The sequence below is a fragment of the Lynx rufus genome, unplaced genomic scaffold (assembly GCF_022079265.1).
Source record: "Lynx rufus isolate CCGP_SWC_20201006 ecotype Redwood Valley unplaced genomic scaffold, mLynRuf1.p SCAF_9, whole genome shotgun sequence".
In the NCBI taxonomy this organism is placed as follows: domain Eukaryota; kingdom Metazoa; phylum Chordata; class Mammalia; order Carnivora; family Felidae; genus Lynx; species Lynx rufus.
In genome coordinates this window covers 112,264,736-112,334,179 of record NW_025814897.1, presented here as the reverse complement: position 1 = coordinate 112,334,179, position 69,444 = coordinate 112,264,736, and the positions used below count along the sequence as shown (strand labels likewise).

The 69,444-nt window shown below is 62.0% G+C and overlaps 1 protein-coding gene across 1 annotated transcript; it reads left to right on the top strand.

The window, feature by feature from the left end:
* Positions 1–43,117: 43,117 nt before the first annotated feature.
* Positions 43,118–50,509, top strand: FGF3 (fibroblast growth factor 3). Its single transcript, XM_047072104.1, has 3 exons — positions 43,118–43,337; positions 45,395–45,498; positions 50,144–50,509. Exons 1-3 carry the CDS (start codon positions 43,118–43,120, stop codon positions 50,507–50,509), a joined length of 690 nt encoding a protein of 229 aa, XP_046928060.1.
* Positions 50,510–69,444: the final 18,935 nt, after the last annotated feature.

Genomic DNA, 69,444 nt, shown 5'->3' with positions numbered 1-69,444 from the left:
AGCAGAGCCTGACGAGGGGCTTGAACTCGCAACCTGCTAGATCACGACCTGAGCCGACATCGAGAGTTGGAACCTCGACCAACTGAGCTGCCCAGGCGTCCAGGGCTTTGCTTAGTGCCTTTTAGCTTTTAGTGCCTTCGAGAACCCCTCTGCCTTCTCTTGTGAAGCCCCTGCCTCAGGGAAGGCAGACCTGCACGGGGCCAGAGGCCCTGCTCTGAGGGTCGAGGGGGCAGCTGCCCTGGGGAGGAGGAGTCTCATAAAACCAACCCTTCGGACCCCTTCTAGGCCTGGGTCTCTGCAGGACGCCTTGCCTGGGGCCCAGGGCCGGTCCAATGCCTCGGCTCAAAAAAACACCACCATTTGGCCCATCAAAGCCCTTTTGTCCCTGGCCATGGCCCAATTTGCACCTGGTTGCGGGTCCGGAACAGGCAGGGGCGGAGTTGGCAGGGGTTTACTACTGTGCGGGGTTGGCACCTTTTGGAGCCCCCACCCCCACTGTCCGGCTCCGCCTCTCTCTTCGGGTCCCACCCCACCCCACCCAGGCCGGCAGGAGGGAGCGCGCGGCCTCCTGCCGGGGAGGGGGCAGCCCGGGTATGCACCGAGGCCCCCTTCCCGGGTCGGCCAAGCCGGAGCCCCTCGGCCCCCTGCCCCTTCCGGTCTCTACAGGGCAGCCAGCGTGGTCTTTCTGGGCTTGTAGCCTTCCGGAGCCTTCTGCCAGGCTCAGAACCCCCGGCTGCCCCTCCCCTGGCTCACAGGGCCCTGCTCTGTCACGCCCCAGCTCAATTATCACCTCCCCAGATAGGTCTTCCTGGATCTTACCTCCCAGCTGCCCAGCCCAGCAACCCCCCCCCCCAGCAGTCTCTCACAATCTAGATTTCACGATCTGATCAACATCTGCCTTCCCTGGGAGGGGCCCTGGAGCTGTTTGCTCACCTGTGTCCCCAGCTCACAGCAAGCCTTGGGGCATAGCCGGCCCTCCCCTCCGCACTGAATGTGTGCTGGGCGGAGTGAGGGCATGGGGGGAGGGGTGTTTGCAGGTGTCCTGGGTGAGCATCTGGGGGGCGGAGGCCCCGGGGCCCCAGTGGAGACCCTCGGGGGTGACAGAAATAAGCTGGGGGGCTAGGGCAGCAGAGGCTCCGCGAGAGACCTCAGTGGGCTCCGGGGCCCTATGGCCCCATGGCCCTGTCTGGGCAAAGCTCTGGGCTCCAGCGCGAGCCCCTCCCCCGGCCCCCCTCCCCCGTCAGGCCCTCCAGCCCCATCAGGCCTGGGAGCCAATGCGATGAGACACAGCTCCCGGGGACGGCACGCAGGGCCCGGGTGCCGGCCACGACTGGCACGTCCCAGGCAGACCCAGGTGGGAAGGGAGGGGCCCAGCCCAGGGGCGTCCCTCGGCTTCCGTCACAAATGGCCACGAACCTGGTGGCCTAAGGGCAGCAGGAGCGGGTTCTCTTGCGGCTCTGGAGGCTGAAGGCCTCCATGGGCTGTGGCTGGAGTCCTGTCGCTGTGACCCAGCTCTGTCCTTTCGCGGCGCCGGGGGACAACTGCTCTCGCGGGTTCCCTGCTCCCAGAGGCCGCCTGCGTTCCCTGGCTCCTGGTCTCATCACCCCGACTTCTGCCCCAGAGTCACGTCTCCTTCTCTGACCCTCCCGCCGCCCCCTTGTAAGGACCTTGGGGTTCCACGGAGCCCGCGGAGCAGACCATCCAGAGTCACGTCTGCTGCCGTCGAAAGGCGACGCGTTCACCGGTTCCCAGGAGCAGGACGGGCACATCTGGGTGAGGGGGGCACGCTCACCACCCTCTCCGGGCCCTGAGAGGGCAGCCCGGCTGGCACCAGGGAGCCGCTGCGGGCCTCGCTGGGGGGATCCTGGCCCCGGGGCTGGGCCCTGGTTCACCTGTTACCCCAGGTATTAGAGCAGCCCCTCGGGGAGGCGTCATGATGGCTCCGTTGCACATTAAGACACCACAACCAACCAAATCAGCCGGGAAAGCTGGGGCTGGGGTCTGGCTGGCGGTGGGGGGGACAGGTCCCCGAACCTGCCTACCTCCCTGCCCTGCCCTGTGACCGTCCGTGGTTGGTTTTAACCTTGACTTTCCCTGGCGTGTGATATACACACAGCAAAGCACACACATCCCTCATGTACAGCTTGGGGGCTTTTCTCGAAAGCCCCCCCGCCCCCGTACAGCCGACACCCGAGACCCCGGCCACGCCCAGACCCTCGCCCAAGGCAGCCGTGAGCCTGACCCCTAACGTACCTTGCTTTCGCCAGCCTCTGTGCTCCATACGAAGGAGTCACCCCGTGTGTGTGCTCTCGGGTCGGGGTTCACCGTCTCGACATCGGTCCGACCCAGCCCCGTTCGCGGGCAGGGTTTCGGGCCTCGTGTTCTCACAGCTGGGAGATGGCTTCCTCCCTCCACACTCACTTGTCAACCCTCCACAGGCATCCGAGTAGAGTCCAGCTCGGGCTTTTGCCACCAAAGCCGCAGAGAACGTTCCAGTACGTGCCTCTTGGCGTGGGCAGGGGTGCGTTTCAGTCGGGCATATACGGGGAGCAGACAGGCGGGGCGAGGACCTCCCTCTTTGGTGCGTTTTTCGTTCATGGTTTTATTGAGATACAATTCACAGAGCGTGCAACTCACCCGTGGAGGGTGCGTGATTCAGCAGTCCTTGGAACATTCCGGCGCTGTGTAACCAGCAGCACACTCCAGCTTGGCACGTTCGCGTCATCTCAGGGGGAACCCCGGGGCGCATCGGCTATCCTCCCCTGTCCCCTCGTCCCCGCCAGCCTCTGGCAGCCTCTCACCCACTTTTCCGACTCTGGATTTGCCTATCCTGGCTCGACGTGCCGTGTCCACGAATCACGCGCTGCGTGCGCTTTGGGGCCCGGCTTCTTCCGCCGAGCAGGAAGCTGTCAAGGTCCACCCACACAGTAGCAGGTGTCAGAGCTTCCTGCTTTTGTACGGCCGGTCATATTCCGGAGCATGGCTGGGACACGTCGGTGGGGACATCCCTCGGTCCGCTGATGTCCCCACATTGGACTGTGTTGGATGACGCTCCTCTGGGCCTTCGTGTGCACATTTCTGCGCTCCCCTGTTTCCATTTCCAGGAACGGAAGTGCTGGACCATACAGTCAGTCCGCTTGTAATCCCTGGGGGAGGTTTCGGGGCGCACCATCTAGTGTCCTCACCGGCAGCGAGTGAGGGTTCGTTTTCCCCACCTCCGTCGGGGTGCGCTCCCGTGAGGTGTCGAGGTTACGACGCCTGACAGGGTTCCTCGGGGGGCAGGGGTGATCTCTGCGGCATGAGAGAGGGCCAGGGGTCCTCCCGCTGCGGCCCTGGGCGGGGTCCCTGGGTCCGGGGCCATCAGGACGCCTGCCTGGCGGACGGCCACGGGGGCATCTCTTTGATTTCTACCATGAACTGCTCTCTGGGGCTGCTGTGTCCCTGGGGCCAGTCTCTGAAGCTGTCCCTTTCCCAACAGGAAGGAGAAACTCGGTGCTGGCTGATGGATTGCCAGCTGTGTGCCCGGGGAACGTTCTAGAATCTAGAGATTCAGGATGAACGGGGAGGTAAGGGCCCTGGCTTCCTGGGCCCTGCATCCCGGCAGGGGGCGGGCCAATAGGCACGTGAGACCAAGTCAGATTGTGGCCTCAAGTGCCTTAAAGCCCAAGTGAGATACTGAGCACAGGGCGCCTGGGGCTGGGGGTCCCCGGGAGGGGTGCCGGGGACCGGCTCGCCCAGGCTGGTCCGCACTGTCTGGCCAAGGCCGCTGCCCACAGAGGGACTCAAAAACATCTGTAGGGCAGGTGGGGCCCCAGGGCGTGGATGTGGAGGCAAAAGCATCTCTTTTGGAGCCACAGACTGAGCCTTGCCGAGCCCGGAGCTCCGAGCCGAGTGTACGAGGGACGAGGTGGGCCGGGGAATCCCGGTCTGAGCCAGCTTACTAAATAGCTCAACAAAGAAACTGAGGAAGGCTTTGCAATTAGCCCGCGTTCCTGGCGAAGTGGCAGGTAGTTCCCCAGTTTCCTAACTAACGTGAGTTCTTTCCGTGGCTCCGCGGAGGAGGCGTCGGGACAAAACGACCGAGGCCAGCTCGGCGAGCCCTTTGTGGTTGCAGGACACATGGTCCGCGGCACCCGGCCCCGCGTCCCCTTGGGCATCGGGAAGACCCAGCACGGCTGGGGATGACAGACACGTCATGCTGGGTGTCGGGGGGCCCCTGCGACGCAGACCTCCCCCGCCCCTCCCTGGCAAGCCACACTGGGCCCAGGAGACCCAGCTGGCACTCACCGGCAGCCCGGTGACCCCGCGAGCGGCGTTTAACCTCTTGGCCTCCCTGTCGTCTCTGCAGCCCCCCACCCCCACCCCAGGACGGAGCCTTGCAGGAGCCCCGCCCCCCCGGACCTTACCCACCTGGGCTCCCACCTCGTGGCACAACTCCATGGGCATAGTGTAGGAACTCACCTACGAGCACGGATGTGTCCCCCAAGTTCCCACGGTCACATCCTGAGCCCCGATTTCTCAGAATGGGACTGTATTCGCCGGTGGGGTCCTGAAAGAGGAAGTTAAGGTAACGTGAGGTCGTTGAAGTGTGCCCTAATCTCATGTGACTGGAATCCCTCGAAGAAGAGGGCATCACGGGGCACCTCAGTGGCTCAGTCGGTGAAGCGTCCGACTTCGGCTCAGGTCACGATCTCAGGGTTCATGGGTCCGAGCCCCGCGTCGGGCTCTGTGCTGACGGCTCGGAGCCGGGAGCCCGCTTCGGATTCTGGGTCCCCCCTCTCCCTCTGCCCCTCCCCTGCTCACGCTCTGTCTCTCCCCAAAATAAATAAATAAACATTAAAAAAAGAAAGAAGAAAGAGAAGAGGGGATCGGGGCAAAGACAGGCCCAGAGGGATGACCCCGTGAGGACACGGGGAGAGGATGGCCGTCCACACACGAGGAGAGAGGCCTCGGGAGGACCCAACCCTGCTAGGGCCTAGGCTGATCTCAGGCTCCAGCCTCCAGGACGGACAGGGACGGACAATACGTCCTGTCACACGAGCCTCGTCTGTGGTGTTTGTCATGGCGACTTCGGCAAACTAACACAGCCCGGGATGCGTTGGCCTTGTCTCCTGATCTCTCTGAGAGGTCCCCCTGCCCTCCAGCTGGGCCCCACGCCAACCACAGCACATGAGATGCCAAGAGAAAGGGCATCTAGTGTCAAATTCTTGAAATGTGCTGACCACACGCTCTCCTCACGAGCTCCGTGAGCCAGGGGCCAACTTTTAAATCAGACCTGAGCCCAGACAGCATCAGAGCCCTGCTTCCAACCTCTCACCTCTGCCTGCTGGGGGCTGGGGAGCAGAGTAGGGCAAGACGGAGGGTGGAGGGGCTCTGTCTCAGGGCTGGGAGGGCACTGCTTCCTCTACACCGTCTCGCAGAGACCGCCGTTGGGGCCCTTCCGTCTGAGTCTCTGCACCAGCCGACATGAGGCCAAATGGGGACTGGAAGGTTCTAGAAGCTCGCTCCAGCCACTGTGGCATCATCAGGCACCCTCACCACGCATCCGCTGGTTGTTTGTGGATAAGCTACTGTAAATGGGGTGGGGGGTGAGGCTTCGATAATTAATGCTAGTGGGCGGTGAGTGTTGAAGTGTGCAGACCGGCCAAGGTGACCTGGGCTGAGGACCAGACAGCCCGCAGCTGCAGCCCGCGGAGCCCTGCCACCAACATGCCACGACCCGGGGGCGTCTCTGCTTACATGTCAGGCTCGGACCTCTCTTCCGGTCCTCAGATTCTCTGCACAATCTTTTTCCAACTGGTTGGTTTGTTTCTAATGTTTTTAGTACAGTTTGAGATTCACGGAACGATTGAGCTGACAGTAGGTAGCGCCCCGCGTCCCCTCCCTCCGCCCGGCTCCCGCTGTGATGATCGTGTTATTAGTGTGACGCATTTGTGACAACCAGTGAATGGGTACCTATCGGTTGTTGTTAGCTGAAGCCCATGGTTTACGCGGAGGCTCCCTCTTTGCGTGGGCGTGCCAACCGTAGGATGACATATCCCGTATCCCACGGAATAGATGCATCCCCCTAAAACACCCTCGCTTTGCACTATTTTTAAAGTGAGCCAAAAGTCAGATTCCGGGTGATGCATGAGCCAGGTGGGTGCCTGTCAACGCGTGTTCACAAGGACCCTGATGGCAGAGAAGAGGGTCCAGGTGGCGAGAGGGGTTCAGATGGACAGAGCATGACATCTGCTGTTCTCTGCTTGGACCATTAACCTCTCTGTCGTCACATTTAAAGTGGATCGCGGGGGCGCCTGGGGGGCTCAGTCGGTGGAGCGTCCAGCTTCGGCTCAGGTCACGATCTCGCAGTCTGTGAGTTCGAGCCCCACGTCAGGCTCTGTGCTGACGGCTCGGAGCCTGGAGCCTGCTTCGGGTTCCGTGTCTCTCTCTCTGTCCCTCCCCTGCTCGTGCTCTGTCTCTCTCTGTCTCAGAAATAAATAAAACATTTTTTTAAAAAAGTGGATTGCATACTTTTGTCTCCAGTATGACCACCTGCCTTTTATGTGGGAGCGTTTAGACCATTTACATTCAGTGTGATCACTGATATGGTGCTGTTGCCTCCAGTCTTTTTCTTAAATTATTCTACCTGTATTTCATCTCATCTCATCTCATTTCATTTCAGACAGAGGGTGTGTGAGTGGGGGAGAGAGGCAGAAAGAGAGAGAGAGAGAGAGAGAGAGAGAGAGAGAGAGAGACCTAAGCAGGCTCCACACTCAACGCTAAGCCCCCACACAGGGCTCAATCCCACAACCCTGGGATCATGACCCGAGCTGAAATCAAGAGTCAGACACTCAGCCCCCTGAGCCACCCAGGCGCCCCTAGTGTTGCTGACTCTAGTCTTGAAGCTTTTTTTCTTTGCCTTCTGACCTCTGTCTCCCCTGTCCTCTTTCTTTGCCTCCTTGTGGATTAATTGCGTATTTATGATTCCTTTCTATCTCCCTCATTTGCTTCTTAGCTTTACCTTTTGGTTTTCTTTGCCTGGTTAGTGCTTGCCTTGGAGTTCTGTGTCACAATCTGCCTGCACGATGGACCTCATGCGATGGCCCTCTTCCATGTTGGTGAGGCAGAGTTATAGTTTTAATGGGCATTGCTTTGACTCTAGAGCATCGAGTGTTTTATAGTTTGTATAGTAATACTACTGAACATTTATTGAGCACTTACTCTGTGCCATGCTCTCTGCTGCCTGCTTCATGTCGAGAAAGCCACTCACCGAAACGGCTCTACAAGGTCGATTCTGTGCTCTGTCTATTGTTACAGAATAGAAAACTGGGGCACCAAGAGACTGTTCCCACCGTCTCCCATCCCTGCTGGGCAACACAAAGGGCACTCCACTGCCATTTCCCCACATGGTACAGACCAGCCACGGCTGGACAGAGGCTGCCTGCAGGATGTACTTCATGACCTTGGTGTCTGGCCTGTCTCCAGAGCTGCTGGCCACTCACGGGACCCCCTGCAAAATCAAACTAAATAAGCCCCTTGTTGAAAAGTTATTAAGAAGCGCCTGGGTGGCTCAGTGAGTTAAGCTTCCAACTCTGGCTCAGATCATGATCTCACGGTTTGAGTTTGAGCCCCAAGTCAGGCTGTGCGCTGACAGTTCAGAGCTTGATCTGGATTCTTCCTTTCCTCTCTCTCTGACCCTCCCCCATTCATGCTTTATCAAAATAAATAAACTCAAAAAATTTTTATTGTTTATTTATTTTTGAGAGAGTGAAAGACAGTCTGAGAGCACAAGCATGGGAGGGGCAGAGAGAGAGAGAGAGAGAGAGACAGACAGACAGACAGAATGTGAACCAGGCTCCAGGCTCCAAGCTGTCAGCACAGAGCCCCATGCGGGACTCAAACTCACAAAGTGTGAGATCATGACCTGAGCCGAAGTCAGATGCTCAACCAACTGAGCCACCTGGGCACAGGGACTCCTGGGTGGCTCAGTCGGTTAAGCATCCAACTCTTGATTTTGGCTCAGGTCATGATCTCCAGGTACGTGAGTTCGAGCCCCTCGTTGGGCTCTGTGCTGACAGTGCGGAGCCTGCTTGGGATTCTCTGTCTCGGCCCCTCCTCCACTCATGCTCTCTGTCTCTCAAAATAAATAAATAAATAAACTTAAAAAAATGAGCAGGACACAGACAGACATTTCTCCCAAGAAGACGGGCACATGGGCAGGAGCACATGACAGATACTCAACATCATCAGTGCTCGGGGAAATGCAAGCAAACGCACGATGAGACACGACCTCACACCCACTGGGGCGGCCGTAACAAAGAAGGAACAAGTGTTGCCAAGGTTGTGGAGACGTTGGGCCCCCTGTGCGCCGTCGGTCGGGATGTCAAATGGCACAGCTTCCGTGAGAAACAGCTTGGTGGCTCCTCGAAAGTGAAACAGAATTGCCATGTGGCCGAGCAAGTCCCTTTTTGGGTGCAGTCCCAAATAAATAAAGCACGAGTCCAAACGAACACGTGCACCTGTGGTTCCCAGCAGTGCGGTTCACAGCAGGCCGAACGGTGGAAACACCCCGAATACCCGTCAGCAGATGAATGGATGAACCCACTGTGGCCCGTGTGCGCCACAACGGGCACAAGGGTCCGACTCTTGGCGTGGGCTCAGGTCAGGATCGAACCCTCTCCGTGTGGGAGACGGTCCTGACCGTCCCGTCCAGGGTTCCCCGGTGCCCAGTTACCCCGCCCCAGGGAAGCCAATGACACCATGAAGTAGGCTTTGCAGTGACTGACCTTCTGCCCCATCTTCCCGGCGCAGGGAGGCCTGGGGGTCCACGTCCTGCCCCCCCCCCCCCAGAACCAGCTGTGCTCAGCTCCGTCTGATGCAGGAGATCTGATGTCCCTTCCTGGTAAGAGAGGTGTCCTTGCAACACTTGACCGTGCCAGCTCCTGCTGGGCCTCGGGGACCTTCCTGCTGGTCCCCGTCATCGTCCTCCTCCTCCCGTGGGCCACCCCTCCTCCCACATAGCAGGTGCACAGCACCCACACGTGCTGGCACTTCCTGACGGAAGCTGAGAGCTAGGCTCACAGCACAGCGGGGCGGTCATTTTGAAACTTGGTCCTGGAATATCCACCACCCCCCCCCGTCATCCTGCAGCTAACAGCCGCAGAGTAACGTCTCCCGACTCTCAGACCAGAACCCCCCCCTCCCCGCACGACGGGCCCACAAGGCCCTCTCCAGCCTGCCCTGCCTCCTGCAGTACTCGGCGCACAGCCCTCTCCCTCCTGTCTGGGCTCCAGCAGTGGGCCACACTCTGCTGCCACAGGATCTTTGCACATGCTGGCTTCCTGGTTTGGAGAGACCCTGGGCATCCACCCTCACCTGGCTAACACCCTTTCCTCCGCTTAAGCCACGTCACTTTGTGTCTCGTGTCCCCTCCTCCCGGGCTCGCACCTCACTCAATTCTTTAGTCACCTTGCCTCCCCCATCAGGCTATGCGTCGATGAGTTACGGACCGAGGCCGGTGTTGCCCGTCGCTGGGTCCCGAGGGGTGGATGCAGCTGGTCAAGGAAGTCAGCGCTACCCAAATGGAAATCAGCGCCGGGCCTCAGGAGGTGAATAGCCTGGAACAGGGGACTGTCACTAGCCTGGCCACCAGGAGCTGCGTGTGCCCCTCCTAAGTGGCAGCGACACAACCCTGGCATTGTCTGTAGGTTGGTAAGTCAGCAGTGGTGGTCACCGCTGGGTGACCAGGTCTCTCCCCTGCCGGCCCAGGAGCAGCCACAGATCGTGGACGTGACCTCCCTGGGCCTCTGTTTTCCCATCTCTAAAATGGCAGGGATGGTCCTGGTCCCCACTGGTGGGGCTGAGAGAGGATACGGGCGTGAAGGGCCCTGCTGGCCGGGTGCTCGGCACTGGGGTCACGAAAGCGTGTCCCCCGTTTTGATAAGGACCCACCTGTTGCCTGTGCCAACGGCACTGGCCACGGGGCTCCGGTCACCCCGTCGGACAGCAAAGAGCCCAGAGGGGCGGGGGAACGACTGGCCTTTGGTGTGGCTTCAGCCCTGTGGCGGCCCCTTTGAAGGTGCCGAGACTGACGGTCCCTTTGCACCGGTGTGGGGCTCGAGCCTGGGAGCTGGCACCCCGTCACCGGGGCGTGACCGCGGGGAGAGGACCTCCCCTCTGTGGCCCGGGGCTTTGTGCAGGCCGGGCCGGAGACAATGGGGGGCTGCGGCCCGGGCCGGGGGCTGGCATAGCGGCCTAGCAGCGGAGCAGAACAAATCCGCAGAGACCTTCCTGTACCTCCGCCCGCACGAGTAACCTAATCCGGGGGGGGGGGGGGGGAGAGCAGGGCCGCGGCCCGGGGTGGGGGGCCGCTCCGGCCCTCGGGCAGCACTGTGTGTTCACGGTAATTTGAGGGCGTGCACTGGGGGGTTCCCGATCATTTGATGTGGCAATTAGCAAGGGGACTTTTGTCGTCCGGAAAGAAACAGCCGCTCACTCCAATCACCCTATTTATGCCCCTGCAGAAACCAAACAGCCCCGGCAGCAGATAACGGGCGGACTTCAAACGGCTGCAGGTCGGCCGCCCCTGGAACCGCCGGGCCGCGCAGGCCCCCCACCTTCCATGCAGCCAAAGCGTTACTTTTCCCATGAGAAATTCTGGCCTTAATGGCCTCAGATGACAAAGGAGGCACTCGCCCACTCGAGCCCTTTTTATGTGGGTGCCTGGCTCTGAGGTGGGTGGGGGAAGGGACCGGCCGCTTGTCCCCGATCCAGGGCTGCGTGTCCCCCCCCAAGTGGGGCAGGCGGGGGTCCCTTGGATGCTCACGAGGGCCTGGGTCCCTGCCCCCCCACCCCAGGCAAGACTTGGCTTTTGCTTTCCCGCGTCCCCATAAGGAACCTCGCCTTTTGAAGAGTGAGTGCCACTTCGAATCAGATCCAAAGTCCCCGGTTGGTGGCCCACCGGCGGGCGCTTACCGCACCTCTGCCCTCCCCCCGCTCCCGCACGTCCTTGCCCGCCTGCCGCCAGGGCCACTCACAGGCTGCGTCAGGGCCGCTGGGACATCCGTGCCCATCCCCCTCAAGCCGCCGCTGCCGAGCGCCCCTAAAACGGTTGATTCGTTCTTCCCAGACCGTCCGGTGTGCCACGGACAGGTTGGGGGACCAGGCAGAAGAGGGACCCACGCGGCTAGGGGTTGTGCGTGCTGGGGCGACTTCGGGTGACTTCCAGAGCTGAGATCCAGTTCAGTGTCATATCTGCTGGGTAGAGCCGGAGGGAACCAGAAACTCCCTGGGATCAGGACCCTGCAGGAGAGGTAGACGGGAAGCCGCAGAAGCTTACTGGAACGCGAGCCGGGGGAGGTCTGGGCAGACTTCCTGGAGGAGGCTACGGGTCGAGTCGACTCGTATGGGCAGGTTGGCCGCAGCAGGCCAGGGCTTCCGGATAGAGGCACCACTGCGGCTCGCTTCTCGCAGCCCCAGGATTCTCCCGCTGGGGCCGTTCTCGGACAGAATCCTCAGTCAGCCCTGGTCCTGGTTTCTTCTCTTCAACCTCCTCGGCCGCATCCGGTGGGTTGAGCATCAGCCCAGGGGCTCAGGTTTTCCTTCACGGATCGCCTGACGTGTGCTGAGCCCCCAGGGATGCGTCCCTGTCTGGGCGGAGCGGGAGACGGGGGTGAGGAGTCGGCTCTGTTGACTCCCTTGCTGTGTGACCCCAGGTAGGAAGCCACCCCTCTCTGGGCTGGCAGCCTCTCTCTCTTCCTGACGCCCAAAGCGCACACGACTCGTCACCGTCTTTCTTGCCGGTAAGTGGCGAAGTGGGGTGCTAACCCGGACTCTGACCACACCCAGAACTTCTCCAGTCCCCCACCCCCACCGCCGCACCCCTGCGGCCTCCCCAGGCCCCGTGCCAGGTGTGAGGGCTTAGTCCCCACCCGAGGGGCACGTCCAGCAAGTCACGACCCCCGACCCCAGCTGAAGCAGGGAACGAGCACAGGCCTGTGGACACACCGAGCCCACGGGGGGGGGGGGGTGGTGTCGGGTGCCCTGACCCAGGACAGACAGAAGTGTGGACCGTTTGCTGCTTGTAAGGAAGACCGAAAAAGGCGGTCAGGCTACCTGCGAAAACCGCGGGCTCATGAGTTCCAGCTCCTTCCCTGCTTGGGTCCACATCTCGGGACTGGAAATGTGGTTTTGGATTTGTTTTAAGGTCTGCGCACAAAGAGGGACGGCCCGCCCAGCGGCTGATGAGCCCTGCCGGGGGCCGGGTGCGTTCTCCGCGGCTCTGACAGCCTCTGTCCGTGTGACCCCCTCCGGGCCCCCGGACGATGCCACCGTGCTCCTGGCCCCAGGGGCGCGAGCCCCAGCCCAGACCCACCACTCCTCAAGGAGAGCGTCTCTTCCTAATCGCAACGGTGCCAGGAGGAGCAGGTCTCGGCCCCTGCCCTGCCCTGCCCGGCCTGCCCCCGGGGGGGTGGGTGGGGGACCCCCGCCCAGGAGGGCGACCCGGCAGGAGGGACTCAGAGGAGAGCTGGAGGGGAGGCCCTGCCCCATGCACCCATCCACCCGGAGTGAGGTCACGAGAATCAGGGCTCAGCCTCGGGGGTCTGCAGGAACCTGCTCTCTGCGTGGCCCGGGTTACACGGATGCCATCCGGAAGCTAGTCAGTAAAGGCGTGAGGGGATGTGCGGGTGCCCGGGCTCTCGAGCGGGTCTCGGTCTGGCTCTGCCGCGGGCTCCGTGCTGGGGCGCCTCACTCTCCTGGCCCCTCCTGGCCTGCGACGTGGGAAGACAGCACTACGTCCCCACCGCGTGGCCCTGAGGACTCGGACACCACACGCAGGGCGCTTGGGTCGGCCTGAACAGGGCTGCTGCGGCCCCCAACACTCCCTGTGACCATCGCTGTCGCCGTCACCACCATTGAGGCAGGGGAGGCCCCGGGCACGGCTTTGCCGGGCCGCCCCCGAGATTCCCAGCACGGAGGAGGAAGGAGAGGCTTGTCGGCCGACCGCCGCCGGGGCGCAGAGGAGGGAAGAAGGTGCCAGAACAAGTGGGGCCGGCCAGGAGGGTGCCCAGGGGAGCAGCGGCCGCCGGGCCTCTCGGGGACAGCTCTGCAGCCAACGAGAGCTGGAAAGGTTCGGACCCTGTGGGCAGGGAGCCAGAGGGTGAGGGGACCCAGCGGCCTGACCCCCGGGGAGCCCGGGAGTTGCTGGTGGTGGTTGCCTCCTCCGCGGCCGGTGAAGCTCCTGGGGGAGGGGGGCGCCCCCCAGGGACAGGCCTCTGTCACCCTCCTGGACACGGGCTGAAGCCGTTGATCTGGGGAGAGCGTTGCTTTCAGACAATTTGCCACTTCATGGTGAGCATGATGGATGAGCTCGGGGGCCGGGACAGCCAGCCCTTTGCAGGAGCAGCGGCTCCTAGACCACCCGAGGCTGGAGAAAGGCCGCTGACGGGCGGGCGGGACAAAATGTTTTCTTACCGCCCGGTGCCGGTGACAGGCCCCCTCAAAGGAAATGCAGTCATTGCAGAAGCGATTCACGGTGGGTCTTTTTGTGGTGCTGAGGCCGGCTTTTCTTTGGCGGCCGAAGAAAGGGCCACCCGCTCTTGTTGTCTCTGGGAATGCCGTCCCCGTCCCCCCCCCCCCCCCCCGTAGGCCACCAGCCCCCTGGCCAGCACGTTCCAGGCAAGTCTTCATGTCAATGAGCTTTCAAAAAGCCCGGGCCCGGGGTGAGCGCCACCTTCGGGGCCGCTGAGCTCGCTTCCAGGGGAGACGCGCTGTCTCAGCGGTCCCTGGAGATAGCACCAGGTCCCTGCAGGGCCCGGGCCCCACCGCACGGTCGCGGAGGAGTGAATGGTGGCACCGGTCATCTCGCTCCCCGCTGGAACGTAGCCTCCCCTGGGGCTGTTCTGCGGGGGGTTTGATTCCGGCCTGGGGGGAGCAGGCTCAGTGGTGCCCCCTTGGCTTGGCTTTGCTGGGAGGGTGGGATCAGGCCCCCGAAGGCCCCCTCCCCTGTCCCCAGGCAGGGACACCCTCGCCTCCGTCACGGGGGCGGGCAGGCAACCCACACTTGTCACGACCCCCAGAACCGGATGCCGTAAGAGTGAATTTCACTGGGTGTAAATATCAAAAAGGTTACCCCAGGGGGACTGGGGGGCAGCAACAGAAGCCCGTCTTCTTTACTTATGTCTTCTGTGGTCTGTAGGATAATGGCGCCCCAAACGCCCACGTCCCAGCCTCCAGACCCGAGAGTGTGTGGCCTCAGAGGGCAAAGGGGGCTTTGCGGGTGGGATTGGATTGAATCCTAGGACAGGGGGCTTGTCCTGGATTACCAGTGTGGGTCTAATGCCATCGAGGGCTCCAGGGAAAAGGGAGGCAGGGGGAGCTGGGGCGCGGAAGCCGAGGTTGGGTGATGGGGCCGCACACCGAGGAGGCAGGCAGCCTCCAGGAGGAAGCGGACGTTCCCCGAGGGCCTCCAGGAGGCGGCGTCCCCGCAGACCCTTGATTGGAAGACGTCTGATCTCCAGAGCCGGGAGGAATCGGTCCGTGCTGTTTTAAGCCGTCGTTGGTGGTCATTCGCCACGGCCGCCACGGGCGACTCCTGCCACCTCCTTCGGTAAATCCGACTCTGCAAGCGGGCAAATATTTCGTGTCGTTAACAGAAGCCAGACTGAATCACAAGCAGAACCCCTGGAAGTCAAAGGCAAAGCGGAAAAGCAGAGGAAACCCCAGGCACCACCGCAGCCCGATGCGGACTCGGGGTGCGGGGCTATGTGGTGGCAGGTCACCGTGCCGGGCCCGGGCTCAGGGGACCCAGGCTCTGAGCGGGAGAGGAGGCCGAGGCCCCTGATGGACTGAGGCCTCAGAGCCTCCCCTCAACCAAACCCTGTCACAAGCGAGGGAGAAGGCAGGGCGGGAGCCACCGAGACTTTGCCCCGAGGAGCCGCCTCCCCTGAAACCACAGGAGCGGAACACAGCCCCGGGGCCTGACCCCGAGCTTCTGCTGACTTGACCCCTCGCGGCCCCCTCCCTGGGCCGAGTCCCCTTCTTCCTTAAGGGCCCACGGGACAGCTGTGGCCTGATGTGCCGCAGGGGCTCCGGGACGGCCACCACCCAAGGCCCTAACCCTGCAGCTGCCCGGAGCAGGGGGCTCAGCGCCACACGTCCTGAGCCACGGCCACGCTTCAGCTGAGTAGGGCAGACGGAGCTCCCGGGCACACGTCCCAGAGTGGCCGCGGGCGACGTGTCCCGTGTGACCCGGTCGGGAAAGCCCCTCGGGGGCCGTGAACAGGCGTGACACTGGACGATTTCTGCACGTTGGGTGTCCTCGCCTCGAACGTGGGCATACTGGGCACTGTATGGGAAGGGTGCACGGAGCGAGACAGGGCACAGGGCACATTCGGCTCAGCCGGGCGCGGCGGGACCCCGATATCTGGCGGCCACTGTCATGGCTGCTGCCGTTGTCAGTATGCGGACGCGGGTCATTCTGGGAAGAAGTCTTGCCAGTGAGACCTACTGGCAGTTACCGATCATTCCTGTAGCCGCGGCTCACGGGGCAGGGTGACCCTGGGGACGGTCCCTGCCCGCGGCGTCAGAGGCCGCCTACACCACACAGCCCGTCCTGGGTCTGTGCAGGGCAACCCCGAGGGGTGCTTTCTGGCTTTGGAGGTCATGGGTCTGTGGACGTGACGGCTGAGATTCGCCGAGGGCAGAAAGTGTCATAGAGAGAGCACCGGACTGAGAGCCCGGAGCCCCGGGTTCGGACTCGCATTTGCCTGGCGGGTCACCTGACTGCTCTCGGCGTTACCCGTCCTGTGACCGGCTGGACCAGAGGAGCACTTCAAACCCCGCCTCTCTCTGAGCCCCAGGGGTCGACGGAGGTGCTGTGGGATCTGGTCTTAGGGCGACCATGTGCGGACCGTATCAGTCAGCTACCGCTGCGTGATAAACCGCCCTCGAACCCAGCGGTTTCGTGTGACGAACGTTGGTGTCTGTCTTTAGGCCCACGGATCGGCTGGGCGGTTCGCCGACCTGCCTCCGATGGTCTCGGCTGGACGCACCCACACGTCCGCCGTCAGCTGGCCGGTCGGCCGGGGGCCGGCCGGTCTAGGGAGGCGTCCCTCGCATGTCCGATGGCCGGCCGGCTTGCTGCCTGCCGGGCGACACGGGCGTCTGGCCGTGCGTCCCCTCCTCCGGCGAGCCAGCTGGTCCACCTGCTGGGGCAGCGGCCTCCTGAGGTCCAGGCTCACAACTGCCCACCGGTTACTGCTGGCGTGTTTTACCGGCTAAAGCAAATACAAGATCGACCTAGGGTCGAGGGCAGGGGCACGGACTTCACCTCCCGATGGGAACGGCTGCCTCCCGAGGTCCGATCCAGGAGGAAAGCAGTTAGGGGCGTTTCTGCAACTGTTCCACCACAGGAACCAACACGAGGGGCTCAGAGAGGGAGCTGGCCCAGAAGGAGGGGGGATGCCGTGTGGATAGCACCGTCTTCAGAAAGCGGCTTGGGTTCCAGCTCAGGTCTGGATTTCACATCTTCCCCTAAGCCACCGCCTACGCTGTTCCTTCTTCCTGGGACCACCTTCCCCACACCCTTCCCTGGACATTTCTTTTAAGCAAGAAAACCTTGTTTCTGCTCCGTGTGGCTCGAACGGCCGTTCACACAACCAGCGGGCTCCGCGAGGACGCCCCTGGAGCCCAGTTAGTGGCTCACGAGGCGTTTTCACGTGGCTCTCTCGTGATCCCGGCGGCGGTCTGGCGGGCGAGGCTGGGACCGCCACCTGACCCCACTTTGAAGATAGGGAGACTGAGGCTCGGCAAGGAGACAGCCGGCCTGAGAAGGCAGCCCAGTTTTCCCGGCTCTCCCAAGCCTAGTGTTCATGCTACATTTTTTTTTTCTTAAATTGAGGTTCAGTTGATCACGCAGTGAAAAAGGCTGACCTGGGGTGTGCGGTCGGATGGGTTTGGACCGAGACCGGGCTCCTTGGAGAAATGTTTGGTTGCTGGAAAGATACTCGGGGGGTGTAGTGACAGGTCAGGGCCAACCTCTAGATTCGGATGGCTCGGTGGTGATAACGTAGGACAACGTCTTTGCTTCTAAGGAACATGCACTAGAGGGGGGGCCCCGGGCGGCTCAGTCGGTTAAGCCTCTGACTCTGGACTTCGGCTCAGGTCACGAGCTCACGGTTCGTGAGTTTGAGCCCCGCATCAGGCTCTGGGCTCATACAGCAGAGGCGCTTGGGATTCTCTCTCTCTCTTTCTCTCTCTGCCCCTCCCCTGCTCATGCTTGTGCTCTCTCTCTCTCTCTCTCTGAAATAAACTTAAAAACCATGAAAACATAAAAAAAGAATTACGCACTGGAGCGTTCGGGGCGATGGAGATACCACACTGGCTCCACAAAAATAAAAGTTCCTCGTGAAGTTCTGACAACTTTTTTTAAGTTTGAGGTTATTTCCAAAATTGAAAACTCGGTGTCCAGGGGGGAAAGACGACGCAGTCTGAACTCCCCCCACCCTTGCGTTGTTTCCCCGGCTCGGCACTTGGCATGAATGTCTGTGCTCCTCCCCCAATTTCTCTGTTGGTGCCCCAACCCCCAGTGCGATGGTATTAGGTGGGGGGGGGCTGTGGGAGGTCGGAGGTTTAGGACATGACTAATGAGAGGGGGGCCCTCAGAACGGGTTAGGGCCCTTCCAGGGAGAAGAAGAAAGAGAGAGAGACTTCTCTCCATGCGCACGCACGGGGGAAAGGCCGGGTGAGCGCACGGTGAGGAGGGGGTCCGTCTGCAAAGCAGGGAGAGGGCCTTCGCCAGAAACCAACTCCGCCCGCGCCTCGGTCTTGGATTCTGAGCCTCAAGAACCGTGGGAAATGAATGCCTGCGGTCTGAGCCGCCTGGTCCGTGACCTCGTCTTACAGCAGCCAGAATGAAGACAAGAGGTATGGATGTGCATTGCCTCCCGGCCCTTGTGTATTAGCCTCCCGTTGTCACCATAAGAAGTCACCACAAACTTGGGGAAGCAACAGAAATGTCTTCTCTTCGAGGTTTGGGGGCTGGGGCTCTGAAGTTCGTTTCGCCGCACTGGAGTCAGGTGTGGGCAAGGCTGGTTCCCGCTGGACGCTCCTGGGGACCTCTGCTCCTGGCTTTTCCCATTCGGGACACACACACACACACACACCCCATCACCTGGTCATGACTTCTTCCCTGCATTGATGCGACCTCTGCTTGAACCTTAAGGCGGGGGGGTGAGGGCGCCGGGGTGGCTCAGTCGGTTGAGCATCCGACTCTTGATTTGGGGTCAGGTCATGATCCCAGGGTGGTGAGATTGAGCCCGGAGGCAGGCTTAGAGCCTGCCTGGTATTCTCTCCACCCCCCACCCCCCGCTCCCTTCCCTGCTCGTGCACGCTGTCTCTCTCTCTCTCTCTCTCAAATAAATTTTTTAAAAATTAAAAAAAAAAAAAAGGTTTTCTTTAAGTCAGCGTGCAGATGACAAGGGTGCACTCATTTCTGCACTGGAAGCTTCCCTCAGGAAACGTGGATTTGCCTCTGTCACGGTCACCGAGATGCTCATTGTGCTTGGACAGTGAGCTCCAAGCGGCATTCGCGAAATGCTTGGGGAGCAAGAAGTAAGTGAGTCTGGACAGGTCTCCCCTTCTCCGAGTCTCAGCTTTCTCTCCCCCAAAAGGAGCCTCTCGAGAGCTCCTGTCTCCCAAGGCATGGTGAGCTACATAGAAGCCCCTGGCACACGGTAGGTATTCAGCGTGTGTGGGCACCAGCCGTCTCCTTCCCTGCTGGGAGTGCCAAGTCGAGGGGCAGTCTCGGGGAGGGCAGTGCATCACGGAGGGGGTGGCCTTAGATGAGCAGGCTTGAGCCCCGTCTGGGCGTTTGGAGCTCCTCAGTGCCCTTAAAAGCTCCCCTGCTTTAGGGCCCGCAGTGGCCACGTTCCTGAGGCATGGGACAGCCCGCAGGCTGGGCGCCCCGCTCTCTAGCTCTGTGAACTCCCCCAGCTAGATGCCCCAGGGTTCTCCTGCTTGATGGGCGGAGTTTCTCCTGCTCTTGGGTGGCCTGAGGAAAGGCCACTTGCGTTCCTAGCCCAGAGGCAACGAATACTGCACCCACTTGGGTAGCTGCTCACGTAGAGCCAGGAACTGGACAGGTGAAGAGGTGATGTGGTAGGGGAGAGGTGGACGGGGGCGTGGGCAAGCTCTTTGAGGAAAATGGTCCCTTCTGCAAACAAACTTTCGGCAGGGTAGCTGTGCCTCATCACCCAGCTGCAGAGGTCTCTGGTTCCACTCGACGAGAGCACTTACCGCGGATTCCATGACCCAGCAGGTGGCCCTTGCCCCCGTGAAGACGGGGCTGTTTACTGCGCCTTGTGAGTCCCGGAGGGTCAGCTGAGCCCAGGCTCTTCTGACAACTGAGTCGCCTGGTGGAGGGAGCAGGTGGAAGCCCACCGGCCTTCTCCCTTCCCGTCTCCGCTGCCTTGGCCCCCAGAGGTCGCTGACCCACCTGTCGGTACCTCAGGGTAAAAGCAATTGGGTGTTTCCGCTTTGTCATGCACAGAAGCATTTAAAGAAAAGGAAGTGAAATTTTTTATATGAAAACATCACACCCAGCTTTCTAAATATTTACGCACAACTGTGTCCCCGCCCTGAGGGCCCACGGCCTCTTGTTCCCCATTCAAAGCATGTCTCCTCTGTTCGGCTGATCAGGGGGCCCGCCACGCCCTGTGTCTGCCTCTAGAGCACTCAGAACACTGATGCAACGGCCCGATTGGGTGTGGGGCTGCCCCGGGCAGGGCCCCTTGAGGCCAGGGGCCCCCTCCCGTACCCGGGTGACCACAGACATCTGTTAGACGGTTTCCTCCTGTCCTCCTGGAGACCCGGCAGACAGAGCTGTCCTTTGAAATGCATACTGGATCCCCCCTCGGCTCCTCACACCCACAATAAAGTCCAGAGTCCCCAGGAGGCTTACGAAGCCCTGCATGGTGCCTCCGGCCTCAGCCTCTGGCCTCAGTGCCCGCCACTCCCCCCGTGCTGGTTTCCTGGGGCCGCCGTGACCAATGATCACAAACCGGGGGGCTGAGAACAACAAGAATTTATTCTCTCATGGTTGAATGCCAGAAGGTCAAATTCGAGGCGTGGGCAGGGCTATGCCCCTTCACGGAGGCAATATGGGAGGGTCCTTCCTGCCTCGTCCAGTTTGGGGTGGCTGCCAGCGGTCCTGGGCTTGTGGCCGCATCCCTCCAATCTCTGCCTCCTCTCTGGCTGTCCTCTGTCTCTCTTATAAGGACACATGCGATGGCACTTAGGGCCACCCAGATAATCCAGGACAAACTTCTAATTTCAACACCCTTAACTTAATGACACTTCTTGTCATATAACATGACAGTCACGGGTTCCAAGAATTGAGACATGAGCATGTGTTGGGGGAGCCGCATCCAACCGCATATGTACCCCAATGTCCACACAACCCCAGCTTTCTGACCCCTGGGGAGCATGAGACACATTTCCAAGACCTTCTCCCCTCCCCACCCGCAGGGGCTCACTCTAACCCCTTACGCAGGACTTAGTGGCCACCTCTACTCCTTCTAAAGCAGCACAACTGTTCTCTGTCCCACTCCTTGGCTTTATCATCACCTGACTTGAACACATTTGCATGTTTATTGTTTTATTTCCTGCCTCTCTCAATTAGCATGAATGCTCCAAAGGGCAGGGGCTTCATTTCTGCAGAGCAGGTGAGCATTCCAGCACGGTTGTGATGTTCTGTGGTCATCAGGGACCCTGGCCCTTTCTATCTTTTTGTCCCTCCCCCTTAGCCTGAGACTTCCTTTCTCGCAGCCTCATGAGCCAAGATGGGCTGCTCCAGCTCCAGCCATCCTGTTGGCATCCCAGGCAGAGGGACGAAACGGAAGAAAGGGCAAAAAGCATTCTTCTGAAAGCCCTGTCCGATAACTTCTGCTCATATCTTACTGGCCACGTCACCTTTCAAAGGTTCTATTACTAAAGAAAGGGGCAGGAGTATGGAGGACCCACTAGCAGAACCCACACACCTGGGATCAAAGACAAGTTTTCTAATTCTGTGCACTCATGGATCTCAGGAGTCCACGTAAGGTTTAAACCAGCTGTTTCAGTTAAAGGTGATGTCAAGGGACGGAGGGTCAGGAACAAAGAGCACCAGAATGGGAGTCAAGAGACTGGGATGTCGTTAATTGCTTTGTGACTCTGGGTTAGTCCCTCCCTTTTCAGTGCCCATGAAGAGAGAATCAGAGTAGACCTTCGGCAGTAGTACCCTCGTCATCTTCTTCATCTTCATCATCTTCTTCACCATCTTCACCGTCATCTTCACCTCCCTCACTGAGACCAGCTTCCTCTTCATCATCAACAATCATATCATCCATCACCACCACCATCATCACCGTCATCATCACCATCATCGTCTTCACCATCACCATCACCACCATCATCACCATCATCATCACCATCATCATCTTCACCATCACCAACATTGTCACCATCACCACCATCATCACCACCATCACCGTCATCATCACCATCATCATCTTCACCATCACCAATATTGTCACCATCACCGCCATCATCACCACCATCATCACCATCATCTTCACCATCACCAACATTGTCACCATCACCACCATCATCACCATCATCATCTTCACCATCACCAACATTGTCACCATCACCACCATCATCACCATCATCATCTTCACCATCACCAACATTGTCACCATCACCATCATCATCACCACCATCATCACCATCATCATCTTCACCATCACCAACATTGTCACCATCACCATCATCATCACCACCATCATCACCATCATCATCCTCACCATCACCAACATTGTCACCATCACCATCATCATCACCATCATCATCTTCACCATCACCAACATTGTCACCATCACCATCATCATCACCATCATCATCACCACCATCATCTTCACCATCGCCAACATTGTCACCATCACCATCATCATCCCAGCTCATCCTGAGCACCTACTGTACACGAGGCACGTATGCAGCATCTCATTGAAACCTTGCTGCAATGATGTCGGAAGGTACTCCTGTCTCCCACCACCTCCATTTCTAAAATGAGGAAACTGAGGCACTCACAAAGGGTCAGCGATCCTCCCAGGCATATGGCTGAAAAGTGCTGGGGCTGAGATGCACACCAGATCCCCCTGTCTTCACAGGCCCCCACTGGGGTCCTTCTGTGTGGTTCCAGCCTCAGATGCCATTCACCCTGTGACCCATGGGACATCCAAGCCCTGGCCTCACCCAAGTGCTGATAGAAATTGCTTCATGGGCCGTTAACCCTTTCTCCATGCCCACTACTTTGCCCCCCCAAGGCAGTTGGGATGAGAGGGCCCCTGCTTCAAAGCCAGGCACTCGGTGCAGGGCTGCCTGTTAAGGAACAAAATTATCAAAGGGCCACATCAAAGCCTGACAAAGTGGCTTTCAGAAAGGCAATTTACAAAACAAAAAATGATTTCCCATGAAACAGTGGGGGCCAGGTTGGTGAAGCCAATTTGAAAGCGTTGGCTACGAAGCTGGTTTTGCTGCTAAAAGTGAGAGCTCACAGCGCTGTCTTGGCAGCATGATTAGCACCTTCCAACGTGAGACTGGGGCTCTGGGCTACTCCTGCCCACACAGGACTTGGGGCATGAGAGGGGGAGCCTCTGGCTCTGCAGGAGCAGTGAAGTGAGAAAGGCACAGAGCCTGCATCCACTCAAGACCCAGAAGGGTGGCCCGCAGCTCCCTTGGCCCAGCTGCACATGTCCCCAAGGTGCGAGCGGTCCACAGGTCCCCGGGAAAAAGGCCCCGAGGCTCTGGCTCCTTTCCATTGCCATCAGGGTGCGGCAAGGTGGCCACTCACCTCCCCAGCCCCTCCGAGGTCATCACTGGGCCAGTAAAGCCCACCCGACCCCTCCTGAGTGAGGACCCTGCTGCTGTGCAGTCCCTGGACTCGGCTCCTCTGTGCCCCCACCCCGAAAATCAGGTTTGCCTTGCAGCCCACTTTCCACTTGCCGTTAACAACAGCTATAATTGTCTGATGACTCACAGTAGGCTAGACACTCGAATCCTCCTCATCACTGCCACCTCCCTCATCCTCATCACCATTTTGTCACCATCATCATCACCACCACCGTCATCACCACCATCATCATCCTCATCATGACCATCCTCACCACCATCATCATCGCCATCACCGTCTTCATCACTGTCATCCCCACCATCACCATCATCATCACCATCCTCGTCATGACCATCCTCACCACCATCGTCATCGCCATCACTGTCTTCGTCACTGTCATCCTCACCATCACCATCATCATCACCATCCTCGTCATGACCATCCTCACCACCATCATCATCTCCATCACCATCACCGTCCTTGTCACGGTCACCATGACCACCATCATCATCATCACCATCATCATCACCACCACCGTCATCACCACCATCACCATCCTCGTCATGTCCATCATCACCACCATCATCATCGCCATCACCGTCTTCGTCACTGTCATCCTCACCATCACCATCATCATCACCATCCATGTCATGACCATCATCACCACCATCACCATTGCCATCACCATCGCCGTCCTTGTCACGGTCACCATGACCACCATCATCATCATCACCATCATCATCACCACCACCGTCATCACCACCATCACCATCCTCGTCATGACCATCGTCACCACCATCATCATCGCCATCACCGTCTTCGTCACTGTCACGATCACCATGACCACCATCATCACCATCACCATCATCATCACCATCCATGTCATGACCATCATCACCACCATCACCATTGCCATCACCATCACCGTCCTTGTCTTGGTCAACATGACCACCATCATCATCATCACCATCATCATCACCACCACCGTCATCACCACCATCACCATCCTCCTCATGACCATCATCACCACCATCATCATCTCCATCACCATCACCGTCCTTGTCACGGTCACCATGACCACCATCATCATTGTCACCATCACCATCACCATCCTCGTCATGACCATCCTCACCACCATCATCATTGCCATCACCGTCTTCGTCACTGTCACGATCACCATGACCACCATCATCACCATCACCATCATCATCACCATCCTCGTCATGACCATCCTCACCACCATCATCATCGCCATCACCGTCTTCGTCACTATCACGATCACCATGACCACCATCATCACCATCACCATCATCACCACCATCACCATTGCCATCACCATCACCGTCCTTGTCACGGTCAACATGACCACCATCATCATCATCACCATCATCATCACCACCACCGTCATCACCACCATCACCATCCTCGTCATGACCATCGTCACCACCATCGTCATCGCCATCACCGTCTTCGTCACTGTCATCCTCACCATCACCATCATCATCACCATCCATGTCATGACCATTATCACCACCATCATCATTGCCATCACCATCACCGTCCTTGTCACGGTAACCATGACCACCATCATCATCATCACCATCACCATCACCATCCTCGTCATGACCATCATCACCACCATCACCATTGCCATCACCATCTTCGTCACTGTCATCCTCACCATCACCATCATCATCACCATCCGTGTCATGACCATCATCACCACCATCATCATCGCCATCACCATCACCGTCCTTGTCACGATCACCATGACCACCATCATCATCGTCACCATCACCATCACCATCCTCGTCATGACCATCATCACCACCATCACCATTGCCATCACCATCGCCGTCCTTGTCACAGTAACCATGACCACCATCATCATCATCACCATCACCATCCTCGTCATAACCATCATCACCACCATCGTCATCGCCATCACCATCTTCATCACTGTCATCCCCACCATCACCATCATCATCACCATCCTCGTCATGACCATCACCGTCTTCGTCACTGTCACGATCACCATCACCATCATCATCCCATCCATGTCATGACCATCATCACCACCATCATCATCGCCATCACCATCACCGTCCTTGTCACGGTCACCATGACCACCATCATCACCATCACCATCACCATCCTCGTCATGACCATCATCACCACCATCATCTTCTCCATCATCGTCACCATATTATATGTTATTAGCTAAGGTAGCACCTGTGCTCTGCCAGCACCATCTAAAGACTTTGTATGGATTAACTCACTGATCCTGATGACAGCTCCACGAAGTGGGTGCCATCATCACCCCCACTTAACAGATGAGAAACTGAAGCCAGAGAGGGTAAGGAATTGCACAAGGCCTCTCAGCTCACAAGTGCCAGCGGGGCCAGGACTTCGGCTCAGGTCTATCTGACTCTAGGCACCTGCTCTCTGGTTTGGGGGTGGTGGGGGTCAGTCTAACGTAGGGCTGACCACTCAGCACTGCGTGTGGTGGACTCAGCTCGGGGCAGAAGGTGAGACCAGTCAAGAATAGGAAGGCTTCGTGGGATCCTCTCTCATCCGGAAAGGACGCTCTGTCCTGAGCATCAGGGACTTAGCACCTGCTTGTGGATGCACAGAACTGGGGTTTCCTGGGGCCTTACGGGGGCCGCCTCTCGGTGAGCGTGAGGGATGTCACAAAGCGGCCAAAGCGTACATCTGTCACCAGGCTGGGAGCTACAGCCCGACACTGAGACCCTTTCAATTCAGTGGCTGTGTGTTGATCACGAAGAGGAACGATAGGGCTAATGTTGGAGGAACCGGACCAAATCACGTCGGGATATATACATATACAGACACACATGCATATGCATATATCCGTTCATGCATATACATATGCACACATGCATATGCATACACACATATTCATATCCATATACACATATATTCACACATTTATTTACAGTGTTATATACACCTATTTCACCTATGCGTATATATCTCCTTGATTTATGCGGGGACTGGATGGTGACTGTGGGGCTGGAAAGTCTGAAGATCCATGGGACAGGCCAGGAGCTGGAAACTCTCAGACTGTTTCTACCTGGGAGACCAGGCTGGGACACTTCTGTAAGAGTCAAGGCCCCTGGGGCAGGTAGTTGCTATCGGCCCTGGAGGTGCACCGCTGGGTGTGCCCCGGGCGGAGGCTCAGCTCAGGGTTAGCTCTGCCGGCGGGCACGGCCTCCCTTGCAGCCGGGACCCTCTTGGCTCACCCACTCGGCAGGCAGCCGGGCCTGGTGTCGCTCTCGCCGGCAGGAAGCTGGCGGCCGACCGCCCGTGGGCATTCCATTTACAGAGGGTGCCAGGCTCCACGGGCCGCCGCTGCTTGGCCCCGTGTGTGACCCCACCCCCGTCCCGCTCTTCCTCCCACGGCAGGGGATCTGGGAAAGCCCAGGCCGCCCGCGGAGAGGCGGGGGAGGCCGGGCACCGTGCCGCTCAAGGTGTGCCAGACCCCAGGCGGCCCCCCGCCCCCGGCCCTTTCTTCCCTCTCCTTTTTGTTCGGGACCTTTTGATTGGGGAACAAGGCCCCTTTATGTGGCGCTGGGCCTCGCCGGTCCTCCCCGTCCCACCCATGGCTGGGGATTTCCTTTTCATCTGGAGCTAGGAGCCCGGGGCCCGGAGCAAGACGGCGGGAGGGATTTTCTGGTGTCACCAATCCTGGGTGACTCAGCTTTCAGTGGGGCATTGTGGCCCGCAGCTTTGATATTTTAAGTGGGAATCGGCAACAAAGGGGGGGCCAGGGGCAGTGGGAAGGTGACGCTCCTTGCGAGGCCCCTTAACCGTGAGGCCTTCTCGGGCTCAACCGCTGAAAGGAGGCTCTTCTCCCAGGAGGACTATTCCCTTTCGGTGGGAGGACTGGCCTGTGACCCCAGCCTCTTAAGGACGACATTGAGCAGGGCTGCCGTCTCAGGGTTTAGGGGGTCGGCTGCCGACTTCCCCCACCCCCACCCCCACACGCAGCCAGCTCGCCACCTGCCCTTAGCTCTGGAGCCTTCCCACGGGGGTGCCGCGGGAAGCCGCTCTGGCCAGAAGCTTCCAGGCAGAGAGGCACCTGGCGGGTCTCTAGCCCAGCTCGGGGGGAGCCTGACCGGCAGGGAGGAGCCTGGAGACGGTGCGGGCTGGGACTCCACGGGCCAGCAACGCAGAGAAGACAGCTCCTCCCCTTTGCTGCCGTGCAGGGCCCGCGTGGAAATGACACTAGGTGGGGCCCGAAGCCGATCAGTTCCATTCTCTGTGCCTCCGGTTCTGGTCTGCAGGATGGAAACCCTACAGGGAGCTGTGAGGCGGTGCCCGCTCGGGGCTTCGAAAAGCAACAACGCGTCCCAGGCACCAGTGAACTAGCCTTAGGACGGCCACGCTGCGTCCACCTGCTGGCTGCGTGCTAAGCATGTGGCCCAGGGACGAAGCGGGCAGATCCGGCTCGGACCCCGGCTGGGAGGCCTGGGCTGCCACCGCCTGGCTCACTTCGGGCCCCTGCTGGGCTCCTTTCTGTCGAAGGACCGGAGGAGACACTCTGGCGGGGGGAGGGTCCGGGGCTGTGCCTGGTCCCTTCCAGGCGCAGGCCGTTTCCACAACGATGGCTTTGATGGGTGTCTGGCGGGTTCTGGGCTGACTCGTGGCTGGATGAGGGCGGGAGAGCCCAGCGGCTAGCAGGGCTGGCTTCAGATCCCGGCGCTCCCTTTCAGGGGCCGAGTGACGAGGCCAAAGCACCTCACATCCCTGAGCCTCAGTTTCCTCTTCCGTAGAACGGAGGTCCGACCCGTCCCGCTCCTCCGAGGACTCGATGAGGTCACTCCGGGGGCCGGGCCGGCTCGTCCCGCTGTCGGGGAGGACACGGGGATCGGAGGACTCCCGGGTCAACTGTCCACGAGGCTGCAAGTCCTGCTGGGTCACCTCCCTGAGGCAGACACCTTGCTGCTGTGGACTTAGGACGGACGGACGACCACGGGGCCGGCCGCGGTCTTCCCGGTGGGGATCGTGGCCAACGTTCGCGGACCTTGCTGCGTCTCAGGCAATGTGCGAAGCCGTTCGCTTACATCATCCCCGGAGACAGCTGTCATTCTCTGCGTTTAACCAACCGGCTGGTGACGGTTGGGAAAGAGTGGCTTGCCTGCCTTCAGGGTCCGGGGGCCGAGGGAGCTTCAGATCCGGTCTGTGCCCGACCACGGAAGACGGTGCTGTGCGGCCATGCCAGGCGCACGCGACGCGTCCACCTCTGGGCGGGACGGGGTGGCCCACAGACCCCGCCCACCACGCGGAAAGAGGACGGGGAGCCTCACGATGCCCTGCGAGCCAAGGCGGGTGGTGGTGGTGGTGTGGCCGGCTCTCGCGTGTCCCCGGGGGCCTGGGAAGCCCCTCGTGTTGGCTCAGGGGGCCCTGGCGCGGGGAGGTGCTGGGTGTGCGTGGCCCCTATAACCGGCCTCTGGGAGGTTGTAGACAGGGCTGCAAGGTCTTTGAGAAGCTTCCCGCTGGGGGGGGGGGGTGGCCTCCGTCCCCTCACCTTGAATGGGGGCCGGAGGCTCATCTACCAGCAGGCCGTGGAGGAGAGAGGGACCATGCGGTGGCCAGGCTGGGGCAGGAGAGGCAGCGGGTTCGGTTAGAAGGCTGTGCGCTGAGGCTCTGACGCGCAGCGCGGGGACCGCGGGACCCTTCGCGGTGGCGCATCCGCTTCACCACACACGACAAGGCTTAACTCCGAGGGGACGTGCGTGCTCCTTGTGTGGCTCTTGGGACCCCTCCCGGAGGTACGTGTCTGTCCATCCTCACGCTGTGCGTTTGTTAGTCATCACTCAGTGAAGTCCCAAAACGGGACACGCGGCCCCCGCCTCCTTCTCTCGCAGCCCTTCCCGGGGAGCGCTCCTCCGACAGACCCAGGGGAGCCCAGCACCCCCGCCAGGCGCTAGAAGTTTCCACGTCCAGGCATCCGGGTGCCCTCAGCCTCCTGGTCTCCCCGCCGGAGGCCCCAGGCGTCGGGGGACGACACGAGCCGTCTCCACGGGGTCCCGTCCACGTTCCCGACTCGCAGAATCTGAGAGCGCAGAGCAGCGAGCCCCGTGAGCCACCGCGTGTTGGGCTGTTGGTTACCCAGCCGTGCAACGGGGGCAGGCTTCCGCTCGGGACACGAGGAGGCTACACGGCCAGCCCTCTGTGTGCACCTCCCGACAGCCCCGGGGTCCCTGCAGCCCACCCCCCACCCCAATGCCAGCGTTTTGCAGCCCGGACACTTAGGAGTCGGTGATGGATCGTGCAGAACCGCTGATCCGGACCGGTTCTGTCCAACTGGAATGATGTCACGGTCCCATTTCCTGGCAGCCACACTCGAACGAGGAAAGAGGCACGGGGGGGTGGGGGGGACTGATGGAATAATATATGTTATGTGTGTTGGCACATCCAAAAACAAGGTCCGTCACGGCAAAACGTGGCGGCTACAAAGAATGTCGACGAGGCATTTTACCTTCTCCCCTGTGCACTAAATCTCCAAAATCTGGGACGTGCACTTTGCTCTCACAGAGCGTCGCAAGCCAGACGTGGAATTGTCTCCGGGGACGCTTCATGTGCATTTGGGTTTGTTAAAACTTGTAGCTGAAACGCAGATTTGCACACCCGGGTTGTCCCAGATGTACACAGACGTGTTCCAATAACGAGATCGGTGAGTTGTGTGTTTGTTTTTTAACGTTTATTTATTTTTGAGAGACAGAGAGAAACAGAGCACGAGCAGGGGAGGGGCAGAGAGAGAGGGAGACACAGAATCCTAGTCTGTCCCGTTCTGCCTCAGGAGTTCACGCCTACTCCCCCGAGGCACGTGGCTAGAGATACGGGGCACCGGACCAGACAGGGTGCTGATGTGCCCCGTTGTCCCCTCTGGGAAGGGGGCTGGCTCACAGTCCCTTGTCCTACAGTCAGTCGAGGTGCCTAGGCTGGCATAGGACCCCAGGGCTCCGTGCCTCGGTTTCCCCATCTGTGGAAGAGGAGCTGGGACGGCCGTTGCACACAAAAGCTTCACTACAGTGATGCCCGTGAGGCCGCCGTGGTGGGCGTCTTACGATGTAGGGGCAGAATCGTGTCCCCCTAAAAGGTATCTCCAAGTGCCAACCCCCAGAAGCTGAGAACGGGACCGGGTTTGGAAATAAGGTCCTTGCAGATGCGATCAAGTTGAGATGGGGGCACTCTGCAGCAGGGTGGGCCCTGATCCGGTGACGGGTGTCCTTATAAGAGAAAAGGGAGACACAGGCGCCCGCAGGACAAAAGGCCGTGTGAAAAGGGAGACGGGGCTGGAGGGCCCTGGCCATCGGAGCCCCCAGAAGCTGGGGGAGGCAGGAAGGGCCCTCCCCCAGAGCGTCCCAGAGGGAGCTCAGCCCCGCCCACACCTTGATTTCAGACTTCGGGCCTCCGGACACAGGGGAAGAATGAGTTTCTGTTGCTTGAAGCCTCCGAGGTGGGTGTGGTCTTCGATTAGGGCAGCCCCGGGGAAACCCAGGGGAAAGTCAGCTAGTGTTATGACAACCCCCAGCCCAGCCGGCTCCCCAGGACAGCCCCCACCCTGAGCCCGAGCCCAGGGGGGCTCTCCGGGGGGGGGGTGGCTTGTGGTCTCCCAAACCACAGCCAGAACGTCTGACTTGGGGCCAGGACGTGACTGGGCCGTGGGGCGGGACCACGCTCGGGCCACCCGCCCCCGGCTCTTTGAAAGTGGTCCCGGGCCCCAATTAGCCACCATTTCAGGTACTTAGTAAAGTTCTCCCGGTACTCACAATGCCGGTCTGCCTCTCCGGAGCCTTTTCCCCTCCAGGCTTTGAAGAGGAATGATTTTTAAAGGCCGCAGTATTCCTTTAAAACCAGACAAATGGGCGACGGGGAGGGCTGGAGTCCAGAATGCTCTGAAGAGGGATTGCGCAGGGCTCCGCTGACCCCCTGGTCCCTCCCCTTCCTGCCCTGCACCTTCCACCAGCATGCCAGGGAAAGGCTGTGGGTGGGGGGCCCGGGGGGGGACAGGAGCCAGGGAGCAGGCCTGGGTCCAAATCCGGCACCCCAGGAGGAGTGAGACTCTGGGAAAGTCATTCAACTTTCTGGACCTGTCTGTCTCCCCTTCTGACGGGGGTGTGGGGACGGGATCATCGCCCGGCTAAGGTCATCGCTGCCGTCATTGTTAACAAAGAACCCAGTCTGGGGTGTGGGGGCTGAGCCCCTTGGGTCCCCCGGCTGGCTGTGTGACCATCCCGAGTTTCTTGCCCTCTCTGGGCCTCTGGCTTCAACTCTGAATGAGGTAGTGAGCAGGTAGAGACGGTGAAGGAGAAAATTCCCGAGAAGGGAGGCAGGAGGGGCACCAGGGGGCCCGGCCCAGCGCAGCCCAGCCCCCCCTGCCTTGAAGGGTAGTCTGAGCAGCACCAGGCCCACGGCCGCTGGGGGGTCCTCTGGGCTGCGATGCGTGAGCTTGGCCCGGCCCACCGCTGCGGGACCAGGGGGCGTGCAGGTCCGCTGCCCAGGAGGAGGGTGCATCCTGCCGTCCCCCACCTGCCACCAGCTCCCTGGGGCCGCAGGTGCCGGGAGGGCCGGGGACTCCGGTGCCGGAGGCCCGGAGCAGGTCGGCATTTTGCGGGGTCCTGCCTGACGGGTCTCTCCACTCCTCCCAAGACGTCTGCCGGCCAGTCCTGGGAGGGAGGGGGCCTCTGAGAACCCAGGGCTGTGAAACGCCCAGTGCGGAAGTTCTCTGCTGGCTCTGCTCTGGCCAAGTTTTCTAACACCAAGCCCCTGAGTGTCCCCGAACTCTTCAAACCCGCGTACCCCTCGCGCAGACAGAGCTGGGACTGCTGGGGACACTGCACTTGCGGCCTCCTGCCCGGAGCAGACAGGTGGGGTCTGGTTACCCGGGTCCCGGTGGTGAGCCGGGCAATGTGGCCCCCGCCCCCACGCCCTCCACCCGCACCTGAGTGAGCCGGAGAATCCCAAAGGAATTTGGAAGTGACACTTCCAGGAAACCCATTCATGGGGAAATGAGTTATTTTTGTCCTAGAGACAATGGGATGGGTGACGGGAGAGGAAGAGGTCACTCCCCACCCCCACTCCTCTGTGCCCATCAGTCTTGTGTCGGTTTTGTGTCTGCCTCCCCCCTGCCAAGACCTGCCCCAGGTGACATAGGGATTTCGTCCTTTTCCTGTAAAAAGATCCAGATGGGCAGTTCTGAGAGAGCCTGGGGGTTCCAGCTCCCTGCCCCTGAATCCCCGCTCTGTCCCTCGGCCACTCAGCACCTGCCGGCAAGACTTCTCTGGGCCTCCGTTTTCTCGTCTCTGAAATGGGCTACTCCTCATGTCTGTCTACCAGAGTAGTGACGAGGCCGTAAGCGAGTTCTTGTCCATAAAGTGCTCCGGAGGGCACGTTCTGTGTACCAGGCGCCGTATCAGTCTCTGACTGATGGTGTCACCTTTGGGCGGACTGCGGGCGCCTACAGATCAAATCCGGAGGAAAGGCGTCGCAGGCTTGGCTCTCTCTTTCTTGCTGATGGTGACCGAAAGGGGGCGCACCCAAAGCCCGGCTCACCCACGTACGGGCCGCACGGCCCTCCGCAGAGCGGTCACCTCCTGTGTCTCAGTCTCCTCGTCCGTGGAGCAAGCAGCACCCACCCGGTCGGCGACGTGGACCTCGGAGGCGGCACAACGGAGAGAGTGGTCGTGAACGGGAGGTTGCTGCCCAACAGGGAACCGCTTGAGAGATGATGCGATTTGAGAGACGTGGAGGGTTGGAGGGGCCGTGGCGCTTGCTGAGTGGTTAAGTGAGGGTCCGACGTGGTTCAGTGGGGAGCACTGGCTCCTGGCCCTGCCCGGGCACAGAGGGCGCCCCCCGCCCCCGCACGACCCCTGACGGCCCGGATGGGCTGCCGTCACTCACCTCTGTCACCCTCCTTCTCCGCGGTCGTAGACGTTGGCTGGCTTTCCCTGCCCCCGCCTTCGGCCAGGAAAGCCCTGGAGCCCGTCCGTCCTTGTCGGGTCATTGCTCACGGCCTGGCGGGAAGCAGGAACTCGGAAGCGGTTAAACAGCCCATGTATTTTGGTCTCACAGACGGTCTAAGAGAGCGGTTGCCATCGTGGCGGACGTCACGTTGGCCTGGACAACCTTGTTGGACATTTGGAAGCAACGGAGCCTCGAGTGCTCGTGGTGAAGACAGCCACATCTCCAGGCTCCTACCCTGTGCTTCTGGAGGAAGCTGCCGGGAGCGGCTTGGGGAGGGGCGTCTCCAGGTGGGCCCGTGCCCTCTGTGCTGGTATCGGCGGCCCGAAGGGCTGTCTGGCTTCAGTCTGTCACGGATGGCCGCCACTAGTTTGAACACGTACTCTCGAGGCCACCTCGAGGGCCATCACCCTTCACGGTGCTCCCGATGGAAGAGAGACAGAAACACAGGTGCTGACCGGCTCTCAACAAACGCTCTTTCGGGAAGGAATTAAGGTCTGGGTGTTCTGAGAACACTTTTGCAAGAGGTTTGGATGAGCAAGCAAATGTCCCCTTCCTGGGACATCTTGCACTTTCCGGGCTTTGGGGGCAGGTCCCAGGGGCTGGGTCCTCAGACGCCAGTACAGCCCCGGGCTTCGGCGTCCTTTCCATCCCAGGACCAGTGATGGGGTTCCATCCCAGGACCGGTGGGAGGCCAAGGCCACTCGGGCATCTGGTGAAGCCAAAAGCAAAGATCAAGGAGAGACCGAAATGCACAACAGGGATGCCGTCCCCCTCTCCCTCCTGGTCTGCACCACAGCATACCGCACAGGCTTCTCCCAAGCCCCCACGCCTTCCTCCCCGCTGGCCGAGGGCTGATGGAGTGAGGGCTCTCGGTCTCTGTCAGGGCGGGGAATGAGTCATGGCTCCAAAGGCCTGCAGCCCGGGCTCTCAGGTATGATACTGATCCAGGCAACCTGACGTGTGTGTGTGTGTGTGTGTGTGTGTGTGTGTGTGTGTAATGGGGAGAGAGGGAAAGAGAGAGGAAGGGAGGGACAGAGAAAGCACCGGCAGAAAGGAAGGAGAGAAGGGGCACCTGGGGGGCTCAGTCGGTTGATCGTCTGACTTTGGCTCAGGTCGTGACCTCGCGGTTCATGAGTTCGATCCCCGCATCGGGCTCTGTGCTGACAGCTCAGAGCCTGGAGCCTGCTTCGGATTCAGATTCTGTCTCTCTCTCTCTTCCTCTCTGCCCTTCCCCAGCTTGTGCTCTCTCTCTCTCTCTCTCTCTCTCTCTCTCAAAAACAAATGAACTTTAAAAAAAAATAATTAAAATAAAGAAAGGAAGGAGCGCAGAAGGGAGGAAGGGACATTTAAAGATGTCAGCGGCTTTGCAAGGCGTGGGGACCAGCGAACTCCGGCCCTCTGGTCAGTTTTGCTTTGAGGAAGGGTGGAGAGTGCCGAGCTCAGCAGAAGCAGCAGCTGGGCCTGGGCTGGGGAGGCAGAGGTGACGGAGAAGGCTCTCTGGGGGTGGGGGCAGCGGTGGCATCCCTCGGTGGCATCCCGGGGTGCGTCTGAGACTCCCAAGGGGGCCGTTCATACTCCTGTTATCCTCATGTGGCTGCAGTGAGGGTGAGTGGGCGCTGGGGGGCCGGGGGAGCCGGAGAGAGAAAATGAGGCGCTCTCACCAGTGTCCCCCTAGCCTCACGTGCAATCCTCACACGGCCTCACGAGGGCGTTGCTGCGGCTGTACCCATTTTTCAGATGTGGAAACTGGGCGGAAGGTTACACCCCTGCCCAGCTCCAGGATTTGAAATACACAAGTGCTGGGGACCGTGGCCGGGAGGCCAGAGGAAGGGGTTCCCTGCATCTCAGGGAGCAACCCCCCCTCTCGGCTCATGCTCTGCAGAGGAGGGAGCCCAGCTCGCAGAGGAACACGGCAGGGGGACCAGACGCTGGCCTTGCTGGGTCCCAGCTGGGGACTGGGGACCTAAACTGGTGAGGATTACGGAGGACCACATACACCCCACCCACGCCTCCGCCCGCGACCCAGAGGAAGTGCCGTGCGGCCACCCAGGTCAGGGAGGGCGTCTGGGGGACCAATGGCTGCCGGTTTGCAGGATGGACAGGGGACGGCAGCTCTTTCCTGGTCCCGGCCAAAGGCGGGGTGCTCTGGGGGGCGGCGCAGCCCAGCCCGGCCCCCTGCCCGCACCCCGAAGGAGTCCCTGCCCTCAGAAGCAGTGCCACGTGAGGGGCAAAGGTCGGGGCGGGTTTCGACTGGGACTCTGGTGCCGCTTTTCACCCAGAGCCAGAGAGCCGGAGAGCTGGCTGAGAACCTTCCGGGTTGGGGGGCCCCGAGCCACAGGGCAGGTCTCCTTCGGGAGGGCCAGCCAGCCACCCATAGTGGAAATGTTTCTGTAGCTCAGAGACATTCTTCACATCTGTGTGCACGTCCCCGGCAGAGGCCCGCAGCACCTCTCAATGGCCCAGTCAGGACACTCGCCCGGGAACGGCCCGCTTTCCACCGGCCTAACGAAGGCAGCCCATTGTCCCGCAATCCGTTGCTCGAAGGACTTAAAATCCAAGGCAGGATGACGTCGAGGCCAATTAGCTACATGGTGCGGGTCTCCAACACAGGTGGCCATGCCTGTGCTGGCCCCGGAGTCTCCTCGTAAGTCAAGTGGGGGCTTTGCTTCAGCCCATCAGTCCGTCCGTCCGTCCTGGAGTCGGAGCAATTGCATCTCGCAGGGTCAGTGCTTTGTGCAAGGTGGGAGCGTGGGTCTAGGGCCTGGTGTCCCCCAGGAGCGCCGCACGGGTCTATAACGCACGGCTTTCGGGGCCGCGGGGGAGCGCCTGCCACGGCGGCGCATCTCAGCCCCACGAGAACCATGTCGCAACCCCATTTTACAGAGGAGGAGGCCGCAGCCTGCCGAGGCCCATTTGCCCAAGCTCACACGGGCGGTGGGTGGCCGGTGGGGGGGGGGGGAGCCCAGTGCCACGCTGCTGCCGTGTGGTCTCCCTCACCGGCCACGTGGGGGCGGTTCGGGTCGTTTCTGGTTTCATGTGCTCCCTGATGGTGCAGTGGACATTCTTGGGCATAATTCCTTTCCTTTTTTAAAAATGTTTATTTAGGGGCGCCTGGGTGGCGCAGTCGGTTAAGCGTCCGACTTCAGCCAGGTCACGATCTCGCGGTCCGTGAGTTCGAGCCCCGCGTCGGGCTCTGGGCTGATGGCTCAGAGCCTGGAGCCTGTTTCCGATTCTGTGTCTCCCTCTCTCTCTGCCCCTCCCCCGTTCATGCTCTGTCTCTCTCTGTCCCAAAAATAAATAAACGTTGAAAAAAAAAATTAAAAAAAAAATGTTTATTTATTTTGAGAGCGAGAGGAAGCACGTGAGCAGGGCAGGGGAGGGAAGGAAAGAGAGGGAGATTCCCAAGCAGACTCCAGGCTGTTATCGAAGAGCCTGACTTGGGACTCGAACTCATGAACCGCGAGATCATGGCCCGAGCCGAGATCAGGAGTCAGATGCTTAGCCGACTGAGCCAGCCAGGCGCCCCCTTGGACTTCGTGGGGTCCCTAGAGCAAGGAGACATTGTTGCAGAACCGGCCGGTGTCCCTCAGGACCTCTGCAGGACGTGCCCGAGCCCCACTCTCGGTCACTGACCGTTGTCCTGACAGTCCTGCCGGCTGGACAGAGTCTTTCCAGGGTGAAAAATGCCTTTTAGAAGCAAAACTTGGGGCGCCTGGGGGACTCAGTCGGGGGAGTCCGACTTCGGCTCAGGCCATGATCTCGCGGTTCGTGGGTTCGAGCCCCGCGTCGGGCTCTGTGCTGACAGCTCGGAGCCTGGAGTCCGCTTCAGATCTGTGTCTCCCTCTCTCTCTCTGCCCCTCCCCTGCTCGCACTCTGTCTATCTCTCCGTCTCAAACATAAACGTAAAAAAAATTTTTTTTAATAAAAAAAAATAAAGTATACTCTTCATGGGGTGCCTGGGTGGCTCAGTCGGTTGAGCGTCCGACTCCGGCTCAGGTCACGATCTCGCGGTCCGGGAGTTCGAGCCCCGCGTCGGGCTCTGTGCCGACCGCTCAGAGCCCGGAGCCTGTTTCGGATTCTGTGTCTCCCTCTCTCTCTGCTCACGCTCTGTCAATCTCTCAAAAAATAAACATTCAGAGCAAATTTAGAAGCAGCGCTATGCTCTGATGGGGAGTCGTTGGTGGGGGCGGGGGGAGGGTTTCTAGTCTACAAATTCTCTGGAGTTTTGCCAAGTCAAATGTTCCAGAGATCCCACTCCATCGCTGTTGGGAACAGAGACTCCCGGCGGAGTGCGCCCTGCCGGCCGGCGGGACGGGACAATACCGTTCCACCACCCGCTATGCCGGCACTGGCAGCGAAACGGGACTCAACACAGAGCGTGTGCCTGGCCCGCTCCTTCCCGCCCTCGCTGCCTCGCCGCCTTCGCTGGACCGTGGCTTCCGGCCACACGGGCCCATCTGGCCCGGGCACGGGCCCGGCAGCCACAAAATCGGGTGCGGGGGAGGGGTGGGGGGCTGGGGGCAGCCACATCTGAAGGGCTCGACTTTGATTTGTGGAGCGGGCGCGGCCGGACCTGACCCAGAGGCAGAAGGGAGGGCACGTCCCCAGAAATCTCCCGTGCCCGCGGGGACGCGGTCTAGAGGACCCACCGTGGCCGGCATCCACTGGAGAGGGCACCCAGCGTGGGGAATCCCCAAGGCTGGGACGTCCCTGGCTGGTCCCCCGGGACGCAGGCCCCTCGACCAGGCCGGCTCTTTGCCCCCAGAACTCACTCTCGGGAAGCTCAGCCCAGGTCCCAGCTCCTCTGGCTTCTGTCGGCTCAGGGACAGAGGCAGACACTGCAGAGCCCTGACGTGTTGAGCGAAGGGCAGACACTGCCTGCCTTTTTGACGCTTGGAATGGCCAGGGACTGACAAGGAATGAACAGTGGGGCTTCTGGAAAATTCTGGAACCCACCCGTCCATCGATGCCGGCCCCTGTGCTTACGTGGCAAGGGCCTCCCCCCCGCAGGCAGACAGACTCGGGTCACAGCAGAGCCGGGAAGTGTGGAGAGGAGGGGTGGCCCGAAGGGGCAGAGGGAACGTGCTGATACCTGGGGGGCCAGGGGTCCTCCCTGCCAGCGCCTCTCCCTACGCGCCCCTGCCCTCCCCTGGCCCGCCCCCCACAGCTCGGCTCGCCCTCCCTGCCCCCTGCCCTCCGTGTCACACGGGATGGTGCTGCCATAGACGGGGACGGCACCTCCGCCCCAGCAGGGGACAGCAGGAGACTGAGCCCCAGGGGCCTCAGCCTGTGACTGCGTTTGGAGACAAGGTGTTTCCACAGGTGATCGAGGTAACACGGGGTCACCGGGGTGGGTCCTGATCCCAGACCTGTGGGATCACAGAAGAGGGGATCGGGACACAGACACGCCCAGAGGACACGGGGAGAGGCCGGCCGTCCGCACACAAGGACAGAGGCCTCGGGACGCCCCGGCCCTGCCCACACCCGGACCTCGGGCTCCGGCCTCCAGGACTGGGGCACCGTGAACCCTGGTTGTTGCAGACGCACCCACCTCCCCGGCAGCAGCCTGAGCTGACGCGTGCCGTGCCCAGCACGTACGTCCTGCCCTGTCCCGCGGCCACCTTCCCGGCGCCGGGCAGGGGTGCCGGCTCCTGACCGCTTGCAGCCGCACTGACTCGAGCGGTCACTCTCGAACCCTCACGCCCAGGACAGCCGGCCCTCGAACTACGCCGGTTTGGGCCTCACGGGGCCGCTTCTATGCGCTTTGTGTATGAACACGGGACAGGGCCCCGCGTGCATTTTCTCTTCCTCGTGATTTTCCTGATGCCATTTTCTCTAACTCGCTCTATCGTAACAACAGGCTCTACGATGCACCTGACGCCCGCGACCCGTGTTCCTCGCGTTCGGCCGCTCGTGGTGTCGGCGAGGCTGCCCGTCAACGGTGTGCTGTTAGGAATTGGGCTTCGGAGTCAGAAGTTCTACTTGGGTTTTCAACGGGGTGGCGGTGGGGAGTGGACCCTCCTAACCCCAGGTCGTTGCGGGCAGAGGGGGTTACCGTCCCTCCTCCCGCAGACCAGGAGGCTGGGGCTCACGGAGGCCGTAGACACAGGCCACGGAGGGCAGAGGCCACGCGCCTGGTCACAGCGGCTGCTCCGTGGGATGCCCTGTGCCAGGCGCTGAGGGGGGCCGAGGAGTAGGGCTGATAACTGAAGGCAAGGGCTTCTCTCTGGGGAGAAGAAAAGCTTCTACGATAGACCCGGTGACGCATTTGCCCAGCTGTGCAGACAAACTAGACGCCCCTGAGTTGTACTCTTTCGGTGGGCGAATGGTGGGGTGTGGACTCTATCTCGGTAAAGCTCTTTAAAGTAAAAAAATGGGAAGAAATGAAACTTTCAAAAGACCCAGCTTGGGTGGTGGCAACGCTAAGCCTCCAGGCCGCAAAAAAAAACCCAAAAGAGACCCTTCTGAGTCTCGTTTGCCTCCTCGGTGAGCCGCTGGGCGCCTGGGGGGCTCCCGGCCCGTGACGCCGCTCTGGAGCCGGGCCCAACCCGAGGTGCTACTGGCACGTAGGAAAGCGGGGGTCCCGCACCTGTCCGTGCACAGAGTTCAAGCGCTCTCGGGGGCCGATAGCCCACAGCCCCCGCAGCCCAGGGTTCCCGGGACATTTGCCACCATCAGAGGAGAGTTAGGCGTCCCCCCCACTGGTGGGCTCCTGGCCGGTGCTGGGCCAAAGCCCTGCCCTTAAGAGTGACGAGGGTGGCCAGCCGGTCCACCCGGAGTCTCCCAGGCAGAGACCTGGCCTGGCTGGGGGCAGAGATTCCGCCGTAAGTACCACCCGGGCTGCTCTCCGGCTTACAGCCTAGCCAGAAGCAAAAAAAAGGGGAGACGGGGGCAAAGACCCGCCCCTGCGTAGGCCCTGGGACCCCGCAGCCTGTGGGGGGAAGGAGGGCCAGGTGCCCAGGCTGAGGCAGACAGATGGCGATCCCAGCCTCCCCACCCGGGGCCCCCAGCTGTGTGACCCTGGGCACGTCCCTTCACCTCCCCGCGTGGGGCCGAGCAGGACTGTCTGTAGGCCTTCAGGGCCCGCCAGCTCCAGGCAGGTGGGCTCGGGGCCCCGTCTCTCTCCCACTGCTCCTGCGGGGCCTAATTTAGAGTGAGTTGGGGGCCTGCAGCCAGCACCGCGTAGGAGAGTCACGCCAGTTGGCGGGCGGGGACCACATCACAGGACACTGCTCCCTGTCCCCTCCCCTTCCCTGGCTCCCTTTCCGGGGTAAGGGACTGGAGGCGTGGGGGTGGGGTTACAGGGGGTGACCCAGGCACCCGACAGGGCTGGGAGGTGATCAGGGGTGAGGGCACCCAGAGCAGAGATCTGGGGGGCTGGGAGCCCCTAGTGAGGCAGGCTGGGACCAGGCCCGGGGGTGCCCGTGCTGGGGTCGGGAAGAGACCAATTAGTTAAACGGCAGCGGTGACCATTTGGAAGCAATTAACAGGGTCGCTATCACCGCATTACCCACCCCCCACATGGTTCCGTATTGGCGGGAGAGGGGCCCAGGTCCCCGTGGCGGCGTGGGTCCTGTGGCTGCCCCAGCCCAGCCGCCCACCCCAACTCTGTGCGTGAGGTTCCTGCCGTGCCAGGAGAGCACCACGAAACCGGGCACCCCTCCCTCGGCTGGGCCTGAGCGTCGGGACCCAAGCCCAGGCCCGAGGAGGTGTCCGGGGGCTTGCTGGGCCAGGAAACCCTGGGGGGGAGTTTGGGGGGGGGGGGCGCAGGGAGCTCTAGACGAAGAGGCTGGGTGAGCCGTGGCCCGGAGCCTGGAGGAAAGGCCTGGGCGGTGGACTGGCGTGCAGGCAAGCAGGCAAGTCCCGTGAGCACCAGCAGAAGGCGACGCGGGTGGGGGAAGGCAGGGGTGGGTCTTCCGCAGCTCCGTCTGACTGCAGGGCAGAGGCCGACGCCAGGGTCCAGGGAAGAGGAGAGAACACAGCCCAGGGAGCCGTGCCGCCTTGGAGAAGTGACACTGACAGAAAGCCCGTGGTGAGCGGGAGCCTCCGGAAGGGACAGCTGTGGGTCCCGGCGTGCCTGCTGATACGCTGTCCTGTGGGTGGGGCAGGCTCGGAGCTGGTCGGGTGGCAGGGACGTTGCACGGCTGATTCCACTGGGTGTTACCACCTCTGAGGCATTTCATACACAAGGAGCGAGCATCTCCGAGGGGCGATGCTACACGGCCACGGTCACATGGCTAGGAAGTGGCTCGGCTATTCATTCGTTCATTCATTCATTCCAGGAATGTGTAGTGAGGGGCTCGTGTGTGCCATCCCAGGCCAGATCTGGGGGGTGGGGGGAGCTCCAGGGAGTAAGCTCCCCTCTTGGCTCTGTGCTTGGGGGCTTCCCTGGGGGCTCCTTAAAGCAGGCACTGTCATTGAGAATCTGGGGCTCCGACCATCAGTGGCCTCGTCTTCGGATTGTCCACGGGCTCTGTCTAGACAGATTCTGGCCAGGAGTCACCTCCCCAGGGATTGAGGCGCTGGGTGATGCCCTGCAGAATGTCCCCCCAGGGGACACCCAGGACCCGGCAGGCACTGAGCGTGCTCAGGTGGGCTCACTGAGGACCGCTCTGTTTGTGTTAGGCCAGGGCGGGAAGAAACGTCCCGGGGGGAGGGGGGGGTGTGTTAGTTCCTACAGCTCAGGGGAGTCCCCTGGTGCCCTGCACACCTGTCCCTCCCCTGGGGGACCAAGGTCCCAAACCTTGACGCTGGTAGAAAGAACAGGGATGCCAGCCCGGGCCACCGGCCCCCGTGGGTGAGCTCTCTTGTTGAGTTGAGCCTGTGGGTCCCATCTGGCTGGCTGCTGGCCAGGGGCCTGACGGAGGTGGAGGCCAGGGGAGCAAGAGAAGGGAGGGGGGCTGTGGCTTTCCCCAACACTCTGTCTGAAGCCCTTCCTCACCGGGGTCCCTAGGGGACAGGGTCCCCCCTCGGGCCAGGGGCCACCCGGAAGCCGCTGCTCCCCCAGGACAGGCATGGCCGCCACCCCCGCTCCTGCCCCCGCTCATGGCTTTCGTCTCCCTCCTCGGTGGTCACCAGACTGCTACAGCTTTTCTCGGATATTCCCCGGGCTCCCCCGGCTCTGTCTCCACTTGGCGGTCTGTCCCTCCCTCTCTGTCTCCAGCTCTCCCGTTTTTTCCCCTCTCGCGGCGGCCTCTCTTGCTCTCCAGCGCTGTCTGTCGCTGTGCCTCTTTTCTCTGGCTCCCCCGACCCCCTCCCGCTTCCCCAGCCCCCTCTCTGGCCGGCTGCTGGGACCCGAGCCTCCGAGGCCGCCCGACGTGCGCCAGCCTCGCCCTCCCGGATTCTGCCAGGTTGGGGGGCGCCGCAGGATAAAGCGCCTCCCGGCCCGGGCCGCCCCGCCCCGGGCCACCAGGACAGCGTCGCGCTCCAGCAGGGAGCCCCGGGCGCGGACCCAGCCCCGGGGTCCCCCCACGCGCGCCCGCGCCCCGGGGCCCTCCCCTCCGCCGCGCTCCGCGGCCCCCCTTCATTATGCGCCTCCTTTAATGGGCGTTCGCCAGCGCGACTTCCCCGCAAGTTGTTTTCGCGGACATCAGTCATCGGCGGCGGTCCCATTGTGCCGGGGGATTGATGGGGGGCGGGAGGGGGTGACAGGGCCTGGGGCGGCCGCCTCGAGGCCTCGGTCTATAATTTTCGGAGGCATAATTGGCCTGGGGGAGGGGGCGGGGGCGGGGCGGGGCGGGAAGGGCCCTTTCGGAGCCGGGAGGGCGCGCGGGGGCGCGGAGCCGCGGCTCGACGGCGCTGCGCGGGGGGCGCCCGGCCCGAACCCCGCGCCCCGCCGGGCTCCCCGCCCCTCCCGCGCCTCCGCCCGGGCACCACGTCGGCCTTTTGTTGCCGCACCGTCTTTTCTTCCCGCGCTGTGCGCAGCAACGGAAATTTCACCGGATCCCGGGTGAAAATTAAAGGAGGTGCCTCCCTCCCTCCCTCCCTCCCTCTCTCCCTCCCTCCCTCTCTCCCTCTCTGCCCCCCTCCCTCTCCCCCCCAGCCCCCGCTCCCTCCCGCCCCGCCCCCGCTCGCCGCGAGTCCGCACCGCCCCGCGCGCTCCGAGCGCCCCGGCCCCGCTGCCGCCCCTTCCATGGGCGCCGCGCTTGCCTGCAGCCGCCGCCGCCGCCGCCGCCGCCGCCGCCGCCGCCGCCGCGGGGCGGGCGCGATGCCACGATGGGCCTGATCTGGCTGCTGCTGCTTAACCTGCTGGAGCCCGGCTGGCCGGCCGCGGGCCCCGGGGCGCGACTGCGGCGCGATGCGGGCGGCCGCGGCGGCGTCTACGAGCACCTCGGCGGGGCGCCCCGGCGCCGCAAGCTCTACTGCGCCACCAAGTACCACCTCCAGCTGCACCCGAGCGGCCGCGTCAACGGCAGCCTGGAAAACAGCGCCTACAGTGAGTGTCGAGGCGGCGGCGGCGGCGGCGGGGGCCCCCGGTGGGGGGGAGGGGGGGGAGCAGGGTCCGGAAGGGCCTGGCGCGCCCAGGGTGCCCGCCGGGGTCCCCCGCCGCCTCCTGGCGTCGGGGAGACGAGCGCGAGGGGAGCTGGGGGGAGGGGGGGCCACGTCCGAGGGCACGCGCGGTAGACACCCCCGGGGCGCCCCGCCCGGCTGGGTCCCGGGGCCCCGGCAAGTTTGAGCCCCGTGAGTTGGCGGGAGAAAAGGCGCCGGACGAGGCGGGTAGGGTCTCCTACTATTTTGACGACCTCTCCTCCTCGGGCCGACCCCGGGGCGCCCCGCCGGCCCCTCCGCCCTCCTGGAGCGCGGCCGCCGCCGGGAGAGTCATTTCCCGGGGCCCGAACCGCCGCCCTCGGCCGCAGAGCGACAGGCAGGGCGGGCGCCGCCTCGGTGTGCGGCCGCGGGATACGAGCTAGGCGCGCGGAGGGACGTCCGCCCGGGTCCGGGGGCACAGGTGTGCTCCCGCCCGGCCCCACGGCCCGGATCGGGCTCCAGCGGGAGCCCCGCGGGCGCCGGGGTTTGGCTCCTCTGGCCGTGGGGGCCCGGGCTCGCGCTGAGCCTCCGGGAGAGGAGCGCGGGGGCCGGGGGCCGAAGCAGCTCCGCTTGGCCGGGAGCGGGAGACCCGAGCTCGGGGCGAGGCAGGGACGCAGCGGGGAGCGTGGGAGCGTGGGGGGGACCCGGCGTCCTGCGCGGCAGCCCGCGGCGCTCGCCCCCGCGCCGAGCGTAGGAAGCCGTGCGGCGGCGGGAAACCGCTGCTTCCGCGAGGAAAGCCGCAGCCCCGGGAAGGCGCCTTCGGAGGACGCCTCTGGAGCCGCGCGTGGGGGGCGAGCTGTCGCCAGGGCGTCCCGGGGGCCGCAGGATGGGGCTCCCGGAGCGCCCGCGCTCCCTTCCCAGCAACGCCCCGGTTCTCTCCAAATCCAGGCTCCCGCAGAGCATCAGAATCCTTGCAGCCTCCAAGGCAGGCAGCTTGGGGGCAGAGGAGCGCGCGGGGCGCAGCCACCCCTGTCCCGCATCGCGACGCGGCGCCGCCGCCCTCGGCGCGCAATCCGCCCCCGCTGCGTCCCGCGGACGCCGGAGGCCCGCGGCCTGCATGGCCCCGCGTCTTGGCCCTGGGATTGCTGCTGTGCTGGGGGCCCTGGAGAGGCCATCGCTTTGACTCCAGAGCCCCTTGGAGCCCTTGGGGGGCCGGGGGGGGGGGGGGACAACGGCCCCACCGGGGCCTTTGTTGCAGGACCTCTGATGAAAAGGCACTCCTGCGTTCAGAAGGAAGCTTAGGGGAGACTTAAAGTCCTTCCGCGCAGCGGGGATGGGACAGCCCAGGTCAGCTTCCCTTTGTGCCCACCGGCGTCTAAGCCCGCTTCCTGCTACTGTCCTCTGTGGCGCTTGGACCCTGCCCTGCACAGTTACCTGCTGCCCAGGCCCGCTGCCAGTGAGTTGCCGTGGCTCCCTCAGTGCCCTGCGCGCAGCAGCCCCGGCTTCACCCCTGCCCCAGACTCCTCAGATGCTGTGGGGTGTAGACAATGCGGTTGGAGAGCTCCCGCACCGCTCTCCGCAGCCGGGGTTGGAGCTCCGGCTCGCCCACGTGGGGGTGGTCTCGGGAAAGTCTCCTAACCCCGGCCGTCGCAGCTGGCCTGTCTGTCGGATCGCGCAGCCGGCTCGCCGGGTGGCTGAGAGGCTCCCGTGTCCCGAGAGACCCCGCACCCGGCAAGTCAGCGGGTAGCAATGTCAGTTTTCTTCCTCCCCTCCCGTGTCGGAATTCTTCTCGTCGGAGAAGCCTTCCCCGACGTTCCCGGGGCTCTGCCTCCCATCCAGCAGTCTCTCCTTTCCCTCAACCTCCCGAGTCAACCCCCCCCCCCGCCCCGCCCCGCTTAAGTGTGTGTTGCCCTCACCTCCCCGAGCCTGGGCGAGGCTTGGGCGGGTCCAGGGGGTCCTCGGCCCCTCGGCGCGCGGGGCTCTGTGGGGGGCGCGGGGAGTGACACGCCTTCACACCGTTCCCAGGTATCCTGGAGATCACGGCGGTGGAGGTGGGCATCGTGGCCATCAAGGGGCTCTTCTCTGGACGGTACCTGGCCATGAACAAGAGAGGACGGCTGTACGCTTCGGTGAGTCCGATCTCGCACGTGGGCAGGCGTGGATGGGGCGGCCATCTCCCTTGGCCACTCGTTAGGGGACAGAGGGGACATGGGCAGTGTAACGCTCTGTCCGGGGACCCGCAGAACCCGAGCTGGAACCAGAGCCTCAAGCCCCGGGGTCTCGACGCCCGGGGCGGCCTCGGCTGTCGGTGGCGGCTGCCCGTGTGATTGCCTTGGGGCACGGACCCCCGGGGAGGACCCCACGGGGTCACACTTGTCTTATGTTCTCCAGTGTCGCTGGTTAGAAGCTGCCCCTCCACACATTTTTGTTCACCATCGCTGCCCTTCCCCCCACGGTGGCTGAGAGCGAGGCAGAGATTGTCCCCCGAATCTCCACTGAAATAAATAGACCCGGGCAGAGCTTTTCTGCGGGCTCAACCAGGGGTCTCCTGGGGGGACGAGAGAGGGAAGCAGGGCACGGCACAGCCAGCCCTCCCCCCGGGGATGGGAAGGCGAGAGCTGAGAGCTGTTCGTTCTCAGGCCGGAACACAGAGGAAGGACCACAGGGCCCGCCTCCCAGGCACCCAGATTCGGAATCCAGTCTACACAGCCTGGGGCCTCCGCAACAGAAAAGGGTCCCGTGACTCTGTGGGCATTGGCGGTGTCCTTCCCCCAAGGGCAGGGGTGGGGACGCATGGAGTAAAACGCGTGTAAGCAGGAAATTTGCCGTCTCCAACTAGTCATTACGCGCAGTTCGGCTGATGCCTCCTTGGGCAATGAGAGGTTTTCCGTCCACGGTAACCTAGACGACGCAGCCCGAGGACCATCTCCCCGCAGCTCCCTCTCTCCGTGCAGCAGTCTCTTTGCAGGGGACCCACACCAGCCTCTCCCTGCCCGGAGAGGTCGGGGAGCTGGGCAAAGTGTGATCAGCAAAACCCTCTTTAAGCTGCCGTCTCGTCCCAGACCTTCCGCCGTTTTGCCGAAGGAGATGGAAAAGCTGGAACGCGCCCAGCTCTTTTGTCTGCCTCAGGGGCCACTTAAGAGAAGCCGTGTCTGGGGGGAGGGACCCCCCCTGGCGCCCAGCCTCTTCCGCAGGTGCTTCTAGAGTCTGCAGACACCCGACATCACGGCTTCTCAGGATGTGCCCTCAGGCCGGGCTCTGGCCTGACTTTTTTCCTTGAGGGGCATCGTGGCTTCGCTGAAGCCTCAGCCCCGTGCCCCTGGTGCCCGGCGGGCAGGACTGATTTTCTGTTCCTCAAGTGGCCTGAGGCCATCTACAGACGCCCCTTGTCCGTTATGGAGAGGGGCCCCGGTGAGGCGTTCTCGTCGCCTTGCAGGGGTGGTGCCGTTCTTACGGGTCCCGAAGGCCATCATCCGCACTGAGCAAGTTCATGGATCGGGCGGGGAGGGCTGAATCCGGAGGGGGAGCCTAAGGCCTTTGCCACGTCTCCCATGGGGGACCCGGGCCCAGGGCTTTGGGGGACAGCACAAAGCATGGCCTGGGGGATCCCCGTGGGTCAGAGTCTACCTGTGGCTGCTATTGGTTAGATCTGACAACACCGGCTTCGCCTTCCCTTCCCTTCCCTTCCCTTCCCTCCTTCTTTCCTTCCTTCCTTCCTTTCTTCTTCCCTTCCTTTCCCTTCCCTTCCTTTCCCTTCCCTTCCCTTCCCTTCCTCCTTCCTTCCTTCCTTTCTTCTTCCCTTCCCTTCCCTTCCCTTCTCTCCCCTCCCCTTCCCTTCCCTTCCTCCTTCCTTCCTTCCTTTCTTCTTCCTTTCCTTTCCCTTCCCTTCCCTTCCTCCTTCCTTCCTTCCTTCCTTTCTTCTTCCTTTCCTTTCCCTTCCCTTCCCTTCCTCCTTCCTTCCTTCCTTCCTTTCTTCTTCCTTTCCTTTCCCTTCCCTTCCCTTCCTCCTTCCTTCCTTCCTTTCTTCTTCCTTTCCTTTCCCTTCCCTTCCCTTCTCTTCCCTTCCCTTCCCTTCCCTTCCCTTCCCTTCCCTTCCTTTCCCTTCCCTTCCCTTCTTCCTTCCTTCCTTTCTCCTTCCCTTCCTTTCCCTTCCCTTCCCTTCCCTTCCCTTCCCTTCCCTTCCCTTCTTCCTTCGTTCCTTTCTTCTTCCCTTCCCTTCCCTTCCCTTCTTCCTTCCTTCCTTTCTTCTTCCCTTCCTTTTCTTTCCTTCCTTCCTTCCTTCCTTCCTTCCTTCCTTCCTTCCTCTCTCCCTCCCTCCCATCCATCCATCCATCCATCATTCCCCTGGCATTCATTCCTTCATTCACCACTGCCCCGGGCATCCATATGTCACACTCTCTGCTGGGTGTATGCATCGGGATTTTACTACATGTGGATCCGCTCCTGTCATGGCTTCCAGAAGCTCCCCATCGCCCACACGTCACCACTGGGGTGCCTCGGCCCCCAAAGGAGCTGCCCGGACCGCCTTCGGCTCCTCCCTTCCACCATCTTTCCGTAACCCGTGTACCCTCCTGAACCCCTCTCGCTTCCCCAGGACCAGCCACGCCGGTCACCCTTCCGTGCCTTTGCCCGACTGCAGTGCCCCCATCAGAAACGCCCGCTAGAAAGGGCCCACCTCTCCCCTAACGACTCTCCAGGTGTCACCTCATGGGCAAGGTACCTCTCAGCCAGCCTCCCCTCACTCCTGCGGCCGCCCTCCCTGCACACCCCCTGCCCGGTGCCCTGGGGCTCAGAACCGGCTGGGGTCGCAGCCACGCCGGCCACAGCCACGCTCTGCCCCAGGCTGGCTTTTCTGGAGCCTGCGAAGGAAAAGCAGCCTCCCCAAGGTGGACGGTTTCAAGGAGAGTTTCAGCAGGTGGCACCAGTGGGTGGGGGGGGACTGGGGGGAGGTCCCTGTGGAGCAGAGGGTCTGGGGCGGGACAGCCGGAGGAACCAGCGAGGCTTCGGGAACCGTGGCCGCCGTGAGTCCCAGCTGGGGCACCTGGAGGCCCTGCTAACCTTCCTCCTGGGCCTCCTGACCCCTCTGGGAGCCCCTACAAGATGCAAACTCTGCGGCCCCCCCAGGACCCCCCCTCGGAGGGCCTGAACTCCTCCCTCTCTGAGGCTCACAGGACTGAGTCCCTTCAGTTGCCCCACAAAGTGCCCCTGCAGTGAGAAAGCCCGCCCTCTGGCTTCCTGATTCATGGCCTCGGCCGTGGGCTACGACACCCTGAGTTTCTCACAGTTTAGCGTGGGGGCCAGGCACCAATGTAGCCGCCTGGCACGGGGGTCAGCCCGGAGCCCACCCACTCACCCCCGGACGGCCCCTGGTTCCCACGCTAGGCGGGGGTTGAACGCAGACCAGAACGGTGCCACATCCCCGTGATTTGGGGCCTGCCGCCACCCCGGGCCTCAGTTTCCCCGTCTATAAGGTGCGGAGGCTGGTCTTTGTCCATGGCATCTGTACTGTGACCCGGGGCATTCTGGGCATCCCCTGAAGGGTGGGACAGCAGAGGGGACAGCAGGGAGGTCCGGAAGAGCTAGAACCCGGCCCCCTTCCCTCTGAACTTACACGTCGTCGGGAGACAGGTGTTTGGTGCTGGAGCATTGTGCGGTCCTGTGCCCTTTGCAGGTCACGCGCTGCCCACTTCGCGGGCGTGGCTCTGACCAGCCTCTGACCCCCTGAGAACGGGCCTGCGGCCCTTGGGGCCACCTCCACTCGGTAGCAGCCGCCTTTCCCCTCCACAGATGGAGACAGACCATGAGGGTCTCGGGCTCCTTCTGCCCAGCTCTGCCCGTCCCCCAGCCCTGCCCCTGGGCCCCAGGCTGAGGAGGGACGCCCTGGGGGTGCTTGGCACGCCCACCCCTTCGACCCGGGGCGCCCCACGAGGCGGCCCAGGGGACGCTGGTGGAGGCCCCTGGAGTTACCAGTCTGTGCCTCTCGCCCTCCAGATGCCCGCCTCTGAGAAGGCAGCGCCCCGCGTCTCAGCCCGTGCCCCCCGGGCTGCCCCAGGCCCACACAGGCCCCCGCGCACCCCCCACTTGTGCTGGGGCGCCGCCACCCCGAGCCGCCCTACAAGAGCAGCGTCTGTGCGGTTCATGACCTTCCGCCTGGGCTCCTGGCTTCTGGTCCACGCGCATGGGGCAGGCGCCCCGAGGCCAAGGCGGCCAGTCTCAGAGCTCAAGGCCCAGAGCCAAGTTTCGTGCAGGCGCCAGGCTCCTGAAAACCCCACGAAACCATCCTTCCCGTGCTCTTCTCAATATTCGTTTCTTTTCTCTCGCACGCACGCTGTTCACAAGGCGTCCGGGGTGCCGTCCTCTCCCTGTGTCCAGACGTCCTGCCAACGTCCGTGTCACCAGCGGAGATTTCGGGCAGGCCCCACGTCCGCTCTGCTGACACCGCCCCGCGTCCCCGTGCCGGGGATGCCTCCCTAGTCAGTGCCTGCGGCGGGGGGGGACAGGGCTGGGGGAGCCACAACGCCCGGGGGCTCAGGAAACCGTGGCGGAAACGAGCAGACCCTCGCGCTGAACCCCGAAAGTCAAGGCCGCGGACCCGGAGGGGGAACGGGCACAGCCCGGGCGTGGGAGCGGGTCAGATCGGTGCTGGGCGCGCGCCGGGAGGGAGGAAGGAGGGGAGGGGGGCCCCGCCAAGGAGCGGGGGGTCTTTGAGACCCCGGCCGCCGGCCTCGAGCGCGGGGCCTCCCGCGGCTGACCGAGGCGTCTGGCCCCCTGCAGGAGAGCTACAGCGCCGAGTGTCAGTTCGTGGAGCGGATCCACGAGCTGGGCTATAACACCTACGCCTCGCGGCTGTACCGCACGGCGCCCAGCGGGCCGGGGGCCCAGCGCCAGCCCAGCGCCGAGAGACTGTGGTACGTGTCCGTGAACGGCAAGGGCCGGCCTCGCAGGGGCTTCAAGACGCGCCGCACGCAGAAGTCCTCTTTGTTCCTGCCCCGCGTGCTGGACCACAAGGACCACGAGTTGGTGCGTCTGCTCCAGAGCGGGGCCGGGCTCCGCGGCGGCCCGCCCGGGCCCCCCGGCAAGGGCCCCCAGCCCCGGCGGCGGCGGAGGCAGAGGAAGAGGAGCCGGGGGGACCGGGCATAGCCCCCCACCCCCACCCCGGACCCGGCCGAGGAAGGCCGTCCACGTTCTGGCCCCAGGCCGGCTCCGAGCCCCCCGGCCGACCCGGCCCAGCAGGTGCGGGCCGGCCGGTGCCCGAGTGCCCACCGTCACAGCCGATCACCGCGGCACGGCAGGTCTCCGGGACGCTCCCCGCTGCCCCCGTCCCTCTCCTGCTCTGCCCGGCTGCCGTGTGCCTCCCGGCCCTCTGCGAGTCTCTGCAGCGCGGTCGGATCGGAAGGGAGCGCCTGCCGAGGGGGGCCGGGCAGGGAGGGCCGCTTTACGTGGGCGGCGTGTGGGTTTCCGTTGGCCCGGAGCCCCCTCGGCCCCCCCGGGGGAGCCGGCTGTCGCGGGGGCGTCTGTGTAACCGAAACATTAAAGCGTTGCATTCGACTAAGCTGTTTGCTAGATTGCGACGCAGCCTGAGCCCGGGGAGACCCTTGCCGTTTTTCCTTGAACCCTGTTTGCTTGCGACGATGACCGCGTCCGTGCCAAATCGCTCTTTTCAGACGTAAGACGTATCCTGAGGAATAGGGCTAACGATGCGTTTTCATGCCCTGGTTTGGAAAGCGGCTGTTTGTCGAAACCAAGAGGTGGTTCGTGCGGACGGAAAGCATAGGCTGATGCGTGTGTGTGTGTGTGTGTGTGTGTGTGTTCCTGTGCCCGTGGGGGCACACGCGTGCATGCATGAGTGTGTGCGTGTGTGCACCTGCACGTGGAGAGAGAGAGAGACGGGTTTCCTTTGTTTGGAACCCCCCCCCCACAAAAAAAACTCCCTCCATCGTGAAGCTGTGTCTCCGTGGGCAGTTTTAAGCACCTGTGCGATGTGCCAGGTACGAGCCTCCCTGAACTCCTTCACCCCTGCAACCTGCCGGGCCCAGAGGAGCAAAGGCCGTGCACCTGCTGCCCCCACCATGGCGGTGGGTGGGGTCACCTGAGGCTAGCCGGGGTGAGAGCCAGAGGGCACAGGCAGTGGCTCGCTTTTCTCAGACCTTGCAGGGGGAGCAGGTGAGGGGTATGGAACGAGATGCTACAGGTTCCCGGCGTGGCCCCCCGGGGTCACAGACGAGGAAGCACGTTCGGGAGGTGAGCTTGCCCAGGCCACATCGCACCCACCCTGCACCAAGATGCCCCCGAAACAAAGGGGGCGACGGTCGGGGGCTCAGGGTTAATACCCAAAACAGATTGGATGGGAGAGGTGGGAAGGCAGCAGCTCCTGGGCGGGGGGCTGAGGGCCAGTCGCAGACGCTGCCCTGTTCCGCTCTGCCTCCTGAGCGGGGACAGCTGGCCTTGTCCCCAGGAGGCCCCCGGTGCCCCTGCGGGAGGAGGCACTGGCCCCCCCACCCAGGCAGGGAGCCAGGCCACCCACGTCAGGCTTGGCCGGCCTCCTTCTGTCCAAGTCACATGTTTGCAGGACACTGGGCTGGTGTCACAGGGCGTGACTCTTGCCCTGGCCCCCCCCCCCGGGGACATCACACTGCCCAGCCCACCAGCACAGAAGGTCTGAGACCCCAGCGCGCCAAGGAGGCCCCAGACCCTCTGCGTCTACTGCAGCTCGTGTGTGAATCACGTCCTTCCCTCCGTCTCTTCTTGGCAGATACAAGGCTCCTGGGGACCCTCCTGGGGGTGGGGCGGTGGGCACACAGGTAGGATCCCCCGGAAAGGAAATCGGGATGGGAGTGGGGTCTCATGAACCCGCTTTCGGGTTTCACCATTTGGCCTGGCCCCTTCTTTGTAGGCGTGGGGCGGGCAGAGGCTGGAGACCGGGCACCCACGTCCCCATGAGAAGATGCCTTGTGAGCCAGGACAGGGCGTCCCAGAGGCCCCAGTGATGACGACCTACCTCCCTCTCATGCCTTTGCTGTCACCCGCACCTGCCCAGCCAAGGGGGAAGGGTGGGGGAGGAAGAAGGGGGAGGGGGAGGGTTTGAGCGGGGTCCTTGCTTTCGAGGGTCTCTGGGACTTTGGGCGGAGAGCCAGCAGGAGTGGGGCTATCAGTGGGGCAGCTGCTGGGAAACAGGATGGCCGCTGCTCAACAAGTCACACGCAGAATTAGCACGGGACGCAGCAAGGCCACTTTAGGGGGTACGCCCGAATGGGCTGGAAGCAGGGCCTCCGACGGGCATTTGCTCCCCCACGTTCGCAGCCGTGTGCTCGCAATACTCGCGAGGTGGGCTCACCCAAATGTCCGGTGACAGATGGTTGGAGACGCCAGGTGCGGCCCATCTACACAGTGGAGTAGCATTCAGCCTCCAGGAAAGGGGCCGACCCCTGCCACAGCAGGGATGGACCAGGAGGGGACGCCCAGCGACACGAGCCAGCCGCAGAAGGACACCTGCTGTGTGATCCACTCACACGAGGCCCCTAGAGGAGTCACGTCTATCCAGACAGAGGGCAGACGGTGGGCGCCGGGGCTGGGAGGGGACAGTTAGTGTCTAATGGGGACAGAGCTTCCAAGTCATGCAAGCCTGCGGAAGTGGTTAGCTCCGTGAGATTGTACGCTTAAAAGTAGACAAAATGGTAAAAAAAAAAAAAAAAAAAAAAAACCATAAAAACGAAAACAGAAACAACAACAACGAAAAAACCAGTGCGATGTCTTTACCGCCCGAGCTGCGTTGCTGGTCTCGCTGGCCTCCCGCCAAAAGTCGAGAGCTGGCCGCGTCGAAGGTGCCCGGTGAGCAGTGCTGAGTCAATTAGGGGAAAAGAGAATCGCTAGGGAGTGGCCAGCCGGGCGCCCTCGCCTGCGCAGAGCTGACAGGCCGCAGGTGGCCTCGGAGGGCGAGAGCCGCTCTGCTTGCCCGGGACCCGTCCACTCCTCAGCCGCCCCGGGAAAAAGGTGGCCCCATCCGTGTGAAGCCAAGAAACCAAGGGCCCGCTGCCTGGCCCCTGAGCCCCAGCCGTGGGCGGCCCCCCTCTGGGTGACCGAGCTTCAGCTGCTTGGAGTGGGTCTTTGAGCCCCTCGGCAGGTTCAGAGGCCTCCCGCCTTCCCGGGGGCGGAAGGGCTTGCAAAGGTGAACCGTAGGTCTACACTTAGCCCCCAGCCATCCGAGGGTGACCTTGCCGGGGCCACGTCCCGGGGCTGAGCCAGATGCGGCACCCTCTAGAGCTGACCCCCGTCCCCTCTCCGACTGTAATGACTGGAATACCGGGGCGGCCCGCACTTGTGCCTGAGAGCACAGGCAGGACTGCGTGTGAGCCCCTCCAAACGGGACTCGGGGGGCAGGAGACTTTGGGGTGGGAACAGAGGCGATGCAGCAGCTAGATTTCTACCTGCCGATCCAAACACCGCCTTGGCCGCTTTTGTGGTCTCGTGATCGATCGCGAGAATGGGCCCCTGCCTCTCCCCAGCCTTGGCTTCTCCCCCTGCCACATGGGCTTCCGCGGTGGCCATCAGGATCACTGACGGGACACAGATGGCGAATGTGCTGTCAAAACAGCGGCACGGCCAGGAGTGGGCAGAGGGGAGGGCCGGGTACCGCTCTTTCCGGCAAGGGCTGGGAGACGCACGGGAGCGGGTGCCTCACCAAGGCTACTATTCTGTGGTGTGCTTATCCGAGTGGCTCAAAGGTGAGGAACGGATGGAAATTTTCAAGGGGGGGGCAGGGGGGGCACACCAGGAGCTCTGATGGCAAGGTGGACATCCCTGGGAAACCTCATGCCTTGGCAGGCTGGTTTCAAGATGGAAATTGCATACATTCATTTATTATCATGGATAAAATAAATACAGTTATCTACCTTTTAGGAGGTATGGCAGTGTATTTCTCTAATCATCCACCCACCCATCCATCCATCTACCCATCTATCCATCCATCTATCCATCCATCCATCCACCCATCCCTCCACGTATCCATCCATCCACGCATACGTACACACACACACCCTCGTGGAAGACAGAGGTACGGCTCTAAAGTAACAGGTTGAGAGCAGTGACCTGGAGAAATTCAGGAAAAACCGTGGCAGCTCCCTGTTGGTGAGGACAATGGGACACCGTCAGTTAGGACCCCATTCTTGAGAGCCTTGTGACCAGGCGGCCGCCATCTAGATGACAGCTCGACAACATCCTCGCCCCCCTTCGGAGCGGCCCCCGGGAGTCGAAAGGTCCAGAATGAAGAGCTGAGGCCGTGGTTGGAGGGGATGGATGAGAGAAGGAACCGGCTTCGTGGCGAGGGCTGTTTGGAACCCCAGCCCTCGGGGTTGTGCCAGCCTGGGTCTCGATCGAGGCGGGTCTTGGGGTTCTGTTCGGGGCTGGTGCGGCCGGGGAAGGTGCTCTACTCACTCTGAGCTTCAGTTTCCTCCTCTGCGAAATGGGCGCAATAAAGACACGGACATCACAAGGCTGTCTCCAAGATTCAGTGCCGTGAAAGGGTGAAGGCTGGTGCCTGGCACGCAGACCCCTGGCCAGGCTGGGCTGAACCAAATGGGGTGGACCTTCCAGGTTCTCCAAGGAGAGTGGGCCCCCCCCCGGCCCTGAGCCCAGGGGGTGCTGGCCGGGAAACCTGCCCTGCTCACTTGATTCTTGTGCCCGGGCTGCTTTTTTGTTACAAGACATTTCTCTCTGACCTCCTCCCTTCACGGACTCTTACCATGCACAAACAAGTCTATCTGCAAGCTCAAATTCTTGAGCGGACTGAACCCCCAAGCACGCGGCAAGGCTTGGTGGCTTTGCCAAGAGCCGCCTCTACCGGGATACCCTTCTGGCCACCTCTGCCTCCTACCTCCTGTGCCCCTCGGTCTTTCTCCCGTTCCTCCCTCCAGCCCCACTTCGCTGCCTATCCCAAGCCCTTCCCTGCCACAGGACCTTTGCACACGCTGCCTCTTCACCTGGGATCCATGGGACAGTGAGGCCAAGGGACAGTGTCAGCTACACCCTGTTGCTGGCTTTTTGTAGAAGAGAGAGCAGCTCGGAGAGATTGAGCTGTTTCTGGGGGGGTCACACGTGCAGAAGGGAGCATGTCAGACCCTTGGCTGTTCCAAGGTCTCTCGGGCTCCGACCCTTGCGCTCCTGCCCTCTGTGCGCCCCGAGGACCGGCGGGACACTCAGGAGTGGGCACGGCGGTGCGGCCACTTTGGAAGACGGTCCGGCGGTTCTCTGAAATGTCAGACAGAGGTTACGTGGGACCCCGCACTGCCTCTCCTAGGCACGTACCCAAGAGAGCCGAGAACGTACGGCCACACGAAAACCTTGATGGCGGCACCACTCACGGGAAAACGTTAGCCGACGGACGGACCGTGAAAACGGGCCGTGGCCGCGCGGCGACGCGTTGCTCAGCCGGAGGAAGAAACGACGTACTGGGACGCCGCGCCAAGGGGGGGAAGCCTGACACAAGGGCCACATACCGGTGGTCCCATTTACGCGAAATGTCCAGAATCGCACGTCTGTGGAGACAGAAAGGAGGCTGAAGGTGGCCAGGGGCGGGCGGGGCAGGCGGGGGAAATGGGATCACGGACACTGGACGCGGGGTTTCTTTCTAGGGTATGGGGACGCCTAACACAGGCGGTGACGGCACACAGTGCTGTGAATACAGAGCCATGGAATCGGAATGTATGGTAGGCAGACTGTCCCTCAATAAATGTGATGCCCCCCCCCCCGCCACGCCTGCAAACTCTTCCGTGACAGTTGGGCTGGTCGGGCTGGCCCCATGCTCTGGGGACAAGTGGGAGACCGGGGGGGGGGGGGGGGGGGGGGGAGGGGGGGGGCTGTGTTGTCCCAAGGGGTCTGGGAGGGCACGCTGCCTGCAGTGCCACAGCCCACCAGCAGGTGGCAGCGCGCTCATCGACGAGCCCCAGGTGCGTCCCCGGGAATGAGGACCGGCCACGTGGTCTGCCCAAGCCTGGTAGGCAGGCCCCGCTGGTGACCTGTTCGCAGCACCCGCTGGGTCACCAGGATCAGGCCGGGGGGGGGGGGTGGCGGGGGGAGGAGTTGGCCATCAGTTCAGGACTGACCAATCCTAGGGAGGCGACAGCATCCCTGTGTGGACACGTAGGATGCCCCTTGGAGGGCAGAGGGCCCCCTCCCCGGGCACGAGGGCAAGACGCAGGTGGTGGGCCTGGTCCTGAGCAGGGTACGTAGCAGGCTCCCACTCTTGCTCCCCGGGTGGGAGACAGAGAACTGCTCCCCCTACTGAGAACACATTCATCCAGACCTGACGATGATGATGGGGGGGGGGGGGAGGGTGGCAGGAGGAAGAGGAAGAAGAGAAACACGCGTTGGCCGCTCGCCTGGCTTGGTGCCCTGTCATGTGGGTTGATCCCCACGGAGCGGGGTTCTAATTCTCCTCCACGTGACGGACGAGGAGCCAAAAGGCTCCTTGCCCAAGGTCACACAGCCTCCAAGGTGGGAGCCCACATTCAGACCCAGCCGCCGTGGCTTGGGCTCCGGTGGTCCTAAGGAAGGGCGCGGTTTCACATTTTTGTCTGTGGGCCCTTGATTTCAGCCAGTGGTGCTCCAAATGTGGTCTCCTGACATGGGATTTGGCTTGAAATGCATTCCCGGGCCCCACTGCAGACGTGCTGCATCAGAGCCCCCGGGGGCGGCCCAGCAGTCTGTGTGCTAACAGCCTTCCTGGTGACGCCTGCGTATTTACAAGTCCGGGTGGGCAGGGATACCCCCACAGTCGCTCACGCTCAGCAAGTTGGCACATAGAGCGCTTTGCTACGGGCGGGGGCTTTTCGCCCCTCATCACACTGAACCCCTTCCGGCCACTCCACAAGGCTGGCCCTTATGACCCCCGTTGTACAGGTGGGGAGACTGAGGCTCGGGGGTAAAGCCCCCAGCCCCTTGTGGTAGGGCACGAGCTCAGACCGGAAGCTGGGTCTCAGCGGTCGCTGTGCCTGCTGCCCTGGGGACGGACAGTGTTCCTGGGAGGCGTGACTGCCCTCTGGCCAACCCGTACATCCTTTCTCGATGGGCTAGGGGGCGGGTGGGGAACTGGGCACAGACGGGCTACCCCCAGGCCGGTACGTGGGTCTTGGGAAGGTCACTGCCACAGAAATGTAGGCATCATTGTCTGAGGCCGCCTGAGGCCTTCTGCTGGAAGGAGACAGTCTGGAGTGGGGGTGGGGGGCCACAGTTCCCCGGAAGTTCACCAACATCTAATCTGGGCCATCCCTGGCCCTGTCAGCAGCAGCTTGGGTCCTTCCAATGCTCACCCCCCGACCCCGTGCGCCTACCTCGAGGTTGCTTTCGGAACCAAATAGAATTGGGCATCATAGCTCATCTTTCCCCAGTGAAACCTCCTGGAGTATCTGTGAGTTAGTATCCACTCAGCTACAAAGGTCAGAAACCTTAAGGTAAAGGAACTCGAAGCAAGATGAAAGTGTGTAGCTCTCGTGTAAAAGAGGTCCAGCGTGATAAGCTGCTCCAGATTCATCAGGGTCTCAGCTTCCTCCCATTTTTTCCTTCCGTTTTCACTTTATGGTGCTGACCTCATGGTACAAAATGGCTGCTTGGGCCCCAGCTGTTCCATCGCATTGCACCCCGCCACGACAAAGAAGACCAGCGTATCCCCACCTCACAGGACATGGCCCAGAAGCCACACCCCCTAGCATTGTTTTCCTCCCATTGGCCAGACTTCAGTCACACGGCTGCTTCAAGCAGTGACGCGACAGGCAGAGAGAGAAGAGAAGGGGGGAAAGGAGAAAGGATTAAGATTTACTGCCAGCCCAGCCTGAGGCCACCTGCTAGAGGTCCGCACCCCTGCTTGTCCCACACGGGAACTTCCCTAACCAGGGCCCAAGAGGTGCACAGAGGCTTTTCCTTTTTTTTTTTTTTTATTTTTTTAAAAAAATTTTTTTTTTCAACGTTTATTTATTTTTGGGACAGAGAGAGACAGAGCATGAACGAGGGAGGGGCAGAGAGAGAGGGAGACACAGAATCGGAAACAGGCTCCAGGCTCTGAGCCATCAGCCCAGAGCCTGACGCGGGGCTCGAACTCACGGACCGCGAGATCGTGACCTGGCTGAAGTCGGACGCTTAACCGACTGCGCCACCCAGGCGCCCCGCACAGAGGCTTTTCCAATGGGACACTGAGCGGCCGTTACAGAGGCCCCTTCCCACGCAGGGGCAGGGGCAGGGGCAGGGCAGGGCAGGGGCTGGTGCCCTCACCTGGCGCTCCCACCCTGCCCTGGGGGCTGGGGCCATTCAGAGGGCCTCAGGCCAGGCCAGCACCGTCTTCAAAACCGCACCCCCACGGGAGGTGCCGGGCTCCGGGACCCTGACCCAGCCATGCACGCTGGACGTTGTCACCTGCAGCCCGTCCTCCGGTGCGACCGCAGGCAGGTGTCCTCCGGGGCCGGGGCTCTCAGCACCTCCGGGAGTGATCTGGTCTCTGCTCGTCACAGAGGCTCACCAGGGGCCTGCACGGGGCACGCGAGGTGGGGCTCGCACCCGAGCCGTGCCCCCCTGTCCCCCATCTGGACTCTGTCTTCTCCCGGCAGAGGGAGGCAGGCAGCTCTCCTCCCCCCCCCGAACGTAACCCTGCTGTGATTCAGGAGGGGCTGGGGTGGGCGTAAGCGGGGGAGGGCCCTGGGCCAGGAACAGAGGTTCGAGTCCCGACGGCCGTGGCTAAGGGCCACCACGCCCGAGGCCGGAGTCCCCGCACACACGCGCTCCGGCTCGGGCCACACGACCGTCCTCGGAGGCACGCGCTCTGACTATCGTCCCTGGTTCGCCGGTGAGGAGACAGTACGGAGAGGTGAAGCCGTCTGCCAAGGTCACACAGCGCCCCGTCTTAACGGTCAGAGCGTGGGCCCAAGCCCAAACCTGACTCCTCTTTGCACTCCTCACCGGGCCCCACTCCCTCTCTGCATCGAGCTCTGTCCTCGAGGCTGGCGCTGTGGTGGCCACGGGCTGCGGCCCCTCCGGCAGCAGATGATGCCATCCCGTTGGTGGCGGAGAGGTCCCGCTTGGTGCCGTCCACACCCCCCGGCCGCCCCCCCATCTGCTTTCACAGACGCCGCTAACCTCCCCTAAATGCCGGTCTGGTGCCGATGCCGGCAGAGAGACAAGGGTGGGCCAGTCCCACTGCCGGGCCTGCGCTCTGGAGGCCCCCCGACGATCCACGAGGGACCAACGGCTACTTTCAGATGGTGTGAGCACCGCCCATTCCACAAGGCAAGCCGTGAAGCGGGCTCCAGAGGGATGTGGGGGATCGGGTGACACTTTGACCGAGAAGATCTGTCTGGGGAGGTGACGTCCAAGCGGACACCTGAGTGATGGGAAGGAGCCCCCGTGCAAAGGGGCTGACCAGCCAGTGCAAAGGCCCTGTGGTGGGGAAAGTCCCGGCCGAGACCCCAAGCAACCGTGCCAGCTGAAAGGCCGCGCGGAGGGAGGGCAGAGGGGCCCAGGCCGGTACAGGCGGGCAGGTCAGCCGGGCAGTGCCGCGCTGGGGACTCTGCATTTTGTTTGGAGCGTGCTCAGAGGCTGAGGCCACTCTCCGCCTGCCGGGGCGCTTTGCGCTTGGCCCACCCGGGGAAAGAGATGCCCTCTGCTCCTGAGGCAGTGACACCCTGTGTCACTCCAGTAGCCGCTCACCCTGCCCCCAAGGTATTTTACCCCCTGGCCAGGCCCTCCCTTGACCCCCGACAGAGCTGAGGGATATAAACCTCAGTGTGGGCTTTGCCCATTAACAGCCCCCAGCCCCATCACCCACCAAGTACTTCCAAATAAGAGACCCGAGTGAAAAAAACAAAGAAAACCAGAGGTGTTTAAATGGGGGACGGGGGGTGGCCGTGACGGGAAAGGCTTTCCGCTCAGAACCGCTGAAGTCACCAGGGTTTCTAGGACAGCTGTCCAGACCCCAAGAGAAAAAGAGACAAAAGACAAAAGACACCCACAGAAGGCAGCTCCGGGAGACCGACCAGCCCCGCCCCTCAAGGGCACGGGAGTTAACGCAAGAAAATCACTTCAAAACCATCAAGGTCACCAAAACAAAGCAAGTCCGAGCAACCAGCCTGGTGGCCAGGAGAATGAGATGTACTGACCGAACGTGCTGCGGGGTCCTGGGTGGGAGCCTGGGTCAGAAGAGGGACATTGAGGGGAACACTGGGAAGATGGGATCACGGCTGGACATCGGTTAGTGACAATGTGTCAGGGCTGGTGAGGAGACTGGGTGTGGGGTACACGGGAACGCCCCGTGCTATCTCCGTAGCTTTAACGCAAACCTAAAACTATTGTAGAAATTAGAAGTTTGTAACAGGGGCGCCCGGGGGGCTCAGTCGGCTGAGCGTCCGACTTCTGCTCAGGTCACGATCTCGCGGTCCGTGAGTTCGAGCCCCGCGTCGGGCTCTGTGCCGACGGCTCGGAGCCTGGAGCCTGTTTCAGATTCTGTGTCTCCTTCTCTCTCTGCTCCTCCCCTGCTCATGCTCTGTCTCTCTCTCCTTCAAAAATCAATAAAAACATTAAAAAAAATTTTTTTTTTAATTTATAACAAATACAACAAAAATCTAGTTTCGTTGCTTACCTGTCAAATTAGTAAGGAAAAAAAGCAAAACGGGACCACCCGCCCACCCGGTGCTGGTGAAGGTGGGGTTAAGCGGACAGCCTCCAACGGACCGCCACCCGCATAAACCGGTAATTTCGAGGACCGTACATTAACCCGAAATTCTCAGCCCGAATGCAGAGACGCTGTGCTTCTGAAGATCACATCCCAAATACATTTAAAAAAACAAACAAACAAACAAAAAAAATGTTTACGCACAAAGATGTTCATCGCAGCGTTGTTTATAATAGAAAAGGCAGAGAAACGAAACCGTCGGAAACCATCTAATATTAGAAAGAGAGCAGAACGGTTAAGTAAACCGCGGTCCGTCTAGAGAAGTCACAGGGTTCACAAAGATCACAGAACGGTGTGGGAAAATGGTAGGGTCTATTTATTACGTGAAAATAAGAACCGCGTTTGCAGGATGATTCATTCATCTGCTCGTCGAGCCAATAAATATTTATGGAGGCCCTGGCTGTGCGAGGGGGGCCCTACACTTAAGAGCGGGGGTGCCGTGGGAGAAGCGGACTCCGGAGCCAGCGACGATCCCCCCCTGGGGTGAGGGCACCAATGGAGGTGACTGTGCTGGGGCGGGGGGGGGGGGGCAGGCAGGTTTCCCCGAGACGAGCCGGCGCTCCGTCTCACAGCAGGTGGGGGCACGCGGACGACAGGGTCCGCACGTGAGGCCCGTCGTCCTGCTGGGTGGGCACCGTGCAGGGAGACGAGGCCTGGGCGCACAGCCAAGGCCATCGGGCCTCCTCCGTCCGCGTCGAGAGCCACGGAGGGGCACGGAGGCAGCGGCCGCATCAGATAGCTCACCAGCCGCTCTGGGGAGTCGCCGCCCCCCCCTGCATCGTGGCCCGACCCACACACCGTGACCCGCGCGCCCTAGGTCAGAGGAAGTGTCCCTCCCCCGCCCCCCCCCCCGAGCTATCAGGGCCTCTATCTCAGGGGGCCTTTCTGCTGCCACATTCCTGTCCTGGGCGATCAAGATGGACAGAGGCCGCGTCCCTTCCGAGTGCCACGGTCACTGCTTCTGGCGTGTCCACATCCCCTGCCTCCTGGGACCACAATGGCCCGTGAGAAACCAAACATCCCGGGACTGCCTAGGCGGCCGTCCTCCGCGGGGCCCTGGGTCCTGGGAAGCGCGTAGTCACACAGTCAGGGGCCCAGGGCGTGACGGAGGACCGCAAGAAGCCGTCTGGCCCCGGCCCAGAGCCTCTGTTCGGAAGAGGGGGTCCCCGGGCCCCCTCTGTCCAGCGTGGGGCCTTGCTGCCCACACACACCCACGCTGCCCAGTGAAGACAGACAAGCCACCGTCCACCCGCCCACGGGGCTCTCACCTTCCTCGCCCACGTTCTTGTTGAACCCCCACCGCGAGGGGAGGAGGGGGGCCGAGGCTCAGAGAGGGCAAGCAACTTGGCCACAGGCACACAGCAGTCGACTGACGGGTGGCGCTCCACAGAGGTCTTCCCATCAGCACGGGCTGGGATGCTCCCAAGCCGGCCTGGGTCTGCTGTCCTCGCAAGGGCCGCTGGGAGAGATCGACCACGGCGATTTGCACTGCCTCAGTTTCCTCCGCTGCCTCCCGGAGCTGCCGATGTGAAACCTACCTGAGACGCGAGCAAAATGCCCCAGGTCCGCCCTCAGTTCATGGCAGCTGCTCTCACGATGTTCTGCCATAGAACGGCAGTTACTGTGCCCGAGTTCTGGAAGTTTCCGAGGCCTGAGAGGGTGCATTTCCCCTGGGGAGCCGCAGGTGCCGAACGGCCAGCCGGGTAGGTTCGGAGAGGGAAGACGCTGGAGGTGTGTGGACAGTGCTCTGGGGCCCCAGCCCCCCGCCCCCCACTCCGTTGTGCCCACGGGCCCTGAGCGCCCAGGGGCCCCAGCCGGCACATGGAGTCATCCCTCCACACGGGGGTGCTTCCCTGCTGTCCGGGGTGGTCCCGAGCAGAGCTGAGTGGCCGGGACAGAGGCCGGTGGCCCACGAAATACTGCAGATACTTCCCAGCTGGCGCCTTCCAGACCCGCGTGCCCACGCTGCCCGTGTCGGCGAGATTCCAGAAACACAGGCCACCCGGGGCCATCCTCCACCTTCGGTTCTCCCGTTGCTTCTCTGCTCTCAAGAGAAAAGCGCCTCTCCCCGGCTCAGGGGACCCCGGGTCCTGAGCCCCCATTTCCTGCCCGGCCAGCGAGGCAGGGCCTGGGACCTGGGTCCCGGCAGCCCATTCAGACCTGAGGCCGCCCGGGGCCCCGCCGGGAGGAGACCGGGTGGCCGCTGCCCGAGGTTCGGAGACCACGCGAGTCTGGCCATTGTTTCACAATAGAAGATGGCTCTATCTTTTGGATTTGGAATGTACACAATATAAGCTCCTATTCTGATGTTTCTGGTCAATTCACCAGGTGTAGGGTAAAGCCTTCTCTGCCGCCCCCACACCCGGCCCCTGCTGGGAGCCGGGACCCCCGCCTTCGCCGCATCCGGAGGTGCTCGTGGCAGCGGGAGAGCCCCGCCTTCCACACAGAGCTACCGTAGGTGGCCTGTGGCTTTTTCGAAGGCCTGCCGCACCCTCTGTCCCCTGCCACAGCACGTCCCCCCTCGGTGGCGCCTCCGGGCCTTGCTCTCCGCCTAGGTCACCCTCCCCACCCTGACCCGAGCTTCGGGTTGACCAGATGCCTCTTCTTTGGGGGCCGCGTCCCTGACCCCCATCGGCCCCCACCAGGAGGCCCCCCCGATTTCCCTGTCTGAATCCTCACCTGTTCCTTGCTCAGGATGTGCTCTGGCCGTGGATGGCGGGTCCCCCGAGGTGGGGAGGGCAGTGGGCATCTCCACCACGTGCCCTGTGTCTGAGACCCGGCTACCCCAGCGCAGCTGACGTTGGCCGAGTGACTCACGGGGCTTTGAAGCGGACAGAAGTCCCCCTGCCTGCGACTGGGGGTCGGCCGGCGCGGGGGAGGGAGTCAGTGTCTCCGGGGAGCGGGGAGCGGCGAAGGATGGGCGACGGGGCAGAAAGGAGGAGACGCGCTCCACTGAGCCCGCGGCCAGCGTCTTGGGTTCCGGGAGGCAGATGCGCACCCGAGCCAGAGTGCAGCCCGCGACGCACCCTCCGCCTAATCGGGAGTCGCGCCTCTTGGTCGCCGGGACTCCTTTCTGGCTCCTTTGCCCCCGAGTCTCCCCAGGGGTCACGCGTCTGTGATAGCAAAGGAGCAAGAACGTGTCGCCGAGCAAACTTGTCGTCGTCCGTCGTGTGCGCCCGGCCGTGGAAACTAAGGGAAGGGGGGCCTGTTTCTTGGGGCTGTGATTCGGGGACTCCGGAACTCAGGCCGTTTCTCCAACACGCTCTTCCCCCCAGACGCCTGTCCGCGGAGTGACGGCGGCGGCGCCCGGGAGCTGGCTCCCGCCAAGACTCCTGCCCCCAGGCCCGCCGGCCGCCTCCTGCGGCCGGCCCCCCGGGATTGCACAAAGAAAGTAGCGCGTCTGTGAAACAGAAGCCGGGGCACCTCAGGGGGCCGGGCAAGTTTTATTTTGGCTTCGGCCCCTCGCTTGCCTGTTGGCCTTTCTGTCGGGCCCTCGAGGCAGCCCCACATGCCAGGGGCGGTCTGGTTTTACTTGAATGAGCTGCTGGGAAGAAGTCTCAGCCCATCTGACCCGGTTCTCAGGGAATGACCTCTGGCTGGGAGCATCTATTTTAAAGGAGGCCGCCATTTGGTCTTCACCAAAATAGTTGAAAGAAGGCCCCAGAATAGCAGGCTGGGTCTGCCCCGGCTTAGAAGCCGCATCCCAGGCTTAGAGCAGGCGCACGGGATGGGGGACGGCAACAAACAGGAGGCAGAGGCAGAAAAGGGCCTCTTGTCACCGAGGCCAGAGGCTGAGGAATGGCCCTCGGGGACCTCGATGGCCAGCGCCCCGGCCTCAGCCGCCGCCCGGGAGACAATCAGAGGCCTGACCTTCGGGGCCGTCCTCCCGCTGTTACCCATTTTGCAGATGGGAGCACGAGGGTCAGGACCCACGCAAGTTCCGACAGCCAGAGTGAGGGGTGCAGCCGGGCAGTGCGGACGGCCCCCCAGGAGGCTGCAGTCTGGGGGCCTCGCCCTCGATGGCAATGATGCTGAGTGGGGAGATCGTAGTTTCTCGAGTGCGGGTGATGCCCCTTGCTGTTCCCTGAGCCCCGGAGGGGGCGGGAGAGGGGGTGGGGGATCCCTTGTTTTTCCAGTCCGTGGGGGGGGGGGCTCGGCTCGGCACCCCTCCCCCCAACCTGGGTAGGAGACTAAGGCACAGCAGAGAGTTTATCTCGTCCGACGGCAGCGGTGGGGGGGCCCTAAAAGCAAGCCAGGGGCGACCGCAGAGGACACAGCCAACGAGGTCGACCCTGCAGGAAAACAAGACACAGTCGACTCCGGGAGGGTTCGCTTTGTCCACACCGGCAGTAGTAGGGACTGATAAGACTGGGCTGGTGACAAGTGGGTGAGAAACGGGGCCCGTGAGGCGCCGTCCCCCTGCCTTTCGCTGAATCCTGCCCAGATGCAGCGCCTCCCCACGGTGGCTCTCACCGGGCAAACACAGCCCTTTAAAGGGCCAGCCTGTGCCCCCCGGCCTGGCCAGGGCAGAGTGGTCACAGGGGAACCGAGTGCCCTGAGCCCTCTTCAGGAGTGCCTTGGCCGCCAGAGAGGCAGCACGAGCCGGAGTCAGCGACCAGGGCGCTTTGGGGGCCTCCGTGCGTGGAGGGTGACAGCTGGCACAGGGAAGGGGACCGCGAGCCCCCGCTTGCCCAGGGGTGCCCCTTTGGTCCCAGGGCCACAGTTAGGAGTCTCCTTTTTGTCTCAAGAGGCCACGGCTGGCCTTTCCTAAGGCCAGGCTGTGATGCCGTTGGACTCGAGAGGCAAAGCTTCCCCGAAAGGTCAAGGTTGCAATGAGGTCAGGAAGGTGAGTAGGGGGATAATTAGGCAAGGAGAGGGGGGATGCCTCTTCGAAATGTCTCTGCCCCCTCCCGGAGGGCCACACCTGCAGCCCAAGCCCCCGTGTCCTCTGGCCCCTTGACTAAGAGGAACAGGTGACCCGCTCCTGGGACAGACCCCCAGGCTGCCTCCCTCGCGGCGGTCCCCACCCCGCTTCACAAAAGGCAGGCTAAGCTCTGCACTGGGAGGTGCCACAGACTCAGGACAGCAAACGAACGAACAGGGGCACCTCCTTCAGCTCCCCCTGACCCAGAAGCAGCCCCTACCGGGCTCAAGGGCAGCTGTAGGCACGGTGGGGCCCGCACCGGGGGGTTGGGGATGCAGACATCTTGGGGAGCGGAGGGCCCCAGGCATGCTGCTCTCACGCCGTGACCCGACCCCCAAATCCCATGCGGATGACAAGGGCGCATCTCTCCTGCAAGGGAGGCCCGAGGTCAGCAGGCACCAGCTCGTGGCAGGGGTCTGGCCGTTTCTGTCTACTTGTGGACACGCTTGTCACCCGCCCCCTCGGTCAGAGCCACAAGTCAGACGCAGGGCATCCGCCCTTGACACACATCCTCCTCGCCTATGTGAATTGGGAAACGGGTCGGGGGTCTCCCGACGGCGATCTGACGCTGTCGTCTCGCCCCGAGGACCGCCCTGGCCAATCCGTCCAGCTGCGGGTTTCGCCACGTCAGGGGGACGAAGCCTGCAGGACCCAGGGTTGCAAAGAAATGTCCATACAGCACACGAGATGTCAGAAGGTTGTCATCACCCAGCAATGACCCCGCCCTTCCTGTAGCTTTGCTCCCCTGTATCGGGCTCAACGCCGTGCCCCCCCCCCCCCGGTCACATAACAGCTGGCACCATTCAGCCTTCTTCCAAGGTCTTGGCAGAAAAGCCTTTGGAGGAACTGCCCAGAAGCTGAAACGCCGGCTGCCGGTGACTGGTGAGAAATCCTTCGCGGACTCTGGAGGCTTCTGCGTCCTTACCGTTGACAAATTTTAAAAAGGGATCTAGTCCAGGTGTCAGTGGACAGAGTGGGGAAAACCACTTTGGGTGGTAAGTCGTGATTTTGAACACACGCTTTGGCAGGTGTTCGAATCCCTGAGTGACTTCATGGTAACAGAGCACCCCCCCCACCCCCGCCCGTTCTGTGAATGAGGTTGGTATTATGTTCACAGTATTTTGATCAACTACGTATTAATGTTTGTGATGGAAACAAAATCCAGAGCAAAAACGCTCACAAAATCATTTTTAAGACATTTCAATCCACAGGGGCACCTGGGGGGGCTCAGTCGGTTGAGCGAGGTTGAGCGACCAACTTCGGCTCAGGTCATGATCTCACGGTTCGTGGGTTCGAGCCCCGCGTCGGGCTCTGTGCTGACAGTGTGGAGCCTGCTTGGGATTCTCTCTCTGCCCCTCCCTGCCTCTCTCTCTGTCTCTGTCTCTCTCTCTCCCTCTGTCTGCCCCTCCCTGCCTCTCTCTCTCTCTCTCAAAATAAATGAATAAACTTAAAAAAAAAACCAATATTTAGAATACACTAGAGACGTTCTTTGCAATCCTTCCTGATACATTTTGGATTTCAACCTGATAAAGTGCAAACAGGTGGCTCACTCACACGCCAGGATGTGCCCTGCTGAGGACGGGGCCAGACGAGAAAGGGGGCTGGGGGTTCCCTGGCCCCCTCCCCAGGGGGGGTCCCTCCCCTGACCTCCTGTCTCAGAGAACGCAGGGCCCCCCAGCCCCTCCCCAAGGGATGATAGGTCCCATTTCCTTCAGTCCTCCCAGATACCTGAGCAGGTGGGCACCGTTGTAGACCCAGCTTTGTAGAAAAAGCAACAGAGGCTCGGAGGGTGTGACTTACCCAAGGCCACACAGCCCATAGGGGAGGAGCCGGCATCTGGCCCCCTCCTGTCTGTCTCCAAGTCCCCACCATAGCCCATCAGCCCCACTGGGTCAGTGCTGCTCCTTGATTTGTGGCCTATGACGGAATCTTCTGCAAGATGCGTGAACTGGGCCAGGTGATACCTTGGGGTTTTTCTTGGCTTTGCTGTCCCAGGGAGAAGTAAAGAGAAAAGACCCATCTGGGGCAGAGATGCCATACGCAGGCTGAGCATGTTGTCCGGAACTTTCCCTAGGCCCAGCGGGTCCATCCAGGGCATGGGGTGGGAAGGGAGAGGAGAAGGAAGGGAGGAGGAGGGCAGAGCCCAGTTGCCTGCATTGAGGCTGACCTTTGAAATGACCTGTCTTTCACCCCACCTGCCCCGGGATGATCCTCTGAGGGCCCTGCAGGCTGCGGGTGAGAGGGACGGGGGTCCGGCTCCCCCCCACATGGGTGTTTCCCAGGCCCTCTCATTGAACCTGGCTGATTCTCATGCCCACCCAAACAGGCAGACCCCTGCGTTGCTGGGAAGAGGGTGGCCTCATTGTCAGAGGTGCTGGGACACGTTGAGCCTAGGGACAGGGGAGCCAGCCCCGTCTCACCTCTGATGACACACCCGTCCCAGCCTTCCTGGTGGTCAGCCCCCAGACCCCTGGGATGGGCACAGCGCTGTGAACTAGAACCCTGGCCTTGTCCACAGGTCTGCCCACCTCTGGGCCTTTGCCCTGCTGTCCGCTGTGCCTGAAGCTCCCCACCCTTCCCTTGACCGGCCCCTTCTCACCCTGCAGGTGTTGGTGGAAATGGCCCCATCCCGACGGCCTGCTCACTCTCCACTGAGCCTGCCCTCGCGTGTGTCCCAGAGGACATCCCACGACCCCCGAGCGGCAGCCTCCTGCTGGCTCTCTGGTTTGGGGGCTCTCCTTCCCCAAGTTGTAGGTTCCGCGGGTCCGCGGCTATCTGACTTGGGCAGGGAGACACAATGCCAGAGTGGACAGACCCCTGAGTGAAGCCTGGGTGACCCTTTCCTTCTCTGGCCTCCCACTGTCCACTGTGGAACAGGAGGAGCATACTCAGCACCCCTGGGTGGGTCCCTCCTGGCTCCGACTGTCTGATTTGAAATATGAGAAGGGCCTGGTAGGGAGCGGGGGCACTGACGGTGCTCTATGACTTTCCACGGTTGTGACGTCAATGCCTGGAGCTTCATCCCCACTCTGGAGCTCACAAGAGATGTCCCCAACATGGTCCGGATCCCTAACGTCCGCGTGGAGCAGACACGGTTGGGACCATGAGCTCTGCTTCCCAAAAGAGGAAACTGAGGCAGGGATCAGGGTGGCTGGGAGCTTGGGCTTTGGTGTCCAACACCTCAAGGGCTTGAGTCCTGGCTCTGCTATTTGTCAGCCTTGTGAGCTGGAGTGATGATAAGCCCGGCCCGCCTTCCCTGCTGTGGGATAAGAGGCAGAGGAGCAGACCCGCCAGGCCTGGCCCGGACCGGCCTCCGACGGCACCCAATAAATATCCCGGCCACAGCTTTTATCTGGACAGGTGCTCAGGTTCAAGGTCTGGTTATGCATCTAATTCTCATTCTCTCCGCAAGTGTGTGAAGGTAGATCCTGGGCTCTAAGAGAA

Excerpts from the sequence above, each read along its gene's own strand:
- FGF3 (XM_047072104.1), top strand. The coding sequence starts at position 43,118 with ATGGGCCTGATCTGGCTGCTGCTGCTTAACCTGCTGGAGCCCGGCTGG. Across the intron at positions 43,338-45,394 it reads CCTGGAAAACAGCGCCTACA|GTATCCTGGAGATCACGGCG; the intron begins GTGAGTGTCGAG and ends CACCGTTCCCAG. Across the intron at positions 45,499-50,143 it reads GAGGACGGCTGTACGCTTCG|GAGAGCTACAGCGCCGAGTG; the intron begins GTGAGTCCGATC and ends GGCCCCCTGCAG.